Source organism: Solanum dulcamara, chromosome 12 (genome assembly GCF_947179165.1).
Source record: "Solanum dulcamara chromosome 12, daSolDulc1.2, whole genome shotgun sequence".
Lineage (NCBI taxonomy): Eukaryota > Viridiplantae > Streptophyta > Magnoliopsida > Solanales > Solanaceae > Solanum > Solanum dulcamara.
Window position 1 is genome coordinate 34,664,823 of NC_077248.1, and position 72,089 is coordinate 34,736,911.

The window sequence follows — 72,089 nt, forward strand, 5'->3', positions numbered from 1 at the left end:
TTAAATCCCTTCAACATGCAACCCCACCAGCTGCATCCGCAGCACCACAACGATAATACACTATGCGACTTTGATTTAGCTACTACGACTTTAATTTAGCTGGTTTTTAACGCCAAGCATCCTTGTGAAATTTTTCCACTTCCAGCATCATTTAATACATGTAATATATCTCATAACATCATCATAAACTCCCATTCGAAATATAAACTCTTACCTTGCCCGGAACTCGTCAATCTCATTGAAACTTGCCTCGGAAGTTCCTTTAGCGCGCCTAAAACTTCTTGGCTGTTTAGTAACGTTTTGGGCTGCTTCAAACCATAAATTTTCATTAATAACACCTTCATAGAATTGTGGTGCACCTTAGATAATTAATTCACATAACAAAATTGGAAGCTTACCTTCTTTGTTTCCCTCAAATCCGAAACTCTCTCTAGCTTGAGGGTTTCTCTCCTCTTCTTCTCTTTTCTAGAATATTTGTATGAAGTAATAACTTAAGAGATAAGTATGACTAAAAGTCATCAACATATACATATATAGGCTACTTTAAGGGGGAAAATGTCATCCCATAAGTGGTGACACATGCCAAGCCATAAGTGATGACACGTGTCAAGCCCCCATTGGGCCAATACACCCCTTTCCTCCAATCATAGGCTGCCATGTGGCATGTGATTTCCACCACCCTTGCTCCAGCTTCTACCATGGGGCACTCCCTCATGCTGCCACATGACACTCTCTTTCCCCCCTCGTGGGTTCGTAATCTAGTCTTACTTTATGAACCTATGTAATCCTTACCACATAAGCTTGGTATGTACTCAAGTAGTTTAAGTACGTAAGATTTCCAAATTGGTAGCTTACGTAAGTAAGTCGAGTCCTACGACTCATTACTTGACCTCCAATTCCTTTCGGATTCTCATAACCATATTTCCAATCTTCCCTTCTATGGGGTGTCACATTCTCTCTTCCTTAGAGTTTTTTAATAGCGTCATAGATTATCTGTCTCACACGACAACTTATAAGAAGCTTACGATCATTTCAAGAAACTTAAGAAGCTTAAATAAAACTTAAGAAGCTTAAGAGGTTCAAGAAACTCAAGAAGCTTAAGAAGCTTGAGAACCTTCTGAGGTACAAAAGTACGGGGTATAACATCCATGAATAATGGAAACCATCATGGTCGCCAATCGAATTTGCGGTCTTGGGGTTCAGGTTCACGAATGAGTTTACGGTTTGTGGTGCCCACTACGACCATAAACCCTTTTGTGGACTCTTTCCCATTTTTCCTATTTTTCTTAGTTCACTCTCTGATGCCTTTCATGGCCTATAGGGAGCAATAAGACCTATGCACATGGCCTGTGAAGCCCATTTGGTGTAAAAGCTAAAAATTTTCTGAGAGTCTTCTTTTAAACTCTACTTTCTGACTTTCCAACTTTTGGGGTCTTATAGCGAGTAAGAGAGAGCGTCGTAAACTTGATGAAGCCAGAAAGGCTTCCATATTATCTAAACATATTTGGATTGATAAAGGGATGCAACAAGTTATTAGAGCATCGCGTTCAAGAGGTGCTACTGATGGCATCATACAGGCTGATTACGAGAAACCTGCTATTACATCGGATTCTACTTTGATGGTACCTTTCACTACCAGATCATGATACAAACACCTATGCACCATAAGTTTTTTCTCTACCCTTCATTTTAAGTTTTTCACAATAGTGCATTGAGGATAATACACAGATTTTTGACAGGGGTAGAGATATTGTGTTTTTCTTATGACTATTTCGATGAAGTTAGAGTAGCCCGATACACTCATATGTATCCTTGGGGTTTTATTACATGTGTTTTTCCTTGTGGACCATTTAATTTCTATTGAATCAGCCTGTTTAAGATATGTTGTAAGATGTGAAATAAGAATAGGAAAATATGGCACGATGGTTAATGTTTAATTGAATGATAAGACCCTTCTAATCCAAATTTTTGATGTGCTACATCTATTTCATTGATATGTTGAATGTTTGGGATCTTTTTATGACATGACATATACTAATAGGATAAACATGACTTAAGTTGATGCATGAATCAGATATATATAATGTAAGACCCCAGAAGTAGGAAACTCAGAAAATGAGGTATTGAGAGAAGTTGTAGAAAATTTTGCACTAGATACTGATCATGGGCCCCTTCACGGACCATACTCAGCACCATGATTCATGTCCAATATTCGTATAGGTGTCCATGATAATGAAAGTTAAGAGAGGAGGTCTACGGAGGGCTTTATAGCCCGTGGAGAGTTTCACAGACCATGAAGCCTCCCGTGAACTCGGCCCCCAAGACCCTTGAGTTAGGGTGATGACCATGAGGGGCTCCATGGGACATGATGAGCACCATGAGTCGAGGTGGCCTTCATGGAGTTCACCCTTTTAGACCCAAGTTTAACTCCAGCATCACGACCACTACCATGGGCCATGGCGGGCTTCATAGGCTGTGGTGGGCCTTCTATCCAAGTGCCTGACCCAGTTAAGTTAGGGATATTTTGGTCTTTTTCTATATTTTTATTAATGAATGTGGACAGTTTTAAAAGTTTATAATAACCTACTAACTACCTTAAGCCTTCCTAATCCTTTCATTCTCACCCAAACACTCAAAAACATAAAATTTTCTCTCTAAAGTGTTCTCTCAAGAGTCTTCTTCTTTCTCAAGCAACTCAAAGGATTTCTTCAAGGTCAAAGATTCAACCCCTTGAAAATTAGTTCTCCTAAGATCAAAAATATGTGGGAATTCATCCATGGGCCCTTTCAACCATGGAATCCCAAGTTTTCTCTCAAAATCTTTTAGGAATTCTTCTCCCAAAAAGCCCAAGTTCTATGAATTTGCATTAGGTCATCATAATTATGATATATTCATTGCTATTAACCTAATTATACATAACTCACATCACATTGCATGGTTTCAAGATGAATTTCATGTTATATGCTAAATTTAAGTATGTTTTCAATGAATTATTATCATGAATTTCAAAGGATTTCAATGAATGATTATCACAGCTTATGAATAACTCATGAAATATTATGAATGATGTTTGAAGAATGTTTTAAGCAAGAAGTTATGGTGTGATAAGGTAATTCTCACACAATCTTATTAAAGAGGTGAAAGACCAGTTTTATCAACTAATGGACTCTTATGAATCAATCATGGTAATGAGTTATTCCAATGATTTTCTTATGATAATGATTGATATCTATTATTTTCTTTCCTAATAATTTTAATGACTATGTTTTCATAAGGTTTCATTGGGATAATGACTAAGCATCAAGGGGACTTTAAGGTAGGGTGCAGTCTGATAGCCATTGCAGCTACCCAAGGAAATCCTAGTAGAAACCTTTAGTCCCTAACTTCATCGCCCACGAAGGTTTAAAGTTACAATATAGAGTATCTAGTGGATCCACATAGAGCATAAAGTTAGATAAAGTACTATCATGGAGTCTTTCTTAGAAAAGTTGCCTCCCCCTTCTCGATGTGAGGCACATCAAATTCTATGTTATAGCTCTCATGGTCTTATATACTGGTTAAAGGTTCTATCCTACATTAAGGTTTATGAAAATGTATAAAGTTCTCATGATGATGATGTTTTGATGCATTGACCATATGATTATGATGTTTCTAGGTTTTTATAGTTTCACTCATGTTTTAAGATGTTTCTAGGTTTTTATAGTTTTACTCATGAGGATTCTTTGAACTGGTACAAGTTTAAGGATGATTTGCTTGACCATTTATTTCCCCTTGAGATGACAGAGACAAAGGTGCAAGAATTTAGTAATTTGATACAAAATAACATGAGTGTGAGAGAGCATGCCTTAAAGTTCAGTCAATTATCCAAGTATGTTCCAGATTTAGTGGCTGACTCTAGAACTCGTATGAGCAAGTTTGTTTCCAAGGTTTTAGATATGGCTATCAAGGAATGTAGAATAGTAATGTTGATCAAGGAGATGGATATATCGATGTTGATGACTCATTCCAAATAAATTGAGGAAGAGAAGCTTAAGTAGAGGGCTAGAGAGTCCAAGAGGGCAAGGACCGATAGTGGTGACTTTTCACATTTGAGGTTGGTAATGGTTGTCGTTCACAGTTTTGACAAAGGTTCTATAGTCCAAATTCATCAAGTGCTTTGACTTAAAAGTTAAATAAGGATAGGGTGTCTAACTCTACATCTCAAGAGAATGATCTGAGTGGTCAAATCGTTCCCTCATGTGGGAACTGTGGGAAGAACTATCGAGGTGATTGCTTCGTGGGTTTCAATGAATGTTATGGTTGTGGTAAGATGAGTCACATGATGAGAGATTTCTTTTCTCTTTCTAGGAAGGTTAGAGATGGTCGTCCTTAGACTTAACTCCTTCTTCAAGTTGCTCAGCTCAGCAAGGTACTTTATCTATTTTTAGTAGTCAGCATCAGAACAGGTTTTATACTCTTCAGACTTGACAGGATTTGGAGGATTCCCCTGATGTGACCACTAGTATGTTATGAGTCTTTCAGCTTGATGTTTATGTTTTGTTAGATCCTGGATAAAATCTTTATTTGATGACTCCCTACCTTTCCATGAAGTTTGATGTCAGACCCGAGGTCTTTCTAGAACCTTTCTCAATCTCTACTCATGTCGGTGATTCCGTTCTAGCTAAATGGCTTTACAAAAGTTGTTCGATCTCAGTTTCTCATAAAATCACCTAAACCAATATTGTAGAGTTAGATATGACTGACTTTGATATTATTCTTGGTATGTATTGCTTCATAATTGTTATGCCTCTGTTGATAGTCAAATCCGAGTGGTTAAGTTTCATTTCCCTAATGAACCATTCTTAGAGTGGAAAGGCAGAAATTTTGTTCTTAAGGATCAATTTATCTCGTGTCATAAAGCTCAGAAAATCATTTCTAAAGGTTTCATCCATCATCCAGTATGGGTTAGAAATGTGAATTTTGAAACCCCTACTCTTGAGTTAGTTCCTGTTGAGAATGAGTTTCCAGAAGTATTTCCTGTTAATTTTTATGGTATTCCTCCCAAAGAGGAAATCAACTTTAGAATTGGCCTTCTTCTAGATATCCAGCCTATTCGTATCCTCCTTATAGAATGGCTCTGGCAGAACTTAAGAAGTTAAAGGATTAGTTAAATGACCTTTTGGATAAGGGGTTCATTAGATCGAGTATCTCTATATGGGGTGATCCAGTTCTTTTTGTTCGAAAGAAGGATTGTACCACTATCTACTTCAAAGATCCCTACGGAAATATTTCTCAAATACAAAAATTCTCTTATTATATGCATTAATTATTCACAATTGAACAAGGTCATCATCAAGAAAAGTATCCTATCCCAAGGATTAATGACTTGTTCGATCAACTTCAAGGCGCTAGTTACTTTTCAAAGATTGATCTTCGATCGGGTTATTATCAGCTTAGAGTAAGAGAATGTGATGTTCTGAAGACGGCCTTCAGAACTCGGTATGGTCACTATGAATTTTTTGTTATGTCTTTTGGACTAATGAATGCTCTTGCTGATTTTATGGATTTGATTAATAGGATGTTCAATCAATATTTAGATATGTTTGTTATTGGGTTTATTGATGATATTTTGATCTATTCTCGAAGTGAGGATGAGCATGCCAATTATTTGAAGATTGTCGTGCAAGTTCTCAAGGATTGTTAATTATTTGCTAAGTTTAACAAGTGTGAGTTTTGGTTGAGGTCGGTTGCATTCCTTGGCCATATTATTTTCTCTGATGGTATTAGAGTTGATCCTAAGAAGACAGAGGCGATTAAGAATTGACCTAAACCTCTTTCTCCCTTAGATATTTGGTGTTTCTTGGGTTCAGTCGGTTACTACAAAAGGTTTGTGGAAAGATTTTCCTGTCTTGCTTTGCTTTTGACTGATTTGATTCCAAAAAAAGGTCAAATTTCAATGGTCCAAAGCTTGTGAGAAGAGTTTCCAGATGTTGAAAGATTGACTTACTTCTGCACCAGTTTTGAATTTATCGGAAGGATCTGATGATTTAGTTGTATATTATGATGCCTCGAGGATTGGTCTTGATTGTGTTTTGATGCAAAATGGTAAAGTAATAGCCTATGCTTCTAGGCAACTCAAGTGCATCAAAAGAATTTCCCCCACTCGTGACTTGGAGTTAGCGACGATTGTATTTCCTTTGAAGACATGGAGGCATTATCTCTATGGTGTTCATGTGGATATGTTCACCGATCATAAGAGTTTGCAATATATGTTTAAGCAAAAGGATTTGAATCTTTGCCAAAGTAGGTGGCTAGAAATATTGAAGGATTATGACATGATTGTTCTCGACCATCTGTCACGACCCAAGCTAGATCCTAGGTGTGACACGATGATTATAATCCCAATAGACCCCAACCAAGTCTCTTAGCATATCATTCAAGAGCATAAATAAGGTAAGGAAAGCAATAAGAGTAATGCATAGATTCGGAAGTAAAGTCTCAACAGGAAAATCTCAATAAAAGAGAACAAGTCTCAAACTAACAATGAAAGACAACATAAAGTCCATGACATACAACATGTCTCTACTAACTATATGGGGGCATAAGAAAAGTAAAATCTCATATCCTCAAAACATAAGAACTTACCATAAGTGAAAGTACGAGCTCAACTCTAATCACAAATAGGAGGCGCACGATGATCGTATGTCCCTACATTATAATATAATATAGGAAAAAAGTATGTGTTAGTACATGGAATGCATTAAGTATGTGAGAAGTATGCATGAACATTGAATATAGGACATAATCAATACGAATTACGAGATACAAGACCAATATCTTAAAACATGAGTAAAACCTTAAAACATGTCATCATATGCTCAATGCATCATTACATCCTCATGAGAACTTTATATATTTTCATATACCTGGATGTGGGATAGGTATTTTAACTTAAATATAAGACCATGAGAGCTATAACATGGAGTCTGATGTACCCCAAATCGATAAGGGGAGGCTACTTTGCTAAGGTAGACTCTGTGATGGTACTTCCTCTAACTTTGTACTATATATGGATCAACTAGCTACGCTATATTGGTACTTTAAACCTACTCAGGCAATGTAGTTAAGGACTAAAGGTTGCTACTAGGATTCCCCTGGGAAGCTACTATGGCTATTGGACCAAACCCCACCTTAAAGTCCTCAGTTTTTAGTTATTATCCCAATGGAACTTCATGAAAACATAGTCATTAACATCATTAGGAAAGACAATAAAAGATATCAATCCTCATTATAGTAAAATCATAAGAGTAGCTCATTCACATGATTGATTCATAAGAATCCATGAGTTGGTAAGAATGTTCATTCACATCTTTAACATGATTGTGTGAGAACTATCTTATCGCACCATAACTTCTTGCTTAAAACATCTTTGAAACATCATTCATAATCTTTCATGAGTCATTCATAGGCTTTGATAGGTATTCATAAAAAAATTCATTGAAATCCTTTGAAACTCATGATCATGATTTATTGAAAATATACTTGATACAAGCACATAGCATGGGTCATTGAAATTCATCTTGAAATCGTGAAATCTGTATAATTAGACTAATAACAATGAAATATATCATGATTAAGAAGACTCAATATAAATTCATGGAATTAGGGCTTTTAGAAAAAAAAGTCATAAGAGAATTGAGAGGAAACTTGGGACTCCATGGGTGAAAGGACCCATGGATAAATTCCCACATGCCTTGATTCTTATAAGCCCTAATTTTTCTCTTGATTGGACTTGACTTGATTTCTCTTGGAATTAGATTAAGGAAGAAGAAGGCTCTTTAGAAAAGACTTTAGAGAGAAGATTCTAGGTTTTGAGTATCTGGGTGAGAATGAGAGGGTTAGGAGGGCTTAGGTAGTTAATATGATAGAATAAATGCCTAAAAACCGTCCACATTCATTAATGAAATCATAGAGAAAAGACCAAAATACCCTTAAACTTAACTGAAATAACACCTACATGGAGGGACTACCATGACCCGTGAGGGACTTAAACTTGGGTGAGTTGGGTTAGCAGGGGTGTTCCTCCATAGAGACCACCACGATCCATGGTGGCCACTACGGGTAGTGAACACCTAATGTGGTGGGGACTTCTCAGGACCCTTGAGGGGGTCAGACCACGGGAACACACCACGGCTCATGGTGCTTCCCACGGTTTGTGAACCCTCTCGTGGTCCTCCACCCCTAAGTCCCCACTTCTATATCTGGACAACGTAAGCTCTTCACAGCCTGTGGTCTACTTTCACAGCCCGTGAAGGGCTCCATGAAGTCCACCTAGTGCTAAAAAGATGAGATTTTCTAGGAAACTTCTTCTGAACTTCATTTTCCAACTTTTGGGATCTTATAATATTTCCCGCTTAGGAACATTCGTCCTCGAATGGGACTTTATCTAGTATGAATGGAATAGGAAAGAGACATAATAGCCCAACATGAACACAAAAATGCACTAAAAATGCATAAAACATGGAATATTCAATCCTTAGCAAAAACATGACTTTAAAACTCATTTCTTGATCAAGCGTGAATATGAAAATATGAGATTGACCAAAACAGATGGTTTGGGTTGAGTGGATCATGAAGGAACTCAATACCTCAACTAGGAATGTAAGGAAATAGATGAGGGTATCATGGCATTATATCGGCTTCGGCTTCCCATGTAGCACCATCAATCTCTTGGTTCCTATATAAAACGTTGACTGAAGCTACTTCCTTGTTTCTTAACCTTCTAACTTGTCGGTCTAGGATCTCAACCAGAAATTCCTCATATGAAAGACACTCTTTCACACCAATGTTGTCCAAAGGCACAATGGAGCTAGGATCAACAAAAAAACTTCTTCAACAAGGACACATAGAACATCGAATGCACCAATTCCAACTCAGAAGGCAAATCCAACTCATATGCCACCTTGTCAATCCACCTCAAAATTTGATATGGACCTACATAGTGGGGAATAAGCATTCTTTTCTTGCCAAAACACATCACACCCTTCATGGGTGAAATTTTTAAGTAGATCAAATCATTTACCTCAAATTCAAGTTTCCTTCTCCTCATATCTGAATAGGACTTTTGTCGACTCTGGGCTATTTTCAACCTTTCTCTAATCAATTTCACCTTATCCATAGTCTCATGCAACAACTTGGGTCCTATCAAGGAAACTTCACCAACTTCGAACTAACTAATAGGATATCTACACCTCCCGCCATATAAGACCTCAAATGGAGCCATCTGAATGTTGGAATATTAACTGCTATTATAGGCAAACTCTATTAATGGCAAATGACCATCCCAATTACCTTTAAAATCAATGACATAGGCTCTTAACGTATCCTCTAAGGTCTGAATGGTAAGTTCGGCCTGACCATCTATTTAAGGGTGAAAAATTGTACTAAGCTTCACTTGAGTACTAATACCCATTTAGAAAGATCTCCAAAACTGAGATGTAAACTGAGTACCTCAATCTAAAATGATGGATAATGGGACACCATAAAGTTTAAACAACTCCTGGATATACAATCTAGCATAGTCCTTGGCTGAATATAAAGTCTTAATAGAAGAAAATGAGCTAACTTAGTCATTCAGTCAATGACCACCCAAATCAAATCATGTTTCCTACTAGAACGAGGTAAACCTATAATGAAGTCCATATTAAAATCTTGACACTTCCAACTAGGAATCTCATTATATTGAGCCAAACCTCCCATTTTTTTATGCTCAACCTTCACTTGTTGACAATTAAGACACTTAACTAGAAACTCTACAATATCACCCTTTATGTCATTCCACTAATACATTTCCCTCAAATCATGATAAATCTTTGAGGAACCCGGATGAATAAAATACCACAAAATATGAGCCTCGGACAATATCATTTCCCTCAAACCATCAATATTGGAAACACACAATTGGCCTTGATATAAAAGTTGTAGGAGCATTCATTAGTCCAAAAGACATAACAAAGAATTCAAAGTGACTATATCGAGTTCTTAAAGTCATCTTCGGAATATCACATTCTATTACTCAGAGTTAATGATACCCCGATCAAAGATTAATCTCTGAAAAGTAGCTTGCTCCTTAAAATTAATCGAATGAATCATCAATCCTTGGAATAGGATACTTATTTTTAATGATGACCTTGTTCAATTATCGATAGTCAATACATATAGAGAGAGAACCATCCTTCTTCCTAACAAAGAGAATCAGAGCACCCCATGGAGATATACTTGATCTAATGAAACCCTTATCCAATAATTCTTCAACTGATCCTTTAACTCTTTCAATTTTGTTGGGGCCATTCGAAAGGAGGAATAAAAATAGGTTAGGTATCGAGGAGAAGATCAATACCAAAGTATATTTCCCTTTTGGTAAGGATACCTAGGATATCATCTAGGAAAACTTTCGGAAATTCATTAACAACATAAATTTACTCAAGAGTAAGAGCTTCGAAATTCGTATCTCTAACCCGGCTAAATAATAAATGCAACCTTTAAAAATTATTTTCCAAGCTTCAAGGCACAGGACCCTAGTGGCTAGTGAAGCAACGGTTGCCCCATTAGTAGGGATGCTTACCCAGGGCTTTTAAAACCCAAAGATAAACGTCATCTCAAACCACAAACATTATCTGTCCTACCATTAAGTTACATTTTAAATGTCCTATTTGCTATACCGTTAGTGATGTTTATCATGCTTTCAATCGGTTAAGATGAATTGACCTTTAAATACGAAATTACTATCTTTCCATTCTAGGATTGGCTCATTAGGAAACTGAAATTCAACCACGCGGGTCCTACAACATATAGAAGCATAGCATGTATGACGCCAATCCATACTTAGAATAACATCAAAATCTGTCATATTAAGTTCTATAAGGTCAACTAAGGTGATTTTATGAAAAACTGACATTGGGCAATTTTGATAGACTCTCTTAGCCACAACTGATCACCAACAGGAGTATAGATTGAAAAAAAGGCTTTAATAATATCTCGGGACTAACAATGAATTTCATAGCAAGATAACAAGTAACAAATAATAGAGTAGCACCCGGATCTAACCATGCATAAACATCAAAGTCAAAGGCTTTCAACATACCAGTCACCACATCAAGGGAATCCTCTAACTCCTAAAGAGTCTGAAGGGCATAAAATATGTTTTGGCGCTGACCACCACCCGAAGTAGTACCACGCTGATTCGGATGGCCTATAGTCTAAGTCTGAGTCTGGGGCCTAGTATCACTCCTACATTCAATTGTATGATGACCCAAATTTCTACACTATTAGCTTATATCCGATCCTAGTAAATATTCACCCTTATGATTTCTCCCACACTTCTTGCATAAATGGATGACTTCACCACTCGAAGCCCCTTCTTATGCCTTAGGATTAGATACTTTGTCTTTGTCAAATTTTGGAGCTGGAGTATTTGAAGAGTTTTGGCCGGAATACTTTTGACAAAATTGAGGATGGCCACCATTTGCGTACTTACCATAAAAGAAATTATCATCATTGGTTTGAGCCCTCTTAGACTCCCTTCTAGACATCTTCTTTAGATTTTCCTCCTCAATTTGCGGAATATGTCATAAGCCTCAAAATATCCATCTTTTTAATAAGAATGACAGTTATACATTCTTTGACCACCAAATCAGACACAACCAAAATAACTTTCTCATATGAGCCCTTGGATCGGCGATCATGAAAGGAGCATATTTTGAACACTTAGTGAACTTAAGGGCATACTCCCTCACGCTCATATTACCTTGGTGCAAATTGATGAACTCTTGCATCTTAGCCTCTTTCGACTCCAACAAAAAGAATCAGTCAAGAAAAGTACCCATGAATTCCTCCCAATCAACGGGATCATCATCTCTACCTCTTTTATCTTTCCATTTGTCATACCAAACATAAGCAACCCCTTTGAGTTAATACGCTGCCAAGTCAGCTTTTTCCACTGGGCTAATACCCATGATGTGAAAAATTTCACCAATACCCTTCATGAACTCTTATGGATCCTAATCCATCTTAGAACCATGAAACTCGGGAGGGTTCATACTAGTGAAATCATGAACTCAGCTAGCCATCATACCCACATTTAGGTTCATGAGAGCTACTACCTCTTTGTTAACTTGAGCTGCCATGGCTTGAGCAAGAACTTAGAAAGTGCTCAAAACTCCACATGGGACACTTGTTCATTCAAAGGGTCATTTGAATCTTATTTATCCTCCTCAATATTCCTTCGTACGTGGTTCCTTCTTGGAGGAATATTTCTGTAATCACAAAGAGAAAGTGTTAGAGAAAGAGGCCTTAGAGTTCAACTCTATCACATGATTAAATCATGAAAGAAGTAATGTTTTTCCTAAAATGCATAATAGCTTCCTATTCATAAATATGGCGCACTTCATACTGATAAACAAGACACTACTCAATAAGGCATGTAAGACCCCTGGGACACTTTAAACCTTATACTTTAATACTAAGTTTGTCACGGCCCAAGCTAGACCCTAGGTGTGACACAGTGATTAGAATCCTGAGGGACCCCAACCAAGCCTCTTAGCATATTATTCATGATCACACAAAAGTTAAGGAAAGCAATAATACTAAGGTATATATACGGAAGTAAAGTCTCAACATGAAAGTCTCAATAAAAGAGAACAAGTGTCAAACTCGAAATGAAAGAAAACATGTACTCCATGACATCCATATGCCTCTACTAACTAGATGGGAGCATAAGACAAGATCCTAGATCACCCAATATAAGACAAAAAGGAAAGTCGTAAGGACATAAGGAAAGTAAAATATCATATCCTCAAAATATGAGGACTCACCACAAGTAAAAGTATGAGCTCAACTCGACTCACGAATATGAGATGTGTGATGATTGTTCGTCCCTATATTATAATACAATATAAAAAAAAGTAAGCATTAGAACATGGAATGCACAAAGTATGTGAGAAGTATGCATAAATAATGAATATAGGATATAATCAATATAAATCATCATATGCATAGAAATTATCTTAAAACATTAGTAAAACCTTGAAAACCTTAAAACATATCATCATATGGTCAATGTATCAGTAAATCATCATAAGAACTTTATACATTTTCATATACCTTTATGTGGAATAGGAACATTAACCGATATATAAGACCATACGAACTATAATATGGAATCTAATATACTTTCACATCGAGAAGGGGGAGGCTACTTTGCCAAGGTAGAATCTGTGATGGTACTTTCTCTAACTTTGTGTTATATGTGAATCAACTAGATACGCTATATTGACACTTTAAGCCTATGTGGGTAATGTAGTTAGAGACTAAAGGTTGCTACTAGGATTCTCTTAGGTAGCTACAATGACTACTGGACCAAACCCCACCTTAAAGTCCTCTTAGTGCTTAGTCATTATCCCAACAAAACTTTATGAAAACATAGTCATTAACGTCATTAGTAAAGACAATAAAAGATATCAATCCTCATCATAATAAAATCATAAGAGTAGCTCATTTATAGGATTGATTCATAAGAATCCATGAGTTGGTGAGAATGACCTTTCACATCTTTAACATGATTGTGTGAAAACTACCTTATCACACCATAATTTCTTCCTTAAAATATCTTTCAAATATTATTCATGAGTCATTCATAGGCTTTGATATGTACTCATAAAAAATTCAAAATTTTTATTTGGATGTGAGAAGAAGAAAGCTTGAATTTGAAGATAATGATTGAGTTTACTAAAAAATATAACCTATGAATATTGTGATGTGTTTTGGTAAGAAAGGTAAGCTTAGTCTCCATTATGTAGGCCTATATCGGATATTAAAGCATTTCAGTAAGGTGGCTTATGAGTTGAATTTGCCTTCAAAATTTACATTGTTGCATCTGGTGTTTCATGTCTTGTGGTTGAAGAAGTGTATTGGTGATTCTATTTCCATTATCCCATTAGAGAGTGTTGGTATGAAAGAAAGTCTCTCTTATGATGAGGTTTTGATTGTGATTCTAGATTATCAAGTCTGGAAGTTAGGAATAAAGAAGTTGTTTCTGTTAAAATTATTTGGAGGAATCAACTACTTGAGGATGCTACTTGGAAAGTTGAAGCCAATATGATGTCTCGTTATCCTCATATTTTTCCCTTCATTTCAATTTATCTTGAGGCATTAGTTCCACATGTTTACTCTTTTGAATTCATGCATCTCAGTTATTCTCATGTTTCTATATGCATGAATGTTCATGAAATTGGTTTTTAATGTCATGTTTTAGCTTGAGGTTGATTACTCCTTGGTGTTATGAAATTTGATATATTTTGCATTCATGTTGGATTGTTAGACCTCTTTCTCTACTTTATTCATGCAAAATTAAGTCCCATTAAAGGATGAATGTTCCCAAGGGGGAGATATTGTAATACCCCAGAAGTTAAAAAGTGTGAATGAAAAGAAATAACTCAGAAAAGTTGTTGGTGCACTGGTTCCATGAGCCTTTACACAAACCGTAGAAGGTTATACGGGATGGAACCAGTCGTGAAAAGGAAGGATTTGAGACTTAGGAAAAATGTGATCACTAGAGCTTTAAACGAGACCATCTACGGAATATATACGTTACGGTACTATTGTCTGTAGAAGGGCCTCATAGATGGGGTCCTGAAAGTTAGAATTTTTCAAAGTTTCAGAGGTCTTTGTTTGATCCTACCTATAACCGTATAAGGTCCTACTGTCCATAGGAGTTTTCATGGAAAGAGATTCAGAAAAGTTGAGTGATTGATTTATGTAGGACGAGAGGCTTATATGGTTCGTAGAAGGTTATACGGACTGTAAAAGTTGTGCATAGAAGATCAGAGAGTGGTATTTTTGGATTCGAACGGGATAAAGGGAGGTTTACGGACCGTAGATGTTTCTACGACCCATACAGTGTGATCATAGAAAGAAACTTCTTAAAGTTGATTTTTACCATGGACTTCCATAAGACTCTATACGGTCCGTATAAAGCTTTACGAACCGTAGAGGTCGTCCATAGAACCTGTCATCAGTTATTGTTCCAAGGATATTCTAGACATTTATTATTCTTTTAATATTAAAGCTATGTCATTTTTGACTAATTCTCAAGACCTATAACTACTTTTATCCTTCAATAACTACACATTCCCTCTCATTAACTCTAAACCCCAAAAGTTCTCAAAGGAAATTCTCTCAAGTCTTCTTCTATAAGTATAGCTAGGGTTTCAAGCTCAAGTTTCAATTACAAGATCTTTTAGAGCTTTGATTCATCAAGGTATAAGGAAATTTCATCCATAGATCCTCTTCCATCTGTGAAATCCCAAAGTATTTTAAATTTCTCTTTTATGATTTCTTCCAAAGTTCTAGATTTTGATGATCTTGCATTAAGTATAATTAATTATGATTTATTTCACTTTAATTGATCTTATTTTTCAAGAATTGATATTAATTACATATTTTTTATGAAACTTACATGAACCCGTGCATTGTGCCTATTTTATGATTATGAACTATGTTTAAAGAATTATGCATGCATAATGAATTTATGACTTCAAGGATATTTTAATAAAAAGAACCAATTACCATTTATATGAAGAAAAAGGTTGCTTCATTGAAAAGTATGCTATCATAAAGGTTCTCTATAGTTTTATATGAATGAGCTTATCATGATTTGATGCTTAGATAAGTATCCTATGAAAATGTTATGAAATCGTGATTTGTTAAAGGAAATATTCTTATGATTTTCAAGTATGCTATAATGAAATTATATTATGCTTATGACTATTCCGTTGAGAGTTTACCTAGTACCGAGTGGATATTGGGATGAAGGCTCTCTTGTTAATAGAGGCTAGGTCTCTAGTAGCAATACCCTTGTCCCATAACTACGTGCACTCATGTGACTAAGTCTTAATTGACTCAATCTAATGGATCCACAATAGCTCATGTTTCTGGTCCTTACCTTGGCAAATAGGACAATCTTTTTTTGCTGTGGGAGGTATGACATCTGACTCTATGTTATACCTCACATGGTTTATGTTGGTTAACGGTTTCTCTAACTATGTTATGTTTCTAATTATGATCATTATACGAGTTCTACATTGATCATGTCTCATGTTTTTAATGATGTTTAAAAGGTTTTTACTATGTTTTAGCTTGGTCATTACTCTATCATGTTTTATGTCATGCATTACACCTTTTCCATACTCAGTACATTCCAAGTACTGATTGAATACCTTTTTACCTATATTATTTCATAATATAGGTCACGATACTTTTCATCTGGCTCGCGGTTAGTATCCACTCTTATTTGCGTCAACTACTTTAGTGAGTCCCCATGCTCCGAGGACGAGACCATGATATTAGTTCCTTTATGTCTTCTTTCTGGACTTTTATGAGTTTTAGATATATGTTGGTGAGCTAGAGCTTGTACTATGCCCTGTCTATATACTAGAGGCTATGTAAGACTAGCATGGTTTATTTACGCTTTTCAAATGTTATTCTTAGATTCTTTATCTTGAGTTTGTTATGGTAAGATTGCTTTTATGACTTATTCTCTACCTTTTGTTTATGTTGATTCTAATTGTTTAAGTCATGCTTATTTAGGGTCTTTTGGGATCCTATTTGCTGTGTCACATCTAGGGTCTAGCTTGGGTCATGACACTTATATTGCCCTATATGATATTATGTTATAGATAAAGTTGTCAGCAAAGGAGTTTAACGACATGACATAAGATAGTAAGTCCCAAATAAGGTTTGTAAAGCTAAAACCTCTTTCATCATTAAGGCCCAACCCGAAGTCGCATGTTCCTCCTATAAATGTCGTCGGAGATTATATGATACTTGAAAGAAAGTTTTCCTATTTTATAAATCCTCTCATGTTCTAAACCTATAGAATTATAGTACTCTTTTCTAGCCAAGGAAGTCATATGTTCCACATAATTGTATGTGCCTTCAATTGAAATTCTTAGAAGTTAGAGAGTATATATGTCGCATAAATTTAAAAGAAGAAAATTGGCCACAGATTATCTATAGGTATATAGATCACATAGATATATGATTATTAAGCTAAAGAAAATAATCAATAATTGTATCACAAGTTATATATGATTCATGAGTTATTATTACAAGTCTTTACATACAAGTTGAGATTATAGCCTACTCTGTAGCATAGGGTGGATATTTTTAAGGTTATTATGTGCGACACTATTCTGTGCACAAAATTCAGATAGAGTCAGTTGGAATTTCCCATTGTGAATTCACCCGACTTATATAGGCCTACGGGTAGACAATACAAGAGCCCTGGGGGCGCACCTTGATAGACCTTGTTAACTATGAGATTTCACGCATAGATGTGATAGTGGGCTACAGATGCCATACACCATACAGTTGTCAGTGATCGTTGGTAGTAGGCCATCATGTGACTTCCTAACAATTAGTTTTACCAAAAGAAAAAAGAAGCTATATATTGAAGTACAGATGTCAATGAATTAGGCATATAATGTTAGATGAGAACCCTCGAGGTTAGTCACAGCTCTAATTTTGGATTATTTCTCCTACATGGATATTCTTAAATTTTGCCTATCTTGATATTTCATTTATTTGAGCATTCTTATATGTCTACATGTTATTCAGTTTACTTTTACATACCAGTACATGTTTTATATGTACTAATGTCCCTATCTTTTGGGCACTTCATTTCCATCAATGCAGGCTCAAGTACTCAGGACAACAGACATATCCAGTAGACCATGGACTTTCAGTTTATTAGTTGGTAAGATCCATCTATATCTGAAGCTATCACATAACTAGAGCCTATATTATGCTAGGTATGTAAATATGTTACAATAGGTGTATTAGGGCCCTGTCCTGATAAGTTATCAGATTCTCAGATGCAAGACTCTTTAGAGGCTTCTTAGACTTAGTTTTGCTGAAGTTGTAAAGTAGACCAGTGGGCACTTTTGTTATCTATGTTGTAGTATATGTAAACTTGTCTTAGTATATGTTCCACTTCTTATCAGTCTAAGATTTAACAAGAGTTTAGTATATATTTTAGCAGTTGCTCGTATAAATCCTCAATGTCCACCCTTTCTAGCTAGGAGCGTGACAAAAGTAAACCCTAAAAACTAAGAACAATAATTTGTAATCTCTCATTATAATTCTTAAATAGTTATTCTAAAAAAAATTCACCTTAAAAACATCATCAAAAAGACATATATATATATAATAATAGGGTTGAAAATCTTAATGTTGGTTGAATCTATATTGACTGGGCTAAACCCAATCTGACAAACAAAGGAGCCGTGGGGCGAGGGGCATAACGAAGAATGCCTCACAGTGTGGGGCTCATCTCGCACTTATCCTTTTTTGTTGAGTGTCTAAAGTTTTGTTTTTAGATAAGTGTGGTGTGAGTCTCATCTCAGGTCCTTCCGAAAGTTATTTTTCCTTCATTTTAGCCTAGATTACTTCACTTTGTATTCCAGTCCATCACATGGGTCTTTTCTTATTTTTTTTAGCCTGGAATCAACCTAATCATGTCCATTATCTCATCACAACATATCATCAATAAACACAAGGATATTCACAAGATTATACTCAGAATTAGGCTAAATATGGGTAAAATATGATGTTTGAATAAGTAAATACATCCCAGATCATCATCCCACACTTAGAGCTTTTTTTCATCCTCGAACAACCTACTTTATCATATATATATACCCATATAACATCAGTCTTAGATAAACAAGGTTACTCACAAACTCTGATTTGCATAGATAGTTTAATGATGATATGGAATTTACTCATTCAAGCACAACTTTAAGTGTCCTCGCAATCATCAAGTTACTACTTCTAACTATTATGTGCCCTCGCAATCAAAGAATTACCCCTTTTTCACTCATTATCAACATCATATCAACAAGGCATGAGCATAACAAGTCTCTCACTATTAGAAAAAAATCTAAGACACATCAAAACAAACCATACGCTTGCTAATAATATATTACTAAGTCAATCCAAGTGTAGAACTATAAGATCACAAGGACTTTTCCTGGTTGTAATGTTAGCTAAGGAACGGGTAAGGATTATTTGGTTGCAATATTGACTACTCTTCCCTATGCACTTTAAGACACGAACAATAGAGTTCTTTCTCACTTTAACCTACTTTCAACTTTCCATGTTGCTTTCTTATTTTTTACTTCCCTTGAAATCCCTTTTCTTTACTGCTTAGTAGTTACAAGGATGCTTTTTACTTTTTATATTTGTTCTCTCTTTTTTTCACACTTCTCAACTTTCTATGGTCAAGACTCAAGTCATGTAGAAAATTTCTCTTTCTGCTCTCATCCTTTGTTTATGCCTAGCTTATATTTTTTTATAACTTGGGCACTATTTTCTATTTTTTCTCTACCACATAGACTTACTTCTCTAGGTGTTTTTTTACCTCTTTCTTTCTCATCTCCCTTTCCATCTCTAAGTCTTTCAGTTCAAAGTGTATTAAAGACTTTTGGATCAAAATCTGAGGTTGATCAATAAAAGAGAATTAGGCTATTTAATATGATTGTGAAAGAAATAGGCTTATAGGCTCAAAAAAGGCTAACTAGGAAAAATTTATAAGCAGGTATCACAATATAGACGAAAATGGGTTTAAACAAAAAATTGTCATGCTCTAAACTTGAGGTGCATAATGGGCACCTAATGTCAAAACTTAGGCCTAAGTCGACCTTGCTAAACCATTTGCTAGAAGTGCATAGCAGCCGCACACAGTCAAGACACCAAACAAGTATATCTTTGCTTTAAAATAAGCCATCATCCAGCAATGCCCCTATCAATAGCTCTAAAAAGAAAATAACTAATTCCAACAATTTATATAAAGCAATAACCAGCTAGCATATAAGTCATGTTTGGGTCATCGAAGCCACCATGATATTTAGGAAAGCATGAATGTTATAAGGGTCATCAAAGCCGCCATGATCTCTATACAGAAGTTGAAAATAGGTATATATCTAAACAATACATCAAACAACTATCAAACTTTAGCTAACCAACAAACAAGGCTAATATGGCTAGTAATGTGGCTATAAAATCCAACACACTAGTCTGCAAGCCTATATGATTACAATACTTGGTTAGGATAAGACCCCAACCTACCCAATATCTATAAATAAAAAAATAGGCAAACTTGTGGGACTTTGGCAACTACAAGAAGAAAGCAGTCTACCAATCAATTGGATAGGCGGATATGCTACTCAGCAAGTTTACCAGATCATTATTTTGGACCTACATGTATGAATGCACCACCCCAGGCAAAGGGCATTAGTATAAAATAATGTACCAAGCATGTTAGACAAACTGAAAGTTGAAACAGAAGTATAAGGACTGAACAAAAAGAAAAGAGGTGAAACAGAAGTATAATACCTTATATCCCTATAATAAGATAATATAAACACGTAACAAGCAATAACATGGCCTTTATAAGCCTGGTAGGTACAAATATCACACAATCATGATAAGTCCTAACAAGCACAAACAATCGCTAAATATCCATATTGGCCCTGTTACCTGGATCCTAGTGATAATCTTATCTGAACTGTCTGAATGTACATGTGTTGTGAATCAACCCAAATCTTAGGCTCCATGGTACAATATAAGTGTTTTCCCAATGGTACATCTTTCTTGTCCCATAGTAATGGTCTGGCCGACCCGTAGGTATGATCTACCTAGCCCGTAGGCATAGTCTATTAAGCTCATAGGCATGATATATCAATCAGCCTATAGGCTCAAGAATCCTATAGTGTTAATGCCTATTAAGGCCAAAACAACTCATAGGTGGCAGCCAGACGACAAAAACATCACCACCGACCTAAACATAATCACAACAAGATTTTCTAGGCCGCTAATCAAGTAATAGAGTAATTTTGATTAACATTATATCATGTTGTGGTAACAAACTCAAAAATATCAAGCCACAAGTTGAATAAAGATGTTATATATGCTATAAAAAGCTTTGGCCTTAAAATCATGCTAGAAAGAAAAAATGAAGCCTTAAAATATCTTCAACCGAAGCCTCAAAGGTACCGTTATGAAACTTAAGCAACCAAAGATAATGCAATAAATTCTAGAATCAACAAGGGTGCAAGAATGAGCCATAACTAATTGATAAGGTGTTAATGTCATACTTGTGACCAGCCAAATCTAAAGCATAAAATGAGGCCAATAACAACAATAAAAAATATCTAAATCCAATTAAGATATTCTAACAACATATCAAAGGAGCGATGAGCTATCGAGGAAATATAACAAGGCGTACTTTATGCTATTCAATCTAATAACCATCGTATGCAACTCCAATCAGAATCACACCAACACCCTTAGTCCCTCTAGCCCCGTAACACCATTAGTACATAACAATAATAACCAATTACTATAAAACAAAAGACTTCCAAGAGCCACGGTATCCAAGACACCACTCCATGACTCAAAAATCTATAAAAATGATACTAAGACATTAAATCACAAAGAAGGGTTGTATGAGGAAGATTACCTCAACAAAAAATATTTGAAAGAAGCTGAAAAATCTGCCTCTTTATAAAAACAAAAAATGAAGCATAAATCGATGAGAAAACTATAACAATGATGAGCTCGCGATGTAGAAAAACTTTTGTTAAACTTTTGAGTTGATAACTTAACGCCCATGGAGGATTTGCAAGCTTTGGTTATGATTTTATGGGTTTTTAGTTGTTTTCTAAGGGAAAAGAAGAAGAAGGTGGTATTTTATTGTTATACCCCATATGTTTATACATTAAAATATACGCAAGTAATTCAACTTAAATTAGAGTCGGTGTTATATTTCATATTTTTTTCCATCGGACTATTCGCGAGCTAATGGACATAAATCCAAGGATATTTAATTTTGAATTTTAAAACGGCTCGACTTGTTTGTAAATTTCAATCAATGTAGAAATATTAGCTGAGATCAGGGATTAATTAATCATGGTTGGACTATTAAGTAGGAATTTAAGATTAATTAAGATGAATTAAGTAATTAGTGGGCTGAAAAGTGGTCCCCACTACTACATGGCCAATTTCGATTGGCCCATGTGTTAGTAGGGGACAAGTAGGCTTATTGGGCAGCCACTTAGTCTCCTTGTGGATTAAAAATTTGCAGCACTTGTCCACTTATGGACCCAAAAAAATCTAAAGCATTGTTCTCTCCAACTCTAGAAAGCTCTCCAAGAAGAAAGAGACTCTCACCTTCATCAAATGGATATAAAGAAAAGTAATGAGAGAGAAGGAGAAACCACAAACATGCCATGGAAGCTCTTGAAAGCTCATGGTCATGGCCATGGAAGCAGCTCCAAGTTTGGTAATTAAAGGTTAGCTATCTTCAAGTATTCCAACAAATTAGAAGGTCTACCGTGACGTGAAGCATCCATTGGAGCAACCAAAAATATTCATCCTTTAATCCTCAAATTTTAGCAAACTACGGAGCTAAGCATCAAGATAAGAGTTGATCATTTTCTATACGTTTTAGATAGGGTTTGGACATTTTGTGAGTGTATAAACGTGAATTAGATGTATGAAATCATGTGTGTTGATGTTGAAATGTTGGTAAAACGTTGGGGGTTGTTTGGTGTAGATGATGGTAAATTAATTGTGCTTAGTATTTTGATTGTTATTGTTATGGATTTTATGATGAGAATGAAGGTATTTAGTAGTTAAAGTTGAAGCTAAAATTTGTGTGGGCTGTTGTAAGGATTTTTAGTGATAATAATATAATTTACTTGCATATGAATAGGTGATATAATGGTCTTGTGGCTAGTGCTATGTCTCACGAAAATTTGATGAAAAGTTAGTATGAAATAGGGTGTAAAAATCATATGGGTTTCCTTGGTGCATCCATAAGTATTCACAAGGTTTTGAGCATTCTTATGTTGTTAATTATGGGTTATTTTGATATGTTGTGTGTTGGTTGGGTTATTGTAGGAATGTTTTAATGAAACCATTAAAACTATGGATCATTAAAGATAACTTGAAGATGTAGTAGTTGTATATGGATTTGGATTATTGTCGGATGTTATGAATGTGGACTGCCTTAATCTAGAAATAATATTATAATAAAGAGATTAACTTGTATTAAATGGAATGGAATTGGAAGTAAGAAAACTTCATGATTAGTGTTGGTATTGAAATGGATAGAATTGGAGTTGCTTGAATCAAATTGGGTTGATTGTCGTGGTTTCTATTATTGTTATAGATTATGTGTTAAAAATGAAGGGATTGTATATGCTAATGTTAAATCTATATTTGGACCGTATTGGAGCTGTTTTAAGCTAAAAATAGTGGATTAATTTCAATTAATGTTATGTTGTTATTGTGGCTGATTGTATAATAAAAATGAAAGAATTTGGTATGTCAAGTTGGAGTTGTAATTATTTTACGAACAGGTTGTAATGTGTGGCTGCTTGTGTTGAAATGAAGGATTAAGTGTAGTTATGATTATGCATTGTATGGTTAATTGTTGGGCTGTTATAAATCATTTTGATAAGGTGTGGTGGATGCAACCTATTAGGAATAATCCGATAGCATCGTAGTCGTCATGTTGATAATTAATAAAAGTCAAATATTATATGGGCTATTCAGAGATATTCTTGAGTCTTGTCTTGGCTTGTCTTAACATGGCATTTAAATATATGATTATTGATGTTGCTTGGTGATTGTATGACTGGTTTGTAGGTAACAAAAGTGAGCGATATAGGGGAGGTGTTGTCCAATTTTCTAGAAATAACCTATCAATAATAAAGTACATTTTATGCCTTTCCATAGCTTAACCGTAGCGCTTAATGTCTTAATATATGTTGAGACACTATGGGGCAGCATATACATGTTGTGTGTGGATAAACGCTAAATGTATGTAAAGCTAACCTTTCTTTCTTTTGGCATTATCCATATGAAATAAACAGACGATGAATGAATAAATTCCAAAGAAGCTCTTATTCTTAGATACACTAGGATGGTTAATGTTCTTAATTCTCAGAACTTATATCATTATGTCTTGATACATGTGTATGATTCCAGCCATCCTAATTTGGTATAATTCATATTTCGGTATACTTCATGATTTTTATTCACTTCTTAATATTGGAACTCTTGAAATAATTGAGCTACCGCCCTCAAGTCTTCTATGTGATTGGATAGTGATTGATACGAAAAAGCTCTAATTGTTTTTAAAAAAGAGGCTCTATAATGACTAATGTCTCTGACTTCATAAGTTATTTCACATTATATCGATACATGTCTATGATTTCTGAGGCTCTTTTTTTTATATAGTTCATAATGATATTTAAAGAGTACTTAACATGACTATCACTTGACACTTGAATGTTAGCTAGTCTACTTGTTCATCGAGTCTCAGATGATGATTTAAGTGCATGTGGTTACTCACTACTTTACTTGTGCATACTATTATTACATCTTTCATCGAGTCTCAGACCGGATATGTATTCATGCACAGCTTCACTGCATTATTCACTGAGTTCCTTACTAAAGGATCGGGTATGATATATATATATATATATATATATGATATGATATGGTATGATGACATGATGAAGTGATGATGGCGCTGAGTCCCATGATGGGCCGAGTATGATATACGTATATATGACAGATTCACGAGTCCATAATGGGCTGGACATGATATATGATATAATCATGCATGATTTTGTTTCATAAGGCACAGGTATAGTGATTTCTTGAGTATCATACTTGTCTCTTGAGATCTCTACTTTAGTTATGATCTTTTCTATTGTATTTTATGCTTATATATACTCATTACATATGTCGTACTAACCCCCTTTCTTCAGAGGGCTGTGTTTCATGCCCGTAGGTACAGATACTCATCTCGGGAATTCGCCAGCTTGGGATTTCCACTCAGCGGTTTTGGAGTACTCCATTATCTCGGAGCCTAGACTTTTCGTACCGATTCCTTTAATATATATATTTATTTATCCAGGGGTATGGCGGGGCCCTGTCCCATCATATGCTATAGTTAATACTCTTAAAGGTCTGTAGACACATGTGTGAGTTGTATATAGATGTTGTCCAGTTGTACTAGTATGACTTATGTTTTGGGACGTTTCCATTTATTGTGACAGCCTTGTCAGCTTGCATTTATGTATATACTGGGCATTCCTACATGTAATGATAGCCTTGTTGGCTTACGTACTATGTTATCTTTTGATGTTGTAACTCCTCAGGAGATAGGTCGCGTTAATATAAATATGGAACAGTTTTGAGATGACATTTTATTTCCTTAAGTCCCACATAATGTTTTGTTGCGAAATGATTATAGTTAATAGGTGTATATACGAGTGTCTAGTTCGGGCACCAGTCACGGCCTACGGGGTTGGGTCGTGATATTTATAAAGAACCACTAACTTAGAGGCTGGGGGGACTTGCCTTGAGGTGCCTGTTTGTGCAATCTTATGAAAATTTAAATATATCACTATTTTGAAGTCGTACAAATAAATGATTATGTGCGTTACAAACTAGAAATGTAGACCTTTAACTTAATAGGTTATGAGAATTTTAATTCTTTTATATTTAGAGATAAGCTTTGAGACATTTGAACGAAAATTTTCAGAGAATTTCTTAATGGAATTTACAATAACTTTCGCCGACTTTTATTTTGCAACATGCTTGATTTCAAAACTTAACATATGATAATTATACAACTAAAATATCTTATTAGCACCCTTCCTAACGTGTTAAGCATTTTTAGTATTATCCCAAAAGATGAGTTAATTCAACAATTGAATGGGCGGGATGTTACCTTCCCTCCTTAGTGACATTCGCCCTCTAATATGGTAATATCTGCGGTAATCATAGGAAAGAACACAAGAACTTGTATAGTACACAAGTAATATACCTAAGATACTCAATGCAGGTCTATTCTATGTCTACTTTTAAAATCATCCAAAGAATGGAACAAGTGGGGATATCTAGACTCCATGTCCTATTTATCTTCCCACGTCATCTCCTTGACATTAAGGTTCTGTCACAATACTTTTACAGAAGCTATATTCTTATTTCACAATATTCTTAGTTGGCGGTCTACTATGGCAATACAGAATTCTTCCTAAGATAGCTTTTCTGAGATCTGAATATCTGTTGTCAACACTATATGAGTTTGATCTCCAATACACTTTCGTAACATTAAAACATGAAAAACTGGGTGTACTTCCTCTAACTCTGGAGGTAACTCCAGCTTATAGGCAAATCCACCTATTCATCACAAGATACGGTAAGGCCCAATGTATCTAGGGCTTAACTTGCCTTTTCTGCCAAATCTCATACATCCTTCATAGGTGAAACTTTCAAGAAGAACCAATCATCAACCTCAAACTCTAAGTTTTATTGCCTAACATTGGCATATGATTTTTCAATATGATCTATCAACAACCATTCTCTGATTAGCTTAACATATTCCATGACTTGTTATACTAAGTCTTGTCCAAACAACTCTAACTCTCCAACATCAAACCAACCAAGAGGGGATCTATATTTTCTCCTATATAAAGCCTCAGATGGCGTCATATGAATGCTGGAGTGATAACTATTTTTATAAACAAACTCAATACATGGAAAGTGATCATCCTTATTTTACTTAAAATCTAGCACACACGCCTGTAATATGTCCTCGAGTGTCTAGATTGTGTGTTTAGCTTGGCCGTTAGTTTAAAGGTGAAATATTGTACAAGGATTAACCTGCGTCCCTAGAACTTTATGGAAATATCTCCTAAATTATGCTATAAATTATGCCCTTCTATTTGAAATAATCGATACAAGAGTGCCTTGCAATCTAACAATCTCTCTAATATACAACCCTACATAATCTTCAGCTAAAAATGTGGCCCTGATTCAAAAGAAATGGGATGATTTTGTCAACCTGTCGATAATCATCCAAATAGAAACTTCAATCGCTTGCAAGGCAAACTTGTAATAAAGTCCATATATATTACCTCCTACTTCCACAACGGAATGGGTATCTGCTTTTAGCTTAGTCATAAGTGCTAAAAGTGAAAAACATCCCTCTATTAAACTCCAAGAATACCCTAATACCTTAAAAATATAAAAATATAGAGAAAAAAGTGGAGATACAATACATAGAAAGGGGGTGAGAGAGGATACAATCTAGCACATGTGAATACAATACATACATTTGTCAGATACCTAAAAAATATGTAAATACAAACAGAGAAGGGTGTTCCACAAAATACAAAGAGAGAGACAAGTGAAAATATAAAATATAAAATATAAAATATAAAAGAGAGGTGAAAATATAAAATATAAAAAGAGAGATGTGAAAATATAAAATACAAAGACTGATAAAGGTAAAAATATAAAATATAAAAAGGGAGAGAAAGGGGGATGAGAGAGGCGAGAAAGAGGAAGAGAAAAAAGGGGAGGGGAGAAAGAGAGAGAAATAGGGAGAGAAGCGAGTGAGATTGATGAGAGAGGCAAATCATAACATCTCCAATAGTAGCTATGAATTGTATATTAGAGAGATTGTTAGATTGCATGACACTCTTGTATCGATCATTTTAGATAGAGGGGCATAATTTATAGCACAATTTAGGAGATTTTTCCATAAAGTTCCCGGGACGCAGGTCAATCTTAGTACAATATTTCACCCTTAAAGTAATGGCCAAGCTAAACACACAATCTAGACACTTGAGGACAAGTTACGGGCGTGTGTGCTAGATTTTAAGAGAAATCGGGATGAGAGAGGATACAATCTAGCACACATAACAACAACAATAACAACCTAGTGAAATCCCACAATGTGGGGTCTGGGAAGGGTAAAGTGTACGTAGACATTACTCCTACCAAGGTAGAACGACTGTTTTCAGGAGTCCATCGGCTCAAAAGAAGCATACAAAGAGGTTAGATAAGGATAAGAAGTTCAAAGCGATAAGGGAAAGCAAATAACGAATAATGCAAATAAAGAGAGCGACACAAAAGCAACACACAGATAAAATAGGGTAATCAAAGTACAGAAAGTAATAGAGAGATAATAACAGAAGTCAGAGCACAAGAAATTATAGTGTGCTAATGCGCCTACTAATATGGAAGAATAACGAAGCTATATACTAGCCTTCTACCCTAATATGGGTCCTCCACACCCTCCTATCTAAGGTCATGTCCTCGTTAAGCTGTAACTGCACCATGTCCTGTCTAATCATCTCTTCCCAATATTTTTTCGGCCTACCCCTACCTCTTCTAAAACCATCCATGGCCAACCTCTCACACCTCCGCATTGCGGCATCTGTGTATCTCTTTTTCACATGCCCAAACTATCTCAATCGTATTTTCTACATCTTATCTTCCACCGAGGCCACTCCTACCTTGTCGCGAATAGCCTCATTTCTAATCCTGTCACTCCTTGTATGCCCACACATCCATCTCAATATTCTCATCTAGGCTACTTTCATCTTTTGAACGTGAGAGACCTTAACTAGCCAACACTCCGCCTCATAAACATAGTCGGTCTAACCACCACTTTGTAGAACTTGCCCTTAAGTTATGGTGGCACCTTCTTGTCATATAGCACACCAAAACTAAGCCTCCATTTTATCCACCTTGCCCTAATATAATATGTGACATCCTTGTCACGACCCAATCCCGCAGGCCGTGATGAGTGCCTGAACTAGATACTCATGTGTACCCTTGCTAATTATAAGTAAACCTGCCTCCTTTTGAGTTATAACGTACCAACAGACAGCATAAGGCAACACAATATATAAGCCGACGAGGCTATCGTAATATGTAGGGTCGTTCTATCATGAACACACACCAAGCTGACAAGGCTACCACGATAAAAGGAATGACCCAAACCATAAGATATATAGGCACAACTGTACACACATACATATACAACCCACATACATATCCACAGACCTATAAGAGTAAGAACAATAACATAAGGTGGGACAAGGCCCCCGCCGTACTCGAGAACAAATAAATATATACATCAAGGGTTAGTACCAAAATCTAGGCTCCAGCACAATAAAGTGCCTCTGAACTGCTGAGTGGGACTTCTACGCTGGCGGATCCCCAAATTGTGTATCTGTACATGTGGGCATGAAACATAGCCCTCCCAAAAAGAAGGGGTCAGTACGATATGTGTACTAAGTATGTAGAGCATAAAATACCACAAGGAGCGCATAGTTGACATAGGAATGCAGGGAACAAGTATAACAATTAATAAATCACTGTAGTTGTATCTTGTAAAACGACGTTATGTATCTTAGTGTCATATTCCGTACCCAGCCGGTAATGGGACTCGGAGTTACAAATGTATCATTATATCATCATATGCGTATATATATCATACCCAAACCTTTATGGGACCCGGTCAATAATCATATCATCTTACCATCGTATACATATATCATACTTGACCCTTTATGGGACTCGGTCATACCCGACCCTTTATGGGACTCAGTCATATCCGGCCCTTTATAGGATTCAATCATACCCAGCCATTTATGGGACTTGGTCATACCCGGCCCTTTATGGGACTCGGTCATACCCGACCCTTTATGCGGTGAATACTTATATCATTTTATATCGTACCCAGCCTTTTATGGGACTCGGTCATACCCGACCCTCTTGTGAGGGACTCGGTGGAAGATATATTAAACATATGCAAGAGCAGAGCAGTGAGTAACTATATGCAAGCAAAGTCATTATCTGAAACTCCATGAAATAGCCAAGTGAACCGTCACTTGAAGATCCGGGTAGTAATTATCTTGAGTACCCTCTGAGGGTCATTAGGGATCATATTAAGTGGAGCCTCAGGTGTCATAAACATGTATCAAGATAATGCTACACAGCTTATGCAATCAGAGACATTCATCACCCTAGAGCCCTTAGGAATACAAGCTTGTGTATCCAATTACTACCTAACATATAGAAGGCTCGAGGGTAGTAGTTCAACTGTTTTAGGACCTTTAACATTTAGAAATGAGTACAAGCCATGAGTTACACCCAGAACCTATAAATGAAATTACCTCTAACTCATATCATATACCGCTTCACTTACATTAAGCCATTTCAAGAGAAGAAAGGGATAGGCTTCACGTGTACTATGTTTCGTCATATAGAAGACTTACAAGACAATACCTCAACTATCACAGGAGTTCTAACATCAAGAAGTGAATAAGATTTATGAACCATACTTGGAGTTCTATGAATGGAATTATCCCCACAGTACATATACCACCACTTATGATTAAGACATGCTAAGAGAAAAGAAGAGATAAGCTTTACATACTCTCTACTTCCCCTCATATAGTTGTCATACACATATGTGTCGTGGAACGTACGACCCGATCCTTAGATAGTAACATATATCCTACTTGGCCCATCAAGGGACTTGGTACCATAAACATTTCATCATAACATCATAACTGATGTCAAAGACATATCAAGAGAGAAGAAGGGTAGTTTTACATACTTATGCCAAAAACATGCCAAGAGAAAGAAGGTAGCTTCACATACCTCTTATGGGTTACCCTTCACCACATTCGCCTCATCGTCCTTTGAACCTATTTAACATGGAAGAAATACTAAGATTAATAACCTTCCACTATCCAACTTCCAAATCCACAACCAAGTATCCATATAAATTATTTTCTTATCCATTTCCCTCGACTAGTTTACAACTAGTTCCGAAGTTGGCAAAAATCGGGCAGCATCTCCCCTATAACTTTCCCTATCTAAATTCTAATCTTAGAATCCATATTTCCCACAACAACCAGCAGATATATACAATCAAATCACTCTAATACAATGAAGTAAAAATTCTACACAACTCGCCCAAAACTATGATACCAAAATAGAGTTTTTAATCTTTGTTTTGTAAAACCTTTAACTATAAGAAACGGAGGGTCGTGTGGCTGAAACAAGAAGCACCCACACCCTTTTTAGAACACTTTCCATCCCTACAATACACAACCAACCCAGCTGCAACCACAACACCACAATTACAACATACTACTTGACTTCGATTTAACTATAACAACTTTGATTTAGTTTGTTTCTAACGTCAAGCATTCTTATGCAATTTTTCCACTTCCAACCTCATTTAAGACGTGTAATATACTGCATAAAAACATCATAAACTCCAATTTGAAAGGAAAAACCTTACCTTGCCCAAAACTCGCCAAAACTCACCTCGAAAGCTCTTTTAGCACGGCTGAAACTTTGTGGCTATTTGTTATCCTTTTGGTGCTGCTACAAATCATAATTTTTCATTACTATCACCTTTATATCATCGTGGTATACCCTAGATAATTAATTCACGGAACAAAATCGGAGAACTTACCTTTTTTTCTCCCCAAATTCGTAGCTCTCTTTCTCTCTAGCTTAAGGATTTCTCTTCTCTTTTTTTCTATAATTTTTGGATAAGAATGAAACTTATAGTATAAAGATGAACTACAAGTCATAAAACATATATATAGGCTACCTTAGGGGGTGATATGTGTCAACCCCTAAGTGGTGACACGTGTTAAGACCTCATAGGGCCAAAACACCCCCTCCTCCACCCTTAGGCTGCCATGTGGCAGGTGGGGGCCCACCCCCTTGCTGCAGCTGTTACCACATGGCACTTCTAGGTATTGCCATGTGGCACCCTCTTTTTCTCCTCGTGGGTTCGTAATCTCATCTTGCTTTATGAACCTATGTAATCTTTGCTACATAAGCTTGGTATGTACTCAAGTAGTTTAAGTATGTAAGATTTTCAAGTTGGTAGATTACATAAATAAGTCGAGTCCTATGACTCATTACTTAGTCTTCGACTTCTTCCGGATTCTTACGACCCTATTTCCAATCTTTTCTATTATAGGGTATCTCATTCTCCCTTCCTTAGAATTATTTGATAGCGTTATAGATTATTCGGCTCACATGGTGACTTCTAAGAAGCTTAAGAAGCTTTAAGAAGCTTAAGAGCCTTTCAAGAAACTTACGAAGCTTAAAAAGCTTAAGAAACTTCCAAGGTACAAATGTACGGGGTGTAACAATCCTCGTCAATCTCCCCACTGCCTTGCATGATAGAACCAAGATACTTGAAACTACTTTTCTTTTGGATGGCCTGGTCACCAAGCCTAACTTTCACGCTAACCTCTTGAGGTGTCTCACTGAACTTGCACTCTAAGTACTCTATCTTGGTCTTACTTAGCTTAAACCCTTTAGTCTCTAAGGTATGTCGCAATCCTCCAGCTTAGTGTTAACTCCGCTACAAGTCTCATCGATTAAGACTATGTCATCCGCAAAAAGCATACACCATCGCACCTCACCTTGAATTTGTCGCGTCAATCCATCCATCACTAAGGAAAATAAAAACGGACTAAGAGCTGATCCTTGATGCAACCCCATCACAATTGGGAAGTACTCTGATCCCCCTATTACTGTCCTTACCCTAGTTTTGGAACCCTCATATATGTCCTTGATCACCCTAATGTACGCCACAAGTACACCTTTAGCCTCCAAACATCTTCATAGTATCTCTCGTGGAACTTTATCGTATGCCTTTTTTAGATCGATGAATACCATATATAATTCCCTCTTCCTCTCCCTATACTGCTCCACCAGTCTCCTCATAAGATGAATGACATCCGTTGTTGAGAGTCCTGGCATAAATCCGAACTAGTTCTCTAAAATAGACACGTCTCTCCTAACTGTCATCTCCACCACTCTTTCCCACACTTTTATAGTATGGCTTAGAAGCTTGATACCTCTATAGTTATTGCAGCTCTAGATATCCCCCTTGTTTTTGTATAGAGGAATCATTAAGCTCGAACTCCATTCTTTGGGCATCATTGCCGTCTTAAAAATGACATTAAATAACCTAGTCAGCCACTCCAAACCTACCGAGCTCACGCTTTTCCAAAATTCCTCAAGAATCTCGTCAGGTCTGGTCGCTCTCCCCCAGCGCATCCTACGCACATCACCCTTAACCTTTTTGAACGTAATACTCCTGTAAAACCCAGAATCGTGAAGCCTCCCTGTATGTTCCAAATCTCCCAATACAATCTCTTTGTCCCCTTTTTCATTCAAGAGTTTTTGAAAGTGCGACTGTCATCTCTGTTTAATGAGGGTCTCCTCTACCAATACTTTTCCATGCTCGTTCTTAATGCACTTCACTTGATCTATATCGCGTGCCCTTGTCTCCCACACCCTAGCTAGCTTAAACAATTTCCTATCCCCGCCTTTCTCTTCTAGTTCAGCATAAAGGCGTTCAAAGCTGCCATTTTTGTCTTCTAAATCGCCGACTTCACCTCTTCCTTGCTATCTTATAAAGTTTCCTATTCGTCTACTTCTCCACCTCATCCTTGCTTTCTCTCAACTTTGCATACTCTATCTTCTTTGCTTTCACCTTTCCTTGCTCTTCTCCATTCCACCACCAGTCCCCTCGGTCCGGCCACGACTACCTGTCGAGACTCCTAACACTTCCCTTGCTACAACCCTAATACAACTAGCTGTCCTATCCCACATAGTATTCGTATCCCTACTACTATCCTAGACTCCCATATCCTTCAATTTCTCCCCCATCTCCAGGGTGCTAGTCGTGGTCAAACTCCCCCATCTGATCTTAGGTCGGTCATCCCCAACCTTTTTCTTTCTCGTCATCTTAATTCCTAAATCCATCACCAAGAGCTTATATTGGATCGTAAGATTGTCGATCGGAATGACATTACAGTCTTTGAACGGACCTTTATCATCCTTCCTAAGGAGTAAAAAAATCTATCTAAGTTTTAGCCACCGCGCTACGGAAGCTTATCAAGTAGTCCTCCTTCTTTGGGAAATTCGAATTGGCTATCACCAACCCAAAAGCTCTTGCGAAACCCAAAAGCTCTTGTGAAATCCAAAAGTGAAACTCCTCCTCCATTTCTGTCCCCGAAGCCAAAGCCTCCATGAATATCATCATACCCTCCCGAAATAGACTCGATGTTCCCATTAAAATCCCTCCCACAAAAAGCTTCTCAATAGGCGGTATGCCTCCCACTAACTCGTCTAAATCCTCTCAAAAGTGCTTCTTATCCTCTTAGCTTAAGCCCGCTTGCGGCGCATAAGCACTAATAATGTTCAACGTGATCTCTTCAATGATCACCTTTATTGATATCATCCTATCAGTGACTCTCCTAACCTCCACCACCCGATCCCTTAAATTATTGTCTACTAAAATGCCTACCCCATTCCTATACTTCGGTCTATCAGAGAACCAAAGCTTATACCCGTCTACCTCCTTAGCTTTAGAACCTACCCATTTGGTCTCTTGTACACAAGATATATTAATCTTCCTCTTATTTAGAATCTTAACTAACTCTATGGATTTTTCCGTCAACGTCCCAATGTTTTGAGAACCTACTCTCAGACTAGACGCTCTTTTAACCCACTTACCCCTCCTTACTCTCATCTCCGTCCCCGTACCTGAGCGAAAACATGACCCTAGTCTACCATCACTATCCAAAGCCATGAAAATACGTATAAACTAATAAAATATACAAAGGTTTAAAGTCAGCAAAATGTAACTACAATTGTATGAGCAAAGAATAGATATGGAAAGATATGAAAGCCGAAGGTACCAACTCCAGTTGAAATAAATTTGGTTGCCGCTAGAAAACACTTTTTCATAAAGCAATATTTCATTGAGGAATTTCGTCGAACACCTTCAATGCACTGTCCACGGTGCGGATGTTCCAACTTCCAACACCCGATCAATTTTGCTACAACCGAAGACACACAATGGATCTGCTAATCAAAAGGACAAAAACTCCTGTCTTCTTCTAAGCTGGAACAAGACAACAAAATCAAAAGTAACAAAGCACAAAATATTGTGCTGATTATAATACAATATGAAAAACGGAAGGAAATGGATCTTAATTATTCTTTGATATAATTGTGCAGAGCTATTTGAAGTGAATATCTGAAGTGAGTGGAACTGTAGACAAGAAACAAAATATAATTTGAAAAAAAATACGAAGAAGAATTTATCGCCGGTGAGTATTTTCTTCGGTCCAGCGAGATCGAGGAGGAGTTTTAGAATGGGTGGAGGATGGAGAGAATGAGCGATGAATTTTAGAAGCTTAGGATATGTTCTATTGGAGCAGAATTAATGAAGTCACAATCTAGCACATATGAATAAAAAAAAATGTATTTGCCTGATACCTAAAAAATATGTAAATACAAACAGAGATGGGTGTTCCACAAAACACAAAGATAGAAACGGGTAAAAATATAAAAGATAGGTAAAAATACAAAATATAAAAAGAGAGATGTGAAAATACAATATACAAAGAGAAAAAGAAGTGAAAATGCAAAATACAAAGAATGAGAAAGGTAAAAATACAAAATACAAAGACTGAGAAAGGTAAAAAATATAAAATATAAAGAAGGAGAGAGAGGAAGAGAAAGAAGGGGAGGGGAGAAAGAGAAAGAGAAAGAGAAAGAAATAGGGAGAGAGGCGAGCGAGATTGATGAGAGAGACAAATCATAACATCTCAAATAGTAGCTATGAATTGTAAATACTCAAACTATACCTTTATATCTCTAATAATCCCAAATGATAATAATTCTTGAATTTTATTTATTTTAAATTTATCTATTAACGATAAAAATATTTTTAAATCAAACTATTAGTGAAAATATTTTTATTCAATTTGAGATAACTTAAATATCCTTTTTCCGTTCTTTTAATAAAAAATGTGAAAGACTTTTAGAGTCTGTTTGGAAAGCCACCTGGTAATTGGAATTGGTGTAATTACTAGCCTAGTAATTATACAGTCTAGTAATTATGATGACCTATTTTTTTGCCACAGTGTAATTTCAGTGCAATTACAAGGTTATATTAAATTTTAAAAATAAAAAATATATTTTTTTAAATATTTAGAATTTATATTAGACAAATAAGAATCTTTATAAATGATATATTAATTAATAAACATATGTTTTTAACAAATATTATTAAAAAAATTATTTATATTTTGTAAATTAGTATATTTTAAATAATTTAATCAAATAAACTAAAAGTATAAGATTTTTATGAACATCATGAAATGTATTTTTGACAAAAATATTAATATTATAAATATAATGTCATAAAATTATTAAAGCATTTGACAAAAAATAATCTATCAAGTTTAACTAAAAAATAAATGTTTTGCAATGTGAAATATCAAGTCAATAGTACTAAAACAAATAAATTGAAAGTATGACATAAATCCTAAATTAAAAAAAAAAAAATTTAACATAATGGTCTTATATCAAATTTTAACACAACATACATAAAAATGATTTTAAAAATTAGAATACTAACAAAATTATTTTTAAAAAGAAATAGAATAATAAATAAATAAATAATATGAAAAATTGCAAGGAATAAAAAAGTAAAGGTTGAGAATAAGAATGAAATGAAATAATATATATAGAAAATATTATAATAATAAAAATATTTTAAAAAAAATTGTAGAAATAAAAATAAATTAAAATGAAAAAATATAAATATAAATAAAATAAGAATTTTTTAAAAATTCATATAGTTACATAATGTAATTAACCAATTCTGAGAATTGAAAAAAGTAATTATCCCCTTCAATTACACTCAATTTCTCTCTTACCAAACAATTACTTAATCTACCAAATATATCAAAAAATATAATTACATCAACTTACGTCAAATCTAATCTCAATTAGATGTTGTGTTGTTAGTTGTGAAAAAAGGAAGATTCGTCGCGTGAGAGAAACACGCACAGGCACGTGGGAAGTTGTTGGAGAAGACTATTAAACCCCATTTCTGTGTCCTTCCCTGTGAAACCCAAAAATCCTCTGTTCCTTAAACCCTTCCAAAACCTTAAAAGTTTGCGGACGAAGCTGCAGGTGATGACAAAGCTCAATGTATTGAACCCCAAAGTGTGGGTTGTGATCGGCGTCGGATTCGCCGGAATATTGATCCTGGCTGAGGTTAATCGGCGACGATTGAAAGCCAGAAACTTAATCAAACAAGACTTTGGCGCTTTTATTGAACGCGTAGAGTTGCTTCCGTTTCCTCAACCACCCCCTCCAGCTGCTCGACTTTCCCTTTTTAGCCTATCATTTGCCATCAATGACAAGTTAGTCACACACCTCTGTTCAAAGTTAAAGTTTGGCGTGTCAATAAGAAAACACTTGTTTTTTTTTCTTTTTCTTTCTTATGTCCTGAGAAATTTGGTTTTGGAAGGATTAGATTTTGTAAGAAAAATAATTTTTTTTTGTTGTATTGGACTAATAGCATTTTTGCTGCATGTTTGATTCTAATTTCTTTTTCTGTACTTGCACTGTTATAGTATTGATGTGAAGGAATATGTGACGGGTTTTGGTAGTCCAGCCTGGAAACGGACGCATGAGGTGGCTACAAAGACAGCCATGGTTGTGACTGCTCTTCTGAAGAATGGTTCTACTTGTGTTGGGAAGACCATCATGGACGAATTTGGACTTGGGTATATTTTGCTTTTTCTATCTAATCTTTGGCATTAATTCCTATGTCATATTAATTTTATGCTTATGAGATATTTGATTCTACACGGAGCTTAAAATGTTAATTTTAATTATACACTACTTGAATAAACATTAAAGCAATCTTGAAAAGGAGTTCTCTAGAGAAAGCATGACATCAAGTTTCAAATATTGAATAGTTTAATGAATTTGAATCCGTGGAAGTTGTGAAAGATGTGGCCTCAGGGCTTTGGTCTAGTGATAAGAGCACGACATGTAATGTGTCAGGCACACATAGGTTTGAATCCAGCCACAACAAAAGCTTGGTAATGGAGAAGGGCAAACCTATCATCCACAGAATATCTAATTGTACGCCACTAGCTCTCGCATTTTCTTGAATATAAAAATGAAAGATTGTGAAGATGTATAGAAATGGGATGGTGCTGCACATTCTAGGATTTCTCGAAATGGAGAGAGTGGCAAAAATTTGGGACAGAAGTAGTATGGTTTTCAGCTATGTGCATGGATATCATCTGTTGCTACACTCACTTTCCTCCCTCTGTGTTTCTTTTGGTTGAGGAAGACAGTGTGTGTTTGAAGCAATGCGAGTTCAGTGAAGGGAATTGATGTCTCTGTTGGAATGTTTCAGGATTACTGGAGAGAATGTGCACTATGGTACTCCAACTAATCCAAAATTGCCATCTCATATCCCAGGTGGCTCATCCAGTGGTTCAGCTGTTGCTGTTGCAGCTGAACGTGTTGATTTTGCTTTAGGTATGGTTTCTCAATTTAAATTGCAGTTATTGAAAATATCTGATTCAAAGTTTCCTCTTTGTTTGTTTCATGCGCCTGTTCAATTTTGCTATAATGGTTTAAAGTACTATGAAGATGATGAAATTACTGTGTTCACAAATATGTTTGAGTTGTTGAAGATATTTTTATGTTGTAGTCACCAAGGGTGTTTGCGTGAGGCCTAGTAGTCAATGAAGTGAGAGAAGAACCATGAGATCTCCAGCTCAAATCCAGACAAAACCACTTGGTGATTCTTTCCTTCTGCTATGCCTTGGTGGCAAAGTTATGCCCGGTACCTGGTGGGAGGTCGCAGGTACCCGGTGGAATAGTCGAGGTGCGTCTAAGCTGGTCCAAACACCACCGTCTTAAAAAAAGATATATTCCTGCTATAGTCTAGGCCTCCTCTTTCCTTTTTATCTTCCTCTTTTCGATAAACATTGAATTGTGTTTTCCTCATCTTATATATCTGCGAAGTTTGAACATGATGGATCTAGAATTTTTAATTTTGAAGTGGTTGACCAGCTTCTGTTTAACTAAATTGGAAAGGTATTAATTTGTAATAAAATTCACTTTGGATTCAGAATGTTAGATTGTTACAGAGGCTGATCTATTGCAGGTACCGATACGACTGGCTGCATTAGAGTACCAGCAGCATTTTGTGGTGTCTTTGGGTTTAGGCCGTCACATGGTGCCGTATCAACAATTGGTGTTCTGCCTGTATCACAAAGTTTGGACAGTATTGGTATGTATGATTTTGTTTTCTCTAGACTATTTCCACAGTATTTTCTTTGTGACTAATGCAAAAGATGTGCCAAATTCTATATCTGCAGCTGTTAAGTAAACATTAAATCAAGAAGTAGTAAACGTCTCCCAGGAGAAGACCTTAAATTCATGATACAAAATGCATTAGTGGAACCAAGATAGTAGAAAGTTCTTCACTTTTTCCATATTAGAACAGCACCAGAAAAAGGATAAACAAAGTTGAGAAGTGTTTTTAATGCTGAATGGGATAAAAAGGAACTTTTACTTATTTCCTTCTTTACCATTTAAGGCCCCGATCCAACTCCAATTTTTGATACATTTCATGACCACAAAACTAATTAACACGACAACCTACAACTCCAATTTCTGATACTTTTCACGACCACAAAACTAATTGACTCGACAACCTGTTGGGATGTCTTGATTTAGTAGGTAACATATGAGTACAAGGGAACTACCAACTACTTAATTAGTATTGGACAAGCACTTAATTGGCGCAATGTAAAATTAGGTAGCTTCCTCAGGAATAAAATATATCATGATATAAAGGTACTAAGTTTTTTTTTTATAAATATACAAGGGCTTGCAAACATTTCTATCACAAGAGTATTAAGATCTTAAGTTTTGTCAATATTTTTGTCTCTAAATTTCTTTACTTATCTGGCATAAAAAGGTTTGATCAGATCTTGTTCCAAAACATGGAACCCCGGTATGATGGGTGATTTGATCGGAAAGAAATGCCCAAGTTTTTTGAAGGCAAGAAGGACATTGTAGTTAAGCTTAAACTCAACTGTATATCCCTGCTTAGTTTTTGGTGTAACATTGGCACGCCAAATTTCTTAGCGTCAAACGCCATGATTGGATTTCTTAGTTCTCTCACTCTTTGTGAAGTCCTTTCTTTCTCTTGGATGTTACCTGAAACATAAGGACCGCAAGTTTCTGGATATTTGGGACACTATTCGAGGGATGAAACAAGACTGTCTTTGAGGAACCGGGCCATGCTAACCTCAGATTGATAAAAGAACTGTATGCAAATTGGGACAAGTTTGAGAGGCAAGACAGTTTCTTAGACATGCAAATTACTGCTTAGGGTGAAGGGAGATTTTCATCACTTGTGGTTCCATCTGATTCTCAAGCATAGCTCTGAACACTGGGGAACGACTGGCCTGCTATCAAAATTTTGAATAAACTAGAAGTGCAAAAACTATTTCAGATAGATTGGCACTAAACCACTTCAGTGAAAAATAACAATTAAATAGTAAAGGAATAGCATATAAATGATGTAAAGAAAGAGGAGACTAATTCCTATGTTTTTCAAATGCTCAGGTCATATCTAAGCAGAAATTAAAGAAACAACAATAACGAAAACAGAAAAAAATAAAGCAACAATAAGGAAAACTGAGATTTCACATGGTAGAGAATATAAGAAATTGATCATGAAATACTGATTACGAATGCAAGCTTAGTTATGCTACTGTTCCAGGTGACTATTGCTTTCCTCCAACTTTAGCTGTTTGGTTAAGTGTGCATTATAAGTGCTTAAGGAAGCAGGGTGTGCAAAAGATAGTGATGCAACAAATAGGCAGTGTTTTGAGAAGTGAGAAGTGGAAAAAAGCGATGGGGGCTCTACTTGGTCCTCATCTTCTTCCTCATCGGAGAACTCATCAACAAGAGTTCTACTTCTATTTGAACTTGAACTTGAATCTATAGCTACTCTTTTTTCCTTGCCCCTTAAAGTACTCCCCTTAAAACCACAAGATTAAAAAATATTTAAATACAATTAATATATCTTTAGTTTAAGATCACAAGGTTCAGAAGTTTTTTTTAATACTCTGTATCAAGTCAAAACCAAACAATCAAATTGAAACGGAAGGAGTACCAAATCGAACCTTTAGAAACTGTGAGTGTAAACATATCATAGTATTTGTGTAGAAATAAAAGCTTTTAATTAAGAAATTATAAAAATGTTAATATTATATCTGGACGGAAGAATAAGAAAAATAGTGTCAAATAAAAATGAAATGGAAAAAGTAATATAAAGTGAGCAGATCAGTAGTATTCTTAGTAGTAATTACATCAGAAGTTTACAGTAAGCAAAACCAAAGATATATGTCACCTATGTTCCTCCTAAACTATCTAGAAAGTGAGTAATATCCTCCACCTTTTGGGGGAGGACATAGTTACACCAAAAATAAAAGGTTATAAGACAATTCAACTTCAAACTTTGGAAAGGGATGCTCTTGTTTCCAAAACATCTTTGATTCCTTTCTTCCATATTGTCCACCAGATGCAAACAGGGACAATCTTCCATCTCTCTTTGTGGCCTGACATATTTCCTTCTCTATTCCAGCATGTTAGAGCTTCTGAGGTGGCCTGACATATTTCCTTCTCTATTCCAGCATGTTAGAGCTTCTGAGGTATGCCTTGGCATGGACCAACTGAGACCCCTCAAGTTAAAAAACACCTGCCACAGTTTCTCTGTCACTCTACAATGGATGAAGAGATGGTTTGTTGTCTCTATTTCTCTTTCACAAAAAAAACACCCGGAACATAATTGCCTTCCCCTTTTCATTAGATTGTCCTGAGTTAGTACTGCTTGCCTGACTACCAACCACGTGAAACAAGCTACCTTGTGAGGTACTCTAACTTTCCATATCATCTTCCAAGGCCATGGTAAGAACATTGCAGCTGGCCTGTCAAGGTGTCTGTAGGCTGATTTTACTGTGAACTTCCCATTATTAGCCCTCAACCAGTGTAGATTATCTTCGTTAAAGTGAAGATTATTGGCCTGCCCTAGAGAATTGTAGAAATCTGTTAGGTTGTCAATCTCCCAGTCATTCAGCATTTTCCTGAAAGAGAGGTTCCATTCTTGGTTGTCCCTGACGTCAGCTACAGTTGCCTCCTTCTGTTGGTTCAGATTGTAGATCACAGGGTACAACTGTTTTAGAGGGTATTGACCAACCCACACATCATTCCAGAATGATGTTCTCCTTCCATTTCCTATTACAATTCTTGAGTTTCTCCTCATTTTAGGCCACTGATTCCTGATTTTTCTCCATAGACCTACCTCATAAGGGCTTCTAACTTCCTTGGTGATTCATAAGTCTTCCATTGTGTATCTAGAAGCTATAGCATCTTTCCACAAACCTTGTTCCCCTGAGACAAACCTCCATAGCCACTTCAATAGGAGACTCTGATTTTGTACTTTGAGGTTCTTTATGCCCTTTCCCCCTTCTTGTTTATTCTTGGTCACAACATCCCATTTCACCAAGTGATACTTCTTTCCCCCCTCTCTATTTCCTTGCTATAAAAAGTTCCTCCTGATGGAGTCTAGCTTCTCTAAGACACTCCCTGACAAAGGAAATAAAGACATCATATACATTGGCATAGCATCAAGCACACTATTGATTAGAATCAATCTTCCACCCAGAGATAGGTATTGGCTTCTCCAATTTACTAGTTTTTTTTCACACTTTTCCACCACTGCATTCCATATGTTCTTTGACTTACTCTTTGCTCCCAGAGGCATCCCTAGGTAGGTAGTAGGTAGTTCTCCCACTTTACCTGCTAGAATACCAACCAAACTGTGGATGTCTGGAACTTCATTCACTTGGTAGACAAAACTTTTGCCCCAGTTTATGTGCAAACCAGACACAGCTTCAAACAGAACAAAAATGACCCTCAGATACTTTAATTGCTCTTTCTCTGCACCACAGAACACTAAGGTGTCATCAGCATACTGCAAATGGGAAATATTTAAGCCCATAATATCATTATCATTCATTCAGAACCCTTTGATCCTGTTATTTGACTTTGCTGTTTTCAACAAATCACTCAATCCTCCCATAGCCAGTATAAAGAGGAAAGGGGAAAGGGGACCCCCCTGCCTTGGTCCTCTTTCAGAGTGGAAGAAACCAGAGGGGGTACCATTAATTAATACTGAGAATTTAACTGTACTCACACAATATTTTAACCAGTTTATCCACCTATTTCCAAAACCCAACCTCACAAGTGTATTCCACAAAAAGTTCCAATTGAGGTGATCATATGCTTTTTCTATGTCCAGCTTACATAGGATCCCAGGGATTTTGTTTAGTTTCCTCACATCCACACATTCATTAGCAATAAGTATGACATCCATGATTTGCCTACCCGTAATGAAAGCCAATTGGTGTCTATCCACCAGCTTGGACATCACTTTCTTAAGTCTTTCTGTTAGTATCTTGGATATGATCTTATAGACACTGCCAATCAGGCTAATGGGCCTGAAATCCTTCAATTCTGATGCACCCATTTTTTTTAGGGATTAAAGCTATAAAAGTAGCATTTAAGCTTTTTTCAAAGTAGCCTTGACTATGGAAGTTCTGGATGGTTGCTATCACATCTGTCTTAACCACCTCCCAACACTGTATGAAAAATGCCATGGTGAAACCATCTGGGCCAGGAGCCTTATCTCCTGCACAAGCAACCACACATTCTTTGATCTCCTGCTCTCCAAACTGACTTTGCAACATTAAATTATCTTCTTCATTCAACATAACTTGTTCTCTGGGGCTGAACTGAGGTCTCCAGTGTTCATTCTCTTTGTAAAGGTTTTGGTAGAAACCTATGATCTCCTCCCTAATCATTGTTGGCTCAGATATATTCTCCCTATTGATCAGAAGACTATCAATGTTGTTGTGTCTCTTGTGGCAATTTGCTGTTCTGTGGAAGAATTTTGTATTTTTATCCCCCTCTTTCAACCATATAGCCCTGGATCTTTGCCTCCATGCCACTTCCTCCTTTTTTGCCACCTTCTCAAACTCTACTGTCAGAACAACTCTCAGAAATGACTCATCATCAGATAAGCATCTATGAGTCTGGATCACATCTAAATCATGTAGCTGATTTAAAATGTTTTGTTTCTGTAGACCTAGGTTTCCTTGAATAGTTCTGCTCCATTCTTTCAACTTTGAGAGCTTTCAACTTGCAAGCTAGAATGTAGTCTAGTCTTCCTATAAAAATTTCAGAATCCCACCACCCCTTAACTCTCTCATTAAAATTCTCAGTTTGTAACCACCAATTTTCGAATTTAAAATAGGATGATGACCTCTCCCAATTTCCACATTCTAGTAGCAGCAGATTGTGATCAGAAGTGACTCTAGGCATGATTTTCCTGAAGGATACTTCCCATTCTTCAGAGAATAGGAACCTATCCAGTCTTGCTGCTGTGTCATGGTTGTCTCCTTTTCTCCATGTAAAACTGCCCCTATAAGAGGTGGATCTTCTAGTTTCATATCCTCAATAAAGTCTGAGAAATCTTCCATGGCGTTAGTGGTTCTGATGCAATTCTTCTTCTCGGAAAGGAATCTTACAACATTAAAGTCCCCAGCAATCACCCAAGGGCCATCAAATAGGCTCCTTACTGCTCCCATCTCCCACCATACCTCTTCCCTTTCCTCTCTGTTGTTTGGGGCATAAACGCCTGATAAGTGCCAGCTAAAATCCTGAGTTTTGCCCAGGAATCTAACAGTAATACAATAAGTCCCTATCTCACAGACTTCTCCTTCCCATATACTGCTGTCCCATAGGATGATAATGCCTCCTTTAGTGCCTCTGGCTTCCAACTGTGCGAATTTCACCCTCCTGTTGTCCCATATCTCTTTGATTGTCTCCCTTATGTCACCTCTTAATTTAGATTCTTGAAGACGGTATACATCTGCTCTCCATTTATGTAACATGTTCTTAAACAATAGCCTCTTCCTAGGATCATTGAGGCCTCTCACATTCCATGACACTATGTTAACCTTCATTAAGATTATTCACGAAACATCCCCCTCGTTCCAGGTTTTTAAGCTCCTTTGGAATTCTCTCTTTTGGGGTCACTGGCACTATTGCACCTGGAGCCTCTTCTGTTACTTGTCTTTTGCCATCAATTTTCATGAATAGGTTCAATGCTACCTCCTCACAGCCTTGGAAGTGAACTCCAAATTCCTTGCTTAATTTGATTATGTTCTGCTGGACCCAAGTGGGGATGGTCTTTTCGGGATCCATTATGCCTTCGTCTTCTGTTGAATTGAGAGGTAGAATATCCTCTACTATGTCGTTCCCCTCCTCCTCTTCCATTTGTAGCTACTTCCTTGTGTATCTCCATATTTTCTTTGTTCTCTGTGTGGATGATAGACATCGCGTCATCATCAACTTGCTCTTCTGTCGCATCCAGATCCTTGTATGCCTCGTCGAAGGTTCCTGGATTGAGTACTAATTAGGCCGGCCTCTATCACCCTTGATGTTATTATGTTTGCTTCAATTTCAATTTGGAATGGGTCTGAGATCTTTTTTGCATTAGACCCACTTGTTTTAAAATAACTTCTGCTGAACTGGGCCAGCGGGTCCAAGCCCAAATCTTGCTTGACCTTTTTTGAATTTTTAAAAGGGCAGTCACATGCTTGGATTTGCTTTTTAAAAAGATCTGAGCAACCCACGTTGTCATCTGTGTGTACCGCTGTTTCCAGCGCAGGAAAAAGAGTTTCAGAGCCCAGTATTGTCTGCTGGTTCAAAGAATTACCCACAACAGCCTGTCCGGCAATCTCCTTCTCTTCTCCAGCATAGAATTTCACCGGCGCCTCATTCCAGATTTGGATGATATACCCTATTCCTTCGAGTTCGATTCTCACTTCCTTCGGAATGCTATTTCCCCCACCCTTCACTAGAATTCTCGCCCATTTTAGGTGATTTCGGAGTTCTGTCTCCTCCTCCGTCCTTATCCATCCTCCACAAAATACCCCTACCGCCTTAAAGACCTTATCTGACCACAAGTGAAGAGGTAAACCTACCAGTCTGACCCAAGTCTGCTTGATGGCTGCCCTAGATTGGATAGCACCTACAGTTGGTGTCCACCATTGGAGTTGCAAGCTCTGTTTCTTCCACGACTAGCTACCTCTGAGCACATGTTCTGCAGCTTTCATGGAGGCAAACTCAAAAAGGAAGCAATTATTTTCCATGTCGTAGATGTTCAGACCATGGGTTTGGTTCCAGTTTGAGTTAGCCCATCTACGAATCTCCGAAAGGGTCGGGATGTCCAACCCATTGGTTGTAACCTGACCATAAAGACTCCTGCTCAAGGCCTCATTTTGAGATAACTTGGTATCACCATCAATACAGATTATATCTCCATCTAGCTTTGTGGTTGCAGCATCTATCCCTCTGGAGGTCCATTTACTTTTCCTGAGTGTTTCAGCATAAGGAATCTTCTCATCAACCAATGTGGGAGTTTTATTGGTTATCCTTGTGGTTTTGCAATAAATGAACCTCTCTATTTTGTTAGCCAAATCCCACCAACCAACATTAAATGCTATTTCTGGGATCATTATTACTGCTCTGTTTTTGCCCTGTACGCTGATTATACTTATATATCTCCCCCTATTGTTGAAATTTCTTGCACAGAAAAGCTGTGTTGATAGTTCCTGTCGTTTCCATCTGCAAACAATATTGCCTTTGGCCTTTGAAGCTTCTTTAAGAGTCCTGCACAGCCATTCCATTGTGTTCTGACTAAAACTTGACCTGCTCATCCTATTTCTTCCACGTTCTGTCCAGTCATACCAGCTTTCTCCACGAGCGTAGCTTCGTCAAAGGATTTGAATCCCATCGCAAAATACATTATGTTGTTTTCCATGCTATGAGTTGAGGATAGAGAAAGAAGGGGTTGTTAGTTAAACACGTAAGGTGTTAACTGAGATAAAGGAAGATAGTTTTCCGGTGCTGAGGCCACCGGAAAGGGTGGTTCTACCCTCCTAGGAAGTAGAAGAGAGAACTATCTCGGTATTTGTGTCTGGGAGCATTATCGTAGTATTTTGTTGTAGTTACTGTTCATTATGCTTTGTTATGCTTTCACATCCGTTGCTTCTTTTTCTAGATTACTTTGATTTGTTTTTCCTTGAGCCGAGGGTCTACAGAAACAATCTTTCTACCTCTGAGATAGGGGTAAAGTCTGCGTACACTCTATTGTATGGGACTACACTACGTTGTTGTTCAATGTCTAGGTTCAAGAACATGCACTAGACAATTCAATTGCTATCAAGAATTCTCACTTCCATATTCAATTCATGACTCATACATAACATTCAATTGGTGATTGAACAATTAAATATTTAAACATAGAATTGAATAAATAAACCAATATGGTAAAACCAAAAACGCCAATTTAAACTTCAAACATCAACATTCATGTAGCATCATTACCCTCGCGCTAAGTAAATTTGTCACACATAGTCAGGCGACAATAATACAACAACAACATACCTAGTATAGTCCCACAAGTGAGGTCTTGCAAGGATGGAGTGTACGCAAACCTTACCCCTATCTTTGTGGGGTGGAGAGATTGTTTCTGACAGACCCATCAAGAAAGTTACTTTTCAGAACAGCTTGGAAGAAGCAAGAGCAAAACACTGGTGAAAATATTGAAGAAAAAAGTACTGACAGTAAATATTGTAAAGATAACCCAAGTAGAAGAAACAACAGTAGTAATAGAATCAAGAATACGATAATGCTAGCACAATAATAATAAAACTGATAACGGAATGGATAGGTGGTCCAGACTAGGACCTGCTCCTGCTCCACCACTGGGAAGAGAGAGACACTTGACTACCTACTAACCGTCTACTCTAATCCTCGACCTCCATGCTCTCCTATCTAGGGTAATATCTTTGATGAGTTGAATATGTTCCATGTCGTGTCTAATCACCTCTTCCCAATTCTTCCTCGGTTTACCTCTCCTCAAACTTGTCCCTGCCAACGTCGCACCTCCTCACTGGGGCATATGCGTTCCTCTTCTTCACATTCTTGAACCATCTAAGTCTCGCTTCTCGCTTCTCGCATCTTGTCCACCACAGAGGTTACTCCTACCTTTTTCCGCATATCTTCGTTCTTAATCATGTCTCTCCTAGTAAGTCCACACATCCATCTAAGCATCTACATGGCGAGAATAATACAAATATTAAAAATCATAAAACTACTAAGAACAGATTAAAGAAGAATAACTCAAATGACTCCTTTCTCCCAAGATACCCTAGCTGTTTCTGTGCCTTCACTGCTCGAATCTCCTAAAAAAGATACGTTCTGAAGCTTTAATATGCAGTGGAAAAATATAGGAATGAAGTTGCCTTTTTCTTTCCATGCCTTCGCTGCTCGAATCTCCTAAAATAGATACGTTCTGAAGCTTTAATTTGCAGTGGAAAAATATAGGATGAAGTCGCTTTTTTCCTAATGCAGTTGAAAATTTCTTCCCGGGCCATGGGGTGGAAAGCGCGCACGCCAATGCACAGGCCACACACATGCATCGGTGTGCCTGGCTAGACTTCCAGGCCAAAATCTTTGCACTTGCGCTTTGGGGGCATAGTGTGCAGTGTACCATGCTGCCGCTCCATGCTTTACTAGCGCGGCGCTCGACCAAAGGCGCAGCCACTGTTCTACGTTCCTCAAGCGGCGTACAGCCTATTGCGCAGGTCATGTGTCCCAATTTTGCAATTTCTCTCCAATGTCGTGCGCATTTTGTCCTTTTACTCTAAATTTCTCCTACACATAACAATAGCTCAATTAGGCTCAAAACATTGTGATTCACTATACGAACCTGAATAAAGTACTAGAATGTGAGGTAATTAATACTCAAATACTGCTATTTGTAACCAAATATCAGTACCTCTAAACAACATTTCCTTCATGCAATTTTTCTTGCATCAGTAGTGTTTTTACTTCACAGATAAAAGAAAAATCTTTACGTGTGAACCTTCAGGATTCCTGAGATTTTACTTATCTTCACCACATGCTAACCGGGCTAGTTTTGCATTCTCCAGGGTCCTATCTTATTGAGATTCCTTCGCAACATTGTCCAACTTATCGCTATTTGTCTACATAATATGTGCTCCATCTATTTTTCAATTGGCCACATGATAGCACAGGATTAGAGGACTGGAACAAATATGCAGTAGAACACTAAGAGGGTTGGTGGGACTTGTACTTGCTGGTGCCCGGAGATAATTGCAAGTTTGCAACTATGCGCCATTTCTGACTTTCTGTACTAGACATTTTAGCTGCAAACATGTTTAACATAAAATGCATGAACAGAAGAGGGTTGGGGGACTATTGCAATAAGAAGCAAACTATATCAGGTTTACAGGTCAGTCAAGCTTGTATACCGATAAATGTTGGCTATGGTATATTTGTTACAGTTCTATGATATAGAGTACCTTTATATTTGGTCCCTTTGAATTCCATAATTGAAGTTGCGACCAGATCATTCATTAAAAAGAATTGAGAATGGACAATTTATCATGTACTAAACTATAGATATTTCATTTGTTAATAAGAAAAACACCAAACCAATCAAAGTTATTGAGAACAATGATATGTTCCACGACTTGTTGATACAAGAAGGAACTTCTGTAAAAGCAATGGGAAGAGTTACTCAGATACCCATGAGTGAGGCCTATTTGGGTAGAGTCATAACTTATAATTGCCCTGGCTAAATTTTATTGATGGTAGAGATAAAAAAAAAATTGCTTCTGAACTTTTATTAATTGAAAATTTAAGATGGTCAGTATTGTAATAGAGAACGTCTCTTCGGCTTTTAGGTATTCCTGCTAGGCATTAAATCGGTTGTCTATTCTTATGATGGCAAATTGGCAATCCCTTTTTCAGGATGGTTAGCTCGTGATCCATCTGTGCTGCATCGAGTAGGACATGTGTTGCTTCAGATACCATCAGTTGAACCTAAGAGGACAAGATGCTTTGTTATAGCCGATGATCTTTTTCAGCTCTGTAAGGTACCGAAGCAGAAGACAGTGTATGTTATCGCCAAAGTAATAGAAAAATTATCTGGATGTAAGTTGCTGTTTACTTTTTCTTTTCCTCTTAATTTATATCATAATTCTTCGATGCACACATTGAGTGCGTGATGCTGGTACTCTCTATCTTTTTTGGATCATTTCTCATTTTTCTTGTATTTGAACAGACCAGACACCCGAACATCTGAACATAGGGAAGTATATTGCATCAAACGTACCCAGCTTAAAAGGTTTCATTGAACAATCAACCATCCAGCAGAATGGGATGTCTACTCTACGAGCTCTCTCTTCTGTGATATTTCTTCTTCAAAGGTCATGCACATGCCCATGCTTTGAATATTGGACTAGGCTGATCTTCTTACTAGGAAGTGATGACTCTTCAGCTACTTTTATTATGCCTTCCACTTTCACGTTTCTTGTCTGACAATGTGTCCTGCTATGTGTAGTATCTTAGTGGTTTATTATTTAGTATGCACCAAAATTGGTTAAAATGAAGTGGCCAATGCCAGAGAAGACAATAGACCTCTTGATCATTTGGAGTGGAGTAGTTGGTGGTGTTAACCAAAAATAAATGATGGCAAACCATCCTAGCATGCATCCTGTGTGCTATGTGACAAGAAGGTGCCACCACAACGTAAGGGCAAGTTGTACAAAGTGGTGGTTAGACCGGCTATGTTATATGGGGTGGAGTGTTGGCCAGTTAAGGTCTCTCACGTTCAAAAGATGAAAGTTGTCGAGATGACAATGTTGAGATGGATGTGTGGATGCAGGAGCAACGAGATTAGAAATGAGGCTATTCGGGACAAAGTAGGAGTGACCTCGGTGGAGGACAAGATGCGGGAAATGCGACTAAGATGGTTTGGGCATCTAAAGAGGAGAGACACAGATGCCCCAGTGCGGAGGTGTGAGAGGTTGGCCATGGATGGTTTCAGAAGAGGTAGGGGTAGGCCGAAGAAATATTGGGGAGAGGTGATTAGACAGGACATGGCGCAGTTACAGCTTACCGAGGACATGACCTTAGATAGGAGGGTGTGGAGGACCCATATTAGGGTAGAAGGCTAGTACATAGTCTCGTTATTCTTCTGTATTAGTAGGCGCATTAGCGCACTATAATTTCTTGTGCTCTGATTTCTATTATTATCTATTACTTTCTTTACTTTGATTACTCTATTTTATCTGTGTCGCTTTCGTTATTTGCTTTCCCATATTGCTTTGAACTTCTTAGCCTTATCTAATCTCTTCTTATGCTTCTATTGAGCCGAGGGTCTCTCGAAAACAGCCGTCCTACCTTGGTAGGAGTAAGGTCTGCGTACACTTTACCCTCCCCAGACCCCATATTGTGGGATTTCACTAGGTGGTTGTTGTTGTTGTTGAGAATACAAAGAACTCCACAGAGAGAATAAAATTGAATTGTATATTCCTTTTTATCTTTTTGGAGTAAAGGATCCTGTAAATGATAGTGAATCCTTACTGCAAAGTCATATAATCCCTGTAGGTCTTTGTTGATTAAGGGAGATTTTATGTTTTGTTTCATCTGGAGTTTGTATTCTCTCTTTCTTTTATCAGCACAAATTTTGTCCTGATGTTTTTAATGAAATGATATCATTCTCCAAAAAATAAATAAATAGGAATTGGTTTCAAAAAGTGAGTCTCTTTACTGGATGCTCTCTTCGCTAGAATCTTTCTGCACTTAAATCTCCAATCCCTTTCTGTAAGCTCTTCCTACCCTCAGTATTTCACTTGACCACAGTTTAGTTATGACCAACTGCATTGGGTTGGACCATCTTGAGAGAAAGGTGTTTGTTTATGTGAGAAATCTCAGATAGGCATCCACAAAATATAGAGCTGTTGTTCTGTGCTGTGCTTCAAATACAGGTCAATATTGTTGACAAGATCATCTGCTTCTGTCTCACATCTCCTCTACCCTCTTGGCTTCTACTTGTATGGAGACAGTTTGTTTCTCAGAAGTTCTTTGTTTATGCGTTTCTGCCTTTCTGGGGTGCTGGAAATCTCATCTAGAGTTTTGTAAATCCATGGAAAGCTGTTCCTTTTAAAGCTGTGAAAATGATTAGTATATTCCTCTGTGTACCACTTTACAACAACAACAACAACATACCCAGTGAAATCCCATAAGTGGGGTTTGGGGAGGGTAAAGTGTACACAGACCGTACCACTACCTCATGGAGATATAGAGGTTGTTTCTGAAAGACCCTCGACTCAAATGTATCAGCCCCAAGTAAGAGAAAAAACAATAGATATAGCATAGTGGCTAAAACGAAGAGTAATGTAAATGCTACAAGACAAAAACAATAACAGTAGCAAAATAATGTGATAATCGAAAAACAATAACAACACAACTATAATGGCACGACTAGACCTATGACCAACCTTAAACCGTCACAAGGCAAGATAACATTCTACCCCTACTAGCTTTCTACCCTAATACGCAACCTCCACTCCTTTCTATCGAAGGTCATGTCCTCGGTGATATGAAGTTGCGCCATATCCTATCTAATCAGCTCTCTCCAATACTTTCCCCTACCCCTCCGCGTAACCCCTAAATCCAACCATTCGCACCTCCTAACTAGGGCGTTGATACACCTCCTCTGCACATGTCCAAACCATCTCAGTCTTGCTTCTCTCATTTGTCTGCCACAGGGGTCACTCCCACCTTCTCCCGAATAACCTCGTTCCTAATCTTGTCACTCCTAGTATGTCCACACATCCATCTCAACGTCGTCATCTTCGCAACATGCATCTTCTGAACATGTGGGTTCTTTACTGGCCAGCACTCCACCCCATATAGCAAAGACGGTCTAACCACCATTTTGTAGAACTTACCTTTAAGTTTAGGTAGTACCTTCTTATCACACCGTATTCCAGAGGCAAGCCTCCATTTCATCCATGCTGCCCCAATGCGATGCATGAAATCATCGTCGATGTCCCAACTACTCGGAATGACGGATCCAAGATATTTAAAGCTTTCTCTCTTGGGAATAGGTTGAGTGGCAAGCCTCACTTCCATGCCCTCTTAGAAATTTGTTGTTTCTTTCCGGTGAGAGTTCAATGTCTGCCTAGCTAATTGGAATAATGTTCTTTTTCTTTTCTTTACTAAAGTATTAGTTTACTTGTAGAAAACTAGAAAAGTACTACTCTCGTTCTTGGTTCAAGAAATAGTCTAGTTTATTGACGACTTCAAATTTGGTATATAGTAAAATGTAAATTATCTGATTCTTTACGCATTACATGATGCCTAAACTCATTTCCGGAGTATTTGGCATAGGGACTACTGGAATTGGAAGCTGAATTGTTTCATTCTCTCAAGCTCTTTTTTTGATCCTATCTATATTGTTCTTCTGTTTGGCATGTTCATCTAGCGCGTGTAGTGGGATTTTCAGCTTTTCTCTGTTCAATATACGGAGAAGACTTCTGTAGAGTTTATGTTATCACTAGAATAACTTTGGGATGTTCCTAGCACTGGCACTGATGTTTTGTTAATCTACTTCCACCTTGAGACTTTCAAGTTTCAGCCGCTTACTGGCATTTTCATATTTTTAAAGCGTTCCATCGTTCACCACATGTGATAACTTTGTTAAAACTGCGAATCATTTGGAACTTAAGTAACAGTTGACTGGTTGATTGATAGTTACACTGCTGTATTTTGCTCTGCTAGTAGTAAAGCACTGACAACCATGTGCAAGCTGATGCTGATTGTGGATGATAGTAGGTAGTGGTGGGAGAATATTTAACTGGATTTACTTTTGATAAAGAAGCGCATTACTACTCTTTACTTTTGTTGCCTTCCCTGAGAAAGATTGCTTTATATGGTTCTCTGTGCCATGCCCTTTTAGTGTATTACTTCCCATGAATTTCTAAACTTGATTTATAGACAAGCTCAACGACTATATATGTGCTATATCTGGTTTTTCCATCTTCTTCCTATCTTATCTTGTTCAGAATTCTGATTTAGGCGAGGCAATGATTTCCCTGTGAGCATCATTTCTGATGCTTAATTTTTCTCAGATATGAGTTTAAGACAAATTATGAAGAATGGATGAAGGCTGTGAAACCGAGGTTGGGTTCTCAAGTCTCCAATCACATTGCTGCAGCAGTTACCTTGGCTCCTGAGAACATCAAAGTTCTTTACAAAGTTAGGACCGAGATGCGAGTTGCTATACAGAATCTTTTGAAGGTACCTTTCGACAGCCTCAAGTAAAGATTGAAGCTCTCCTTTTCGGTTATGATTCCTTTTCTCCCCATTCTTCATCTTTCCTACCTTTTTTTATTTGTTTTTTTGTTTTTGTTTTGTGGGGCTGGAGTGTTGGGACTACCACTTCCTTTGTGGCAGCTACCATTAGCTTCCTCTCTTCTTCTTCAAAACCACTTAATTTTTCACACAATTTCGGTGCGAATGTCAATGGAACTGTTTTGAAAAGTTTACCATGTCATTTACTACTACAAAAATGTCTGATGCAATATATACCTAGTCTTGCATCCCCTTTTTATGTAACAATATTTGTTTTTGGGGTTGTCCTAAAATATTTGGCATACATATAATACACAAACAAATTAGGAGGCCTTTGGTTGGCGGATAAAAGTCATAGTGCATATAGTATTGGTTGTGGGTCTTGGTTGTTGAGTAGGAAAAAAAAGGTACATAAAACTCATGTTAGTTAGGTTTCCTTTTTTTGTCGTGTCCCTCAAATTTATGATAAGTGTTGCAGGAATGGTGGTATCAGTAATCCCAACCTTGTTAGTTATTTCCTTTTTGTAATCCCAAATAATATGGTACCTTGTATTACAATTCAAATGTATTATAGTCCCATCCTTGATCCCCGAGTTATTATATCTGCATATCAAATGGCATATAAAAAGGATTTTTTAAAATAGTGAGATGGAAAGTTAAAGTTATAGAATGATGTCTTGTTTTACCTCTGTAGGAAACTTATATGTGACTACTATCTGTTAGAGTGGGTAAAAAGTCCTACGTTGATTGGGGAATGAACCAGTGGTCTCCTTATATGGACTTGGGCAATCCTCCCCTCATGAGCTAGCTTTTGGGGTTGAGTTAGGCCCAAGTACCATATCTTTACATGGTATAAGAGCCAAGTCCATCCCCGTTTGGGCTCCCGGTCCACGCTCCAATTAGCCTGGCGTGAAGGGAGGTGTTGGAGTGGGTAAAAAGTCTCACATTGGTTGAGAAATGGACTAGTGGTCTCCTTATATGGACTTGGGCAATCCTCCCCTCATGAGCTAGCTTTTGGGGTTGAGTTAGGCCCAGTGCCATATCTTTACACTATCAATGTTTTATTTGATCTAGATCCCTAATTCCCTTGCTTGACTGCATCACGTTAAAATAATTTGTTTTTAAAAGTTGAATGTAAAAATACAATCTCAGTTCAGTCTGAAGTTGATCAAGGAGAATATACCCAGTCAGAGAATCTTTACATTGATTTCATTGTTTGTGGTATCCTTTAATGTAAGTTTTCTCTCAAGGACTCACTTCATTTTGTTTGAAGAACGATGGCATATTGGTTCTTCCGACAATTGCAGATCCCCCGTTAAAGTTGAAGTCAAGGAAAGGTCTATCTGCTGAACTTCATGATAGAGCATTTGCTTTATTGGGCATAGCCAGTATGTCAGGGTGTTGTCAGGTAATTCCATGTTGCAATATTCAAGCATCAAGTAGTACCTAGTCATCCTCATGCTTTTGTTTTCCTTCCATATTTCAGTGATTTCACAGTGCACATTATGTTCCTTGTTTTGAATGTCAGGCTGCCATTCCTTTTGGAGAACATGATAACTATCCTATCTCCCTGTCATTTATTGCATCTCACGGGACTGATAAGTTTCTACTTGACACTGTCTTGGATATGTATTCATCTCTTCAAGAGGAAGTAAGCATACAATCCAGCACATCTCCACTACCAGATACCAACGGTAGCATTGATGCATCTGAACTTTTGAAAGAAAAGGTTTTATTCTCCACTTTTTTCTTTTAATATGCTAAAATCAACTGCTTAGTTTATTTGACATGATTATTTTGCAGATTTTAATTTGGTTTACTAGGTCTATTGTGATATCACACTATTCTGTATTCTAATCTGAAAGGCTGCAAAGACCTGATAGTTGAATTCCTAGCTCCTTATTACAACCTTTTAGCTGCAAGCACCGAAGATTCAATATTATCTCTAATGAGGTGCAATATGTGGCACTTGAAAGTATTATTATTCAGTATAGATGGCTGATTAAATATTTGGAGTTTTCTTCCTATTTTTTCCACATTGTAATCATCCTTGCTTCTAGTTATCTTGCCTTCTTCGGGGTGGTGAGAAGCAAAATTCTCTCTCATATTTTTCCTTCATATCATTACCGATTGTTTGCACTTCCACCATCTCTCTCTTGCCGGGTCTCTCCTCCAAAAGAAGAGTCTGCTAATAAGACATACCAGTAATATTCAGTTTCTACTCAAAATTCTACTGGCACGTGGTTACCATAATTGTAGCAAATTCTGCAAGCATGAGTAACAGTCTGTACTACAGATTTTTACGTTCAGTCTTAAGTAACGATATATGCAATTATTTTATCTTTTTGGATACTGTGTTTTAGGCTTCTTGAAACTTAACCAATGAGAAATGAAAAAATGTCGTGCCTGATAGTCATTCATCTTCAATTTACCATCTTCTGAAAGTTGTGGGCTCTGTCATTAGTATGCTCTTCTAGTTTATCATGGTAATTTGATGAATTCTATGTAGGGAAATGCTGCATTTAAGGGGAAGCAGTGGAACAAGGCTGTAAGCTACTATACAGAAGCAATAAAATTGAATGACAACGCTACATACTATTCCAATCGGGCAGCTGCTTACTTAGAATTGGGATGGTATGATAAAAAAGTTATGATACTAGTGCAACTTCTTCAGTATTTTCTGTTTGAATTTGTCTTTTACCGAGTGATTTAACTTGCAGCTTCCAACAAGCTGAAGAGGACTGTACTAAAGCAATTTCACTTGATAAAAAGGTATCAGGAGAAACTTGGAATTTTGCGACTAATATTAATGAACTGTTTTAACTCTTTTTTTTTTGAATTGTACCCAATCTAATGCTGTTTTGAAATATTATTTCAGGGTAATAGTATCCAAACACTTGTATTGCCATATTGATGAAGGGCTTTTTACCCTATTACAGGGCTTTAAAGGGAAAATCTTTTAAAAAGTTAGCCTTAAAGGAGTGTTAGTTTTGAAGAAAGCTCTTTTTTCCCTCTGTTCTTATTTGCTGTCTGGCGGTTTGTCCTCTGTGTATCATGTAGTAATCTAAGCATAACATAATATGCACCCAGAAGTTTATCAGAAAACATATGAATTTTTCAAGTACATCTACAATTAAATGAGTGGTGGTAGAAACTCCTGTCAAGCAAATTTGTTTGAGTTGTGTAAGATATATGAATGTTGTACCATTTCTCTTGTTTTGTTCAAGGTGACACATTGTACAATTTCTCTTGTGGCGTAGTCTCATATTATTTTACCTGTTCCCTCTTGTAGCTTAGGTTCACTATTTGATGCATGAGTACAGATGCCCATCTCCCATACATTCAATTTCCATTTTTATGATCCAAATATATTCTGATTGGGTGGAATATTTTTATTTTTGTGTGCAGAATGTAAAGGCTTATATGAGAAGGGGAACTGCCAGGGAGTCCCTTCTCTTCTATAAAGAGGCTCTTCAAGGTAAAGTTATGATGTAATATGCCAGTTTGTCTGTTGCAAGGTGCATCTTTTCAGTTCGTTTGCGCTCTTTCTGCAGTGCAATTTTATCTTCAGTCCTTTCAAAATATCTTTTTATGATCTCATTTTGCGTAGGAAGAAAATTTTTAATTGCACAGAATTGTTATCTCCCCATGACTATTAACAACAACAACAACAACATACCAGTGAAATCCCAAAAGTGGGGTCTGGGAAGGGTAGGATGTACGCAAACCTTACCACTACCTCATGGAGATAGAGAGGCTGTTTCCGAAAGACCCTCGACTCAAAAGTCACAGTTTCAAATAAGAGAGAAAAACAATATATATAGCATAATGACAAAAAAATGAAAAACGATGCAAATTTTACAAGACAAGAGCAATAACAATAGCAAAGTAATGTGATAATCAAAGGTAATAACAACACAACTATAAAAGCACGCCTAGACCTACGACCACCCTAAATCGAAAAAAATTATTTCCAAAAAACTAATGACAAATATTATTTACAAAATTTGATTTAGTCATCTAATGTAAGTTTTAAAAGATCTGTACTATGCCGCTTGAGGGGGGAGGGAGTCAGGTTTTTTGGGTCGGCTGCTATTTCATTATTCAGTGCCTTGTGTGTCACCAGGCAGATCTAAGAAGCAGTTGGCGCGATCAGGTGGGGGATCAAAGTAGCAGTAGGTGCAATCTCAGCAATTGCTTTTGGCTCATGCTCATACATACATATGGATGGATATGCGTTGAAAAATAAAAAAGCTGTTTATGTAACCACTTTCTGGTTAATGCTAATAATTTCTGAGGAATATTCCGTTGACTGTAAATTTGTTTGACATGCTTTCCATATTATCTTTTCATGTTAAACGTGAACTATATTTATTGAAGATAGGTGTGATATTGGCGTAGAGATTTCAATTTTAGGTTGGATAGTGCGTCCTGGCCAGAGATGGGCATCTAGTTTCCCTTTAATTAATTCATTTATTAATTTACTGTGGATTTTGATATCGCAGATATTAGACATGCACTTGTTCTGGAACCACAGAATAAGTTTGCGAGTGTGGCTGAAAAGAGACTCAGAAAGCTAATTAGTTGATCATTTACTGCTAAGGATGATGATATTGAAACCCAGAGGAAAATCAGCAGAGTAATGTATACATCAAAAATGCAGAGGATTTTTTTAAAAAGAGATACAGATGAACCTTGCTGGTCAAAGCTTGGCTGGAAGCTGAGCTTCTAACTAGAACTGTATGATTCCTTGTATTTGCTCATGGATATCTGCTCCCCCCCCCCCCCTTTCTTGTCCACGTCTCCACATGTAATTAATTCATCCATTAGAGAAACATAATCTGCTTCCGTTCCCATTTGACATCCACACTTTTGAGTCCCAATTGAAGGATATGGTAGTCTCATGATCCCAAGCAAATAACTATATTGTGAACTTTTGTATGTAGCCAACCCAAAGTAGTTAATTTTGGGCACTATCACCATCGCCATCACCATCCTGATGAGTGATCAGCTACTTAAGTTTTTGGACTTTTGGCAATGAGCCTTGCGAATTATGTTTAAAGCAGCTTAGATTATGAGGTGTTTTATTTTTCCTGATTGGGGACTGACTGAATATCTCAATATAACAAATAGATTAATACTGAGTATGTCTGATCTCCCATAATCCTGTTCTTTATTTTCTTCCATCCAACTCTAGGTTTCTGTTGGCTCATTTGCACAAATAGGATAGTCTGATGTTGCTACTTAAAAATTCCCCCTTTTAGAAACTTTAGTTCGATTATTTTTTTCTGCTGAAATATCTAGTCTTCCTCAAGAATTGTCCTAACAAGAACCCTTGGCATCTAAACCCGTATCCAACAAGAAACATCGTACTAGTATAAATATTGAAGATTGTGAGAACTGTATGATGTTGTGTGATGGATGGACTTATTTTTTGATGACATTGTGATGAATGGAGTTATAATTTATGGTTTATATGTTAAAAGCCATATTTTAGGATTTATGATTTTTGTACGTTCACATACACTTGCACAAATAGAAAGTTAACGGTCTAGAAGGCAATACGACATTTTATGCAGGAAACTTTACATTTGTGTTGGCATCGTTGCTGACATGCTTCTTTCATTAACAAAATTAACATTTATTATCAAAAGCGGTCATTCGGCCAACTTACATTGCAGACGAAATGCATTCGGCCCATTCACTACCTGTGAAGTGAGCTAAACAAAGACTTCATTGATGGAGAACAATAGGAATTACAAAAATCAAGAGAGAGCAAACAGCAATAAATGATTTAGGAAAAGTCAAACATGGTCTGTACAAGTAACTTACTTTGAGACTTGAACCTATACCATACTTACAGCTATCAGTAAATAACACAACACTAACAATTGAAGAACCAACTATAGAATTTTTTTCCCCTCTTAATCATTAGGCTAACGGGAACTTCTATTCTATCTTGCTCTAAATGAAAACATTATTATGCCATTTCTTCGATCAATCCCTCTTCAATTGGGTGCATACAATTAATGCTAAATCAGGGAACAAATTAAAATATGGCAACCTCTAAATCAGGTAACAACATTGAAATAAACTCATATTTAAAATTTGGAATTATTTAGTGATGATTTGAGTTGGTTAGGATTGAAAAAAAAATCAGGTTGTTGAGGAAAATGAACTGTTACAATGTATAAATATTGTATAAAAAATATACATAGTTATACATCATATATACACAACTATATACTATTTATACAATATCGATACATCACATAATTATTTACACAATATCGATACATTAAATATACATGTGACCATTTTGTAATTTTTTTTTTGTCACCTGTACGGTTATGTAAGGTGCCATTTTACTTTATAATATAAAAGCAAGATTTGATTTTGTAGCTATTTACAAACTTGTTTTTAATTTTATGTCATGTTTATCAGTTGTTTACCAGAGATGGTATTTTTACGCATAAGAAATCTTTACGTTTAAACATAAGAAATTTGAAAACACCATTTTCTGTGATAATAACATATAAACACTTCCAACAACAAAAAATTCCACGCCAAAAGGCCCCACGAAAATCCCATCCATACTCTCTCTGCTTCCTCTCCACCATGGCTACTAATTGGCCAAACACGACCACATAAGTCAATAAATTTTAAATAGGGAAAAGTACATTTATTGGACACCAAAAGCAAATTAATTATCCATTCATGGCCCACTGTTAATTAACTCACAAAATATTCAGTCGGTCTAAAGTAATTATCTGCCGTGTTCCTTTCCTAGCCTATGCCTAATTCGCCTTTAGTTTGTTTGATATCTTCACTATATAAATACTATAATGGTATCATTTAATATTTGTGTAAATTTTCTTAAATATTTATTATGATATCATTAAAAATTTTAAAAGTGTCTTATTAAGATTTGATGATTGACTTGGTAAAACAATGGTTGTTCCTCATTTATATAATTTCAATATCATGATAATATATGAATATAATGCGGTAGTATTATTCATGTACCATCGAATGACTTAGAAAAATCTTTATAATACTATCACAATATATATATATATATATATATATATATATATATATATATATATATATATATATATATATATATACTATAATGATATTATTTAGTATTTGTGCAATTTGCTGTTATGTAATTTTCTGTTATGCAATATATTGTTATGGTATCATCGAAGATTTTAGAATTGCCTCATTAAGGATTGAGGATTGACTTGGTGACACAGTGGTTGGTCCTCAATTATATCGTTTCAATATCATGATTACATATAAATATATTTTGATAGTATCATTCATGTACCATTGAATGACTTAGAAAAATTGTTATGATATCATTACACTACATATATACTATGATGATATTATTTATAATTTGTGCAATTTTCCCTGAACGTCTGGTTGTTACTCAATGATATCATAACAGTATGTTGTCATTGATGATTTAGAAGTTCCACATTTAGGATTGATGATTGACTTTGTGAAATATTGATTATTCCTCAATTATACCAGTTAAATATCATGATAATATATAAATATATTGTAGTAGTATTATCCATATGCCATTGAATAACTTAGGAAAATTGTGATATACTGCGATGGTATCAATGAAGGTCTTACTAAAATATTGAAGCATATATTAATGATATCATGAAATTATATAGATGTACTTTGATAGTATCATTACAGACTGAAGTAAATGAAAAAAAATTAGAAATAAAAAATAAAAAGAAAATAAACTAAAATGAGAAAAAATAAATAAAATAGAAACAAAATATAGAATGACCAAGAATATGAAATTGCATTGTGTGATTTTTTTTTTATTTTTTATGATTTGAGAAAAATGAATAGAAAAGGAAGAAAAATAATAAAGAATAAAGAATAATCGAAAGAAAAGGAGAAAAGAAAAGGAACATAAAATAAAAGAAATTGAAAAATAAAGAGAAAATAAAATTAAAAAATGTGAAAAATGAAAAAACCAATAAAGGAGAAAAAAATTTAAAATAAATGAGTAAAAAGAAAAAATATAGAAGAAGGAGTATATAATTTTTTTTTAATATGAATTAGATTATGGTGTAAAAACAAAATAAAGAATAAAATAATTTAAAAAAAATAAATGAAAAAATGCATAAAAATAGAAAAAATAAAAAAGGCACAAGAAAGAAAAGTAGATAAAAAAATAAACGAATAAATAAATAAATGGAAAAAAATAAATTAAAAAAAGAAAGAGAGTATATAAAATAAATATTGAGTATAAATTAGATTATGCTGCAAAAATAAAAATAAAAAATAAAATAATTTGAAACAATTAAAATGAACAAATAAACATAAAAAAATAATAATTAGAGAAATAAAAAGTAAAAGAATTAAAAAGGAGCTAAATAATTAAAGCTACAAGAAAGGAAAGGAAAGGAAACATTTTCTGTTATTAGTTAAGGGGTATTTTATGTTAGGAGACATTTAGTTGTTAATAGTTTACTCTTATTGGACATGCATGTACTTTTCCCATTTAAAATTACTCTTGACTTTCACAATTGATTTTATTCCAAAAGAAAACATTAGCTATAAGTTTTCAACCAATCAGTCCCAAAAGATACTACAAAATCTATGTAGCTCAATTTCCAATTTGACCCCCCTTTATCAATACTATTCTCCATATATATATTTCTCTGTGTATATTCATGCATTTTCCTCTCATTCACTATTCAAAATCCCACCTTTGTTATACAATGTATAATCAATCGGCAATATATTAACAATGATGTAAATCAATATACATGGGAATATACACTCTGTGTGTGTAAATATATATATATATATATATATATATATATATATATATATATATGTATACCACTTTTTCTATTCACCATTCAAATCCCAAATACTTTTATGCAATATATAAGTGTTATAACATCATATTCAGATTGTTATACACTTAATAAACACTATTATAATATATATATATAGAATAATTATATGGTGTATATACATTAGAACTCCCAACCAACCACCATACACTTCGATTTCAACACTGTGCTGAAAAAGAAGCAGGAGTAGATGCAGAATGCTGATCATGAACGAAGGGAATAAGATGGAAAGAGAGAGGGGGTAAGCGTGAATAAAGAATAAAAAAGGGACAGGTATTTTTGTTTAAAGTATAGCAAAAAGGTAAGGAAAAATTAAGTCCATGCCCCGTAACAACAAAATAATTTCAGATAAATATTTCTTACCATTAATACTCCAGAACTAATTATAATTAATACCCCTAACTGGTATTTTCCCAAACTATAACTTACAGGCCGCGACTTTCTTTCCTTCAACAATTCAAAAAAGGAAAACTTTGCACCCTTCTCCAATTCTCCTTCCCTAATTCAAATCAACGCTCGATTTCATAACATTCGATTAATGGAGGAAATTGTGATTCTCGTACAACATCATGGAATATGGAACTCAGAGCAACCGTATGCCAGTTACGACGTTGAAGGAATAATTGTAGAATCTATTTTCAATTACAAAAATTAATCACACAAATCTCAAATCAACTTACAATTATTGCTTCTGAAAACATAGAGATCAAGTATGCAATTGCACCTAAATTTGTACTACTGAAAATATGAGCATGAAGAGTACAATAAGTTTAAGAAGAAAAAGCCTGAAATTACTTCCTATCCACTGGTACGCCAATGATTGATTGTTCAAAGATATCTGAAAAAAATATGGATCTATTCACTCTTGCAAAAATTAATACATCTTGTAACACTGATAACACTATTGATGTTGATGCTTATGTTAATGAAAAAATGTGTTCGACAAACATAATTATAGACACCTCGAAGTAAGCAATCCAAATTTATCAAATCTACAATAACAAATGCATTCTAGCATAAGCTGTAAAGCGACATTCTGTTCACGAAGGTTTTTAATATAAAACTCATAAATTATGTAAACACAGATATAACACCTATATACCATATCAGTAATGACATTCGTTATAGTACATTGAGGAATAATCAAGAAAAATTACACAAAATATTGAATGATACTATCATAATATATATATATATATATATACTGTGTTGGTATCATCAAGGTGTTTCTAAGTCATTCGATGATATATGAATGATACTTCCACAATATATTCATATATTATCAAGATATTGACATGATATAATTGAGAAGCAACCACTATTTCATAAAGCTAATCCTCAATTCTTAATGTGGAATTTTTAAAGCCTCAATGATATCATAATAATATATTGCATACTGTTATGGCATCATTGAGGAATAATCAAGAAAAATTATACAAAATACTGAATGATACCATCATAGTATTTATATACTATGATGAGTATCATAAAGGTTTTTCTAATTCATTCAATGGTACCTGAATAATACTACCATCATATATTCATATATTTTCATGATATTGACATGTTATAATTGAGAAAGAACCACTATTTTACAAAGTCAATCCTCAATCCTTAATGTGGAACTTCTAAGCCCTCAATGATACCATAACAGTATTACCATAACCATATATGGCATATTGTTATGATATCATTGAGGAATAATCAGACATTCAAAGAAATTTGAACAAATATTGAGTGATATCATCATAGTATATAGATATTGTGATGGTATCATAAAGAATTTTCTAAGTCATTCAACAGTATATGAATGCTACTGTCATATTATATTCGTATATTACCATGATATTAAGATGGTTTAAGTGAGGAACAACCACTATTTCACAAAGCTAGTCCTCAATTCTTAATGTGGAACTTCTAAATCCTCAATGATACCATAGCAATATATGACTTACTATGATGGTACCATTGAGCAATAATCAAATATTCAGGAAAAATTGAATAAATACTAAAGGATACCATCAAAGTGTATATATATATATATATATATATATATACACACTTTGATGGTATCATAAAAGGGTTCCTAAGTCATTTGATGAGGCATGGATATCTGGTTAATTCATTCAACTATTGGCTAATTCACAAATGACAGAATTATGTGCATTCATAACTCATTGGCTGCAAATATACTATTATTTGGCTACTAAGATTCATGTCGTTTGACTTTTAAAGAAAGAAGTATACGAAGATCAAGATTATTTCAAGTGAAAAATTTCAATGATGTCCACACCTTTCAAAAATATGAAAGATCTTGTGCAGAGAAAAATGTCATCACAATATTTGTTATTTATATTTTATAAGAAAAAGTGAATAATTCTAAAATAATCTATACACCAACAAATATAGAAAGAGATTTCAAGAAAGCACATGGTATCAATTTGACCTACATGCAAGCATGGCAAGCAATAAAAAAAGCAATTGAACTACTGAGAGATAACTCAAAAGATTCATACACATAATTACCCACATACCTATACATAGAAAGACACCAAAGAAGATAATTATTTCTAATATCTTTTCGTAGCATTAAATGCAATAATTCAAGAGTAAACCCATTGAAAATCTATATTAGTGGTTGATGGTATCTTTTTAAAAAATAACATACAGAGGTACAATGCTTACAGCTTCAAACTCAAATTTCAAATTCACACCAACGGAAACTATAAGTAAAAAAATATAGTACATCACGTTGAAGGAATCATTTGAAATTTCAAGAGTGATCTCTATAGGCCCTCATTCTTCACTCCTTCACATCTCATTGATTGAAATTATTGAAAGAGAACCGAGACTTCGTCGTAAAGAGTATTTGTTACACTTGGACGGAGAAATTCAATGCAAAAATTAGACAATAGATACATCAATTAAGTAAATCAATTAGAAAAAATTGAACGCCAACATTGCAATCAGAAAGTTAAAATATAAATAGTCCATCAATAATAGCTAAATCTGAAAAATAAACTACAAAATAAAGAACCCCCCAAGAAATGTACTGTACAACCCCATATTATACCCAAAATCCCATTAATTGACTATGAAGGCATAATTGATATAATTGGATAAAAAAATACAATTAGATGGAAAAAAAAAATGAAAAGGGAAAAAAAACATGAGAAGAAGAAGCCAAAGGAGGGAGAAAACAAGGATTACCAGTTGCTTTTGCTCCTACTCTACTATAAATTTGGTCGAGTATATTCTTCATTATTGGTTTTGGGAGGATAAATATGTCACTTCACGGGAGGGTATCCTAAGCGTGGCCAGAACTCAGAGACTATTGCTAGTCCCTAAGCGAATTACTCGGCCTATTCACACATTCATTCAATCAACACTCTATCAGCGGGAGGCTTAAATCATCAAGATGATCAAATAGATAACTTATAGAATAAGGCCAAAGGCCAACAATGTATCTATTTTAATCAACAAGACTAGTATGAATGAAACTAGCCAAAATACATTATCCAATCAACAATCTAGTCTATGAAGCCTCTATCAACTGTCTAAGTGGTGCCAATGACAAATCCATGGCTACCCAAAAGAAGATACCAAAAAGAAAACGAAATAATCATATTTCTCCGAAAGCAATGAGGTCTCACCACTGTCAGGAAAGGAAAATAGATTTTCAATGGAGCGCCTGTTGATGACCTCTAGCTCATGTATCTGCATAATGAAATGATGCAGGCCAAAGACGTCAGTACATAGAATGTACGAGTATGTAAAATGGTAGGAAAGAGAAAAAATCAACAATACTTACCTCAATCTCCACAATCAACTCAAAAGAAAGAAACTCAATCAGAATGTCATAAGTCTAAAGCAAGAGTAAAGTTTAGATAGAGACCAATGATATACAATCCAATCCAATCCAGAATACTATCAAGACCTATATGAGAGTTTTTCTTATTCGACAACCATCACTTATAAGAAGTGATAGTACAATAAGATGACGTTATTGTCACATCCGTTCAATACCTTGTCAGGGTAAGAATAAATCAACCAATCATGGATCCAAAACCAATCGAGTCCTATCATGTCAGGACAATAAATTAGAAAATATCTGACTTAATGATTTAATCCTCTCCTACGTTTGGCGACGTAGTTATTAGGTTTGAGTTATTACTTATTCTTACCCAATTCGATGCTCGATACTCCTCCCAAGACTCAAAGCTCATAAGATAATCAATCCAAATTAATAAGTCTCAAATGGACTCTTATTAGTTCATCAGATTTATCAAATCAATCTTTTCAACTAATAAATTTCCCAATCATTTATCTAAGAGGAGTTTGGACAATAATTTACGACAACATTCAGTTGAGACCATTCACTTGAGTTCAATTATGAAAATATAAAGGACTATCAAGTTCATCAACACTATCATCATACTCACATCCCAATCACAATCATGCATTGACAAATCTAAGGATCTATACTCAATCCTTAAGCATATGTATTCAATATCTATCATGCTATTAGGGTTTATGAAACAAGTCGTTCAAATCATTTGTTCAAGAAACTAGTTCATAGAAAAGCATCAATTTCTAATTAATCAATAAAACATGATAAATTTAAGAAAAGAATTATAAAGAAACACAATCATGAGGACTCAATCCATTCACAATCAATCTATCACAATCGTGGGCACATGGAGGAACAAAGTCCATATTTTAGTTAAAGCCTTACATACCTAGAATTCGCAGAACAATCAAAATTGAAAAAGGTGGAAGTGTACGCTTGAACCCTAGCTTCTGTGGAAGTGTACGCTTGAACCCTAGCTTCTTTCTTTTCTCCAATCCTTGCTCTCAAATAAACTACGTGTTAATGAGAGTCTAGGCATTCAGGGTACTGATAAGGGACTCAAAATAGTCCCAAGACATCAAGGTTTTAGTTTGGGAAGGGTGGAAAAAGACCAATCTACCCTTTATTAAAACTAGTTCTAGTCATCTATGGGTCAATTTTATGACTCATAGAAACTTCTACAGGTCATAAAAGACTAGTCGTAGAAGTGGGTTATAGTCTATACACTATTCTATGGGTCGAGTCTACGACTTATAGAAAGTATTACGGGTCGTAGACCCTTCTCTTCCTAGTAACTTCCCCAAACTCTGCAACTCTGAGTCTCTAAAATGACTCATAGACTCTTTGACGAGTCATCGACTCCACTCGTAGAAGTGACTTCGAGTTCTGAATTTTTGCCTAACTATCAAGGGGTTCTACGAGTCATCTCTACGACTTGTAGAAGCCTTTACGAATCATAAGGTCAATAGTAGGAAGGGATATCAAGTTCAAAAATTTTACTAAATGTTGGGAAGGTCTACGAGTCGTCCCTACGACTCGTAGAACTCTCTAGGGGTCATAGAGGACATTTGTGGTCCACTGGGTCAGTTAATCTCATCAACTCTTCTCAAGGTTTTCGGACTCTGTCTAGTCTAGAATAATACGGGATATTATAATATCTACCCCTTGTGATCATTCATCCTCGAATGAAGACCAAGCTAAGATTTTACTCAAGGCACGAATACAATCAAAAACTCAAATACTCAATCAAAAAATAATCACTACTCGGATTCAAGAATACGCATCAAATAATCAAACTCAGAATGAACTACAACTCAAATATAGGAAAAGGAATATTACCATCAACATCATTATTAAGAGGCATGAATAGATGGGGTATCTAGCTTTCATATCCTCTTTAGCTTCCCATGTAGCCTCTTCAACAAACTGATTTCGCCATATGCAACCTCTTTGGTTCTCAACTTGCAAACCTGGCAATCAAGAATTTGAATCAGAATCTCTTCATAACTCAAACCCTCCTTCACCCTAATGCTCTCAATTGGGATAACAAGTGATGGACCTCTCAAACACTTCTTAAGCATAGAGATGTGAAACACAGGGTGAATAACTGCTAATTTTGATGCCAATTCCAACTCATAGGCTATATTACCAATCTTTTTTACAATCTGATAGGGACCAATGTAGCGAGAACTAAGCTTACCTTTCTTACCGAATCTCATCACACTCTTCATGGGTGAAACCTTCAAGTACACCTAGTTATTCACTTCGAACTCCAAATCTCTTCTCATAACATTAGTGTAGGATTTTTGGCGACTCTGAGCAGTCCTCAACCTCTCTTGGATGATTTTCACCTTCTCCATGGCTTGGTGAACCAAGTCTGGCCCAATCAACTCAGCTTCACCAACTTTAAACTAACCAATTGGTGATCTACATCTCCTGCCATACAGAGCTTCATAATGAGCTATAAAGATACTCGAATGAAAGTTATTATTGTATGCAAACTAAATAAGAGGTAAGTGATCATCCCAGTTACCTTTGAAGTCAATAACGCAAACTCTCAACATATCCTTCAAAGTCTGAATTGTATATTTTGCCTGGCCATTTGTCTGCGGATGAAAAACAGTACTAAGGTTTACTCTTAAACCCAAACCTTTTTAGAATGGCTTCCAAAATTGAGTTGTGAACTGAGATCTCCTATCTGAGATGATAAACAAGGACCCCATGAAGTATGACAATCTCTCGAAGATACAATCTGGCATAGTCCTCTCCTATTTCTGTAGTCTTATAGGCTTATTTGAACATCCTATCCATAATTACCCAATTAGACTATGTTGTCTGCGGGATAGTGGAAGACCTATAATAAAGTCTATGTTGATTATCTTCCACTTCCATTCTAGAACCTCAATATTCTAAGCCACTCCACAAGGCCTTTGTTTCTCAACTTTGACTTATTGGTAGTTCGGGCACTTGGACACAGCCTCTGCTATATCACTATTCATTCCACTGCGCCAATATACTTCTCTTAAGTCATGGTATATCTTTGTAGAGCTGTGATGGATGGAATACTTAGAGTTATGGGCCTCTTCCATGATCCTCTCTCAAATACCATCAACGCTTGGAACACACAATCTTCCTTGATACCTCAACACTTTATCTCCCCCTTTGGTAAAAGCCATTACCTTTTGCTTGTGAACATTATCTTTCAACTGGAGGAGAATAGGATCTTGATCTTTCTTTTCCTTCACCTCTGTAACCAGAGATGATTCAACCCCAATCCGAATGATGGTACTCCCTCACTCGAGTTAATAAGTTGAACTCCCAAACATGCAAGACTATGTACCTCTTTAGCCAATTCTTTCTTTCCCTCTTCTACATGGACAGTGCTCCCTATAGATAACTTGCTAAGAGAATCAACAACAACATTAGCTTTACCTTGGTGGTAGAGAATGCTCATATCATAATCTTTAAGAAACTCAAGCCATCTCTTCTATCTCAGGTTCAGATCCTTCTGAGTAAACACATATTCTAAGCTCTTGTAATTTGTGAACGCATCAACATACATTGCATAACAATAGTGACGCCAAATCTTGAGAGAGAATACTATGACTGCAAACTCAAGGTCGTGAGTTGGGTAGTTCCTCTCATGAATCTTAAGTTGTAAAGGAAGCATATGCAATAACATTTCCCTTCTGCATTAACACACAACCCAATCCAACTCTGGACGCATCACAATAGATAACAAAACCATATGTTCCCTCGGGTAAGGATAGCACTAGAGTAGTAGTCAACCTTATTTTTAACTCTTGAAAACTCTTCTCACAAGTATCTAACCATTAAAAATTAGCCTTTTTTTGAGTAAGCTTAGTCAATGGTGAAGATATGAATGAGAATTCTTCAACAAATCTATGGTAGTAGCCGGCCAAATGCAAGAAACTTCTTATGTCAATCGAGGATGTGGACCTTGGCCAGTTTCTAACTGCTTCAATCTTTTATGAATCAACTCGTATACCCTTACTTGATACAACATGGACTAAGAATGCCACCAAAGTAAGCCAAAGTTCAAACTTTAAAAACTTAGCATACAACTCCCTATCTTTGAGAGTTTGAAGAACAATCCTGAGTTGATTAGCATGCTCCTCCACATTTCTGGAGTAGATCAATATATCATCGATGAACACAATCACAAACATGTACAAATACTATTTGAACACTCGATTCATCAAGTCCAGAAATATTGCAAGAGCATTGGTCAAACAAAAGGACATTACAAGAAACTCAAAGTGACCATACCGGGTCTGGAAGGCAGTCTTTGGGATGTCACATTCTCTCACTTTCAACTGGTGGTAGCCTAATTTGAGGTCTATATTTGAGAAGCAAGTGTCACCCTGAAGCTGGTCAAATAGATTATATATTTTGGGAAAGGGATACTTGTTCTTTATGGTGACCTTATTCAAGTGATGATAGTTAATGCACATTCTCAATGACCCATCTTTCTTTCGTACAAATAGGATATGAGCGCCCCTAGGTGAGACATTCGGCCTAATGAATCCCTTATCTAGGAGATATTTTAGTTGTTTCTTTAATTCTTTCAACTCAGCATCATTCTACATGGTGGAGTAGAGATAGGTTATGTATTTAGAAGGACATCAATCCCAAAATCGATCACCTTATTAGGAGGGACTCCAAATAGATCTTTAGGAAACTCATTTATAATTGGGACTGACTCAAAAGTAGGGGACTCAACACTATCATCCTGGACTCTAAAGATGTGATAGTTACACCCTTTAGAGATCAACTTTTTATCCCTAAGGTAGGAGATAAGTTTACCCTTAGTCATAACAAAAATACCCTTCCATTCTAAGACAAGCTCAGTCAGGAAATTGAACTTAATAATCCGAGTTCTACAATCACTAGAGGAATAATAAGCATAAAGCTAGTCTATATCAAGAATCACATCAAAATCAGCCATGTCCAACTCAACCAAGTCAATTATGGTATTATTATGATAGATAGACACATTACAATCTGTATAGACCCTATTAGCTAAGATAGACTCACCAACAGGAGTAGATATAATGAAGGGCTCAAGAAAACACTCAGAAGTTCTATCAAATCTACTAGCCATATAAGGAGATACAAATGATAATATGGCATCTAGATCCATGAAA

General features: G+C 36.0%; 1 protein-coding gene across 2 annotated transcripts; it reads left to right on the plus strand.

The window, feature by feature from the left end:
• The first annotated feature begins 36,789 nt into the window (after positions 1-36,789).
• On the plus strand, positions 36,790-59,243 carry LOC129877864 (outer envelope protein 64, mitochondrial). Of its 2 annotated transcripts, none has more exons than XM_055953396.1 (13): positions 36,790-37,187; positions 37,401-37,553; positions 38,198-38,322; positions 38,957-39,082; positions 49,777-49,959; positions 50,090-50,234; positions 53,946-54,114; positions 55,442-55,576; positions 55,697-55,897; positions 56,678-56,802; positions 56,889-56,940; positions 57,577-57,646; positions 58,295-58,570. In XM_055953396.1, the coding sequence occupies exons 1-13, from the start codon at positions 36,958-36,960 to the stop codon at positions 58,339-58,341; spliced, it is 1,761 nt and encodes a 586-aa protein (XP_055809371.1). In that variant the 5' UTR covers positions 36,790-36,957; the 3' UTR covers positions 58,342-58,570. The 2 variants fall into 2 exon arrangements, with proteins under 2 accessions (XP_055809371.1, XP_055809370.1); XM_055953395.1 differs by lacking the exon at positions 58,295-58,570 and adding an exon at positions 58,674-59,243 and having other exon boundaries at positions 36,792-37,187.
• The last annotated feature ends 12,846 nt before the right edge of the window (positions 59,244-72,089 follow it).

Bases quoted from the DNA above. Each gene is read 5' to 3' on its own strand.
- LOC129877864 (XM_055953395.1), top strand. From the start codon at position 36,958: ATGACAAAGCTCAATGTATTGAACCCCAAAGTGTGGGTTGTGATCGGC. The intron at 38,323-38,956 runs GTATGGTTTCTC...GATCTATTGCAG, and splicing joins ACGTGTTGATTTTGCTTTAG to GTACCGATACGACTGGCTGC. The intron at 39,083-49,776 runs GTATGTATGATT...TCCCTTTTTCAG, and splicing joins ACAAAGTTTGGACAGTATTG to GATGGTTAGCTCGTGATCCA.